Source organism: Furipterus horrens, unplaced genomic scaffold (genome assembly GCF_987537825.1).
Source record: "Furipterus horrens unplaced genomic scaffold, mFurHor1.1.pri manual_scaffold_11, whole genome shotgun sequence".
In the NCBI taxonomy this organism is placed as follows: Eukaryota; Metazoa; Chordata; class Mammalia; order Chiroptera; family Furipteridae; genus Furipterus; species Furipterus horrens.
The window spans coordinates 11,039,255-11,091,611 of NW_028327181.1; the positions used below are offsets into that span (position 1 = coordinate 11,039,255).

At 45.2% G+C, this 52,357-nt stretch overlaps 1 protein-coding gene across 1 annotated transcript; it reads right to left on the minus strand.

Annotated features, from left to right (window-relative positions):
• Window positions 1–449: 449 nt before the first annotated feature.
• MYO1H (myosin IH) lies at window positions 450–34,330 on the minus strand. The gene is made up of 31 exons (XM_090291904.1): window positions 34,172–34,330; window positions 31,855–31,970; window positions 30,322–30,520; window positions 29,366–29,446; window positions 26,336–26,515; window positions 25,090–25,188; window positions 23,958–24,071; window positions 23,590–23,661; window positions 22,673–22,792; window positions 21,260–21,327; window positions 20,382–20,487; window positions 20,009–20,089; window positions 17,560–17,651; window positions 16,004–16,098; window positions 14,538–14,584; window positions 12,665–12,745; window positions 11,904–12,009; window positions 11,138–11,255; window positions 10,499–10,612; window positions 9,230–9,306; window positions 7,858–7,926; window positions 6,421–6,505; window positions 5,647–5,806; window positions 5,078–5,161; window positions 4,189–4,282; window positions 3,922–3,977; window positions 3,066–3,201; window positions 2,657–2,727; window positions 2,409–2,506; window positions 1,322–1,421; window positions 450–606 (listed from the first exon to the last, which is right to left on the minus strand). Exons 1-31 carry the CDS (start codon window positions 34,295–34,297, stop codon window positions 583–585), a joined length of 3,069 nt encoding a protein of 1,022 aa, XP_090148030.1. The 5' UTR covers window positions 34,298–34,330; the 3' UTR covers window positions 450–582.
• Window positions 34,331–52,357: the final 18,027 nt, after the last annotated feature.

The following is a 52,357-nucleotide window of genomic DNA, read 5'->3' on the forward strand; positions in this document are numbered from 1 at the left end:
GAAGTGCTGCTGGGCTTCTGAGAAAGCAGAATGAATCAGCCGGTGTTGCCCCCGATTCACTATCGGGGGGGCTGGGGTGTGGGGAGACACAGCTCACCATCTAGAGCCTCAGGAGCCTATCAGATGTTGAGGAATGGGGTACATTTCCAAGTTCAGTTTCTTTGAAGCGAAGTTCAAATCTTGCAGCTTTATGAAATCTCATTTACTTACTCTCAGAGCACATGTAATACTTCATTGTGCCTTGGAGGCAGCTTGATGAAGGTAGAGAATCTGTTGCCTTCCTTACAACGGCAGGTGCGAATGCCCCTCGCCTCGAGTATATATCCTGTTGGGGACATTTCAAACCACCCTCTCGGCTGACCTGACTCCCAGAAGAGGACGTTTTGATTTAGTGCCACAGGGCACCTGAGAAGCTGGGGGTGGGCTCTGGCAGAAGATGCACCCTGGCAGAAGATGCCACTCCGTCTCTTCAGAGGTGAGGCTCCTTTTCCTAGAGCTGTTCTCACCTTTCCTTGAAGGTGTAGCTTCCCGGATCAAATTCCCGCTTCCTGGGTACTCTCCTCAGTCAGATGTCCTGCTCTATCAGGACTTCATGCGTACAGACACCTGGAAGAGAGCCCACGCTTAGGTTTAGAGGCCTCTCACCTCACTCAGAAGGAAGCCACTATCACCCCAACCTCATCCAGGCAGGTTTGGAGGAGCTTCTAGAAGCCACATTTAGAAATGGGTTGACTGGGGCCTGTTAGCATCTTCAGCCTGAGCCAGCCAGGCAAAAAGATAGGCTGTGTGATTCCAAAAGAGATATGCTCCCTCTCTGAGCTTGGATCGAAACAAGCTCTGTGTACCACTTGCCAGGGAGGGCAAAGCACAGGCACCTGACTTCTTCCTAAGACAGCTTTGGTTCCCAGGCCCCTGATCATCAGACCAGCCAGTGCTCATATTCCAAACCCAGGCCACATCCCCGACCAATCACATCCCAGTGCCTGGGGGTGACACAAAACACACAAGACTCTGGCTGGGAGCCCGAGAACCACTGTGACGAGGCCCAATGCCCTGCCACCCAGGGAAGAGTTGTCATTGAAAACTCAGGAGGATTTAGTGCCATCTTCTGGTTCACGTTAAATACGGTAAGTAAACTTTTTCCTTTTCATTCAGTGTTTGAATCTGTTTTTTCCTGTTTTTCAGATGTAGAGTCAGGACTAGAAAGAGATCAACTAGCGTATGATTTCAGTCAGTCTGTACAAGGACTGAAAATGGGGGAATTGAAGTCTTTATTCTCGTCTGAGACTCTTCACCTCCCTCCCCAAACACAGCTACTCACCACCGTTAATTGTCCGTTTTTATCTTTATAGACTTGTTCTTCTGGGCCCGTGTCGAAAACTATTGTGCCTTCTTTTCCAGGACTAATATAAAACTGTAAGCTTAAAATACACAAAACAATGAATTACTGACATAGTCTTATTTTTTCCCTCTCAGCCTTTGGTCTGCAAAAGAGATTTACTTATGAAGTATTATTACTAGTTTCAAGGTTGAGTTCCTGTTTTATTAATAGTTTTACTGCATGTAGCACATTCAGTTCTTCGAGGGCCAATTTGATGTCTGAGTAACTATCCACCTTTATACTACAGCTCTCGTCGTGGGCTAGGTCTGCCCTCAGACCTAACTCTCCCATTCGATGTGTGAATTGACTCATCAGGTTATAAAGACTGGGACGTAATAGGAGCAGGAGTCCGGGGGAGCAGCCTGCTTTCCTGGGGGCTCAGGGGGCAGGATTGGGGGCCCGGTGCCTGCCTCGGCCCAAGAAGGAGAGGCATGGTCTTAGGACATCGCGTGCCGTCCCCGACCAGCTGTGTGACAGTCCGCCTGCTGGTTAAGCCCCTGGTGCCTGTGAAGTGGCAAAGGTGGCACCTACCTCAGAGCTGCCGAGGGAACTGCATTAAGTACTGGACGTGCCTGGTATTTTTGTGTGTCCTAAAGAAACGTTAGCACTTTTCCCTCATCAGTCTGTACGCAGCCTGCGAAGTTGAGGCCCACTGTGCTTAACCACGTGTCCCCCCAAAACAGCTTTCAGCTCAAAGGTGTGGTGGTCACCTGCTCTGGCCCCAAGGTCCACTCTGTGACAGCTTCCCTCAGGAACACAGGCACCTCCTTTGAATACTGGTTGGTAAGACTGCTGTCCCCTTAGATCAGTGAGTGAGCACCGACTTCATTTCCCTGGAGCCCCAATCATAGGGGTGAGGGAGGAAGTTCTCCATCAGAAGGGCAAGGGGACCCCACTAGAGGCTTCTTGCCCCGCCCCTGCTGGGAGGCAGGTGTGGGTGAAATGATGAACACTCACGTCGTCCTTGATGCGTTAATAAACATTGTAACACTGAATCACTTCCTCTGCTGGAGATGAAACCACCTACCTTCCTTGAACAACATTTACAACGTTCTCCTTTTTAGCCAGCATGACGAGTTTCGTGACTGCTTCAAAGATGTGTTCACACTGTAGGATGGCGTCCCCCTGAGGCGGAGAGGAGAGGACAGCACCGTTTCAGGGGCAGCGCCGTAAAGGCACGTGCTCTCCAGTTCTGTGGTTTCGCGGTTAGTCCGCCCAGCAGCTGGGCGCTGTGCCCTGTCCCTGTGTTATCAGAGGCCGGTGGCCACCAGTTACCTTTTGCTTGCTGGCTCCAGGAGAAACATGAATGACTAAGATTCCATCACTCAGATTGCTAGTAGAGATACCTTAAGACAGATTCAAAGTTAGGAACCAGGAACCGGACAACCTGACATTAGTACAGATAAAAGGAGGTGTACCTAGGGGCTCCCCCTCCCCACACTTTTCCCTCCCCGCTGGGCCCAGTGGGGTGAAGGGCTGCCTCAAACAGCTGGCATGCTGTTGGGATGCAGAGGTGGATTGAATTAAAAACAGGTCACTGTAGGGGGTGACTACTGTCCAGCCTGGTCACTTGAGTGAAGTAGGTCCCACTGATATTGATGCCAGAACAGCGCCCCACGCTGATGGCGACTCACTTCTGGGGTGCCCAGGAGCTAGGTCAGTCGGAGGACTGCCCGCGTCTTACCTTTGAGCGCCGAGTACTCTATTTTCTGCTTGACTTTGGCAAGTTCCACCACGTAAGCCGCTTTCTGAGTGAGAACGAGTTGCCGCGGTCGTGCCTTGAAGCCTCTCCTGTCGTACTTAATGACCGGGATGCCGTACTGCAAGGAGGTTACCGTCACTACGAGGGGAAGGTTACTTCATGGGCGGAGGGGCAAAGCACTGAGTTCCTGGTGACTCAGAGGCCGGCACAGTGAGTTCAAGCGCTCAGAGGCTCGGCCGGGTTTTGCAGAAGCGGGTGTTTCCGGCCCCCCGGCCCCCTGCCAGGTAGGTTTTGATTCCTAGCTCTGCCTGTGGCATTGCCCCTCCGGGGGAGCCACGGCTGCGGCCACCTGCCTCACAGGTCTCCTTCCTCTGAGGGGTCAACGCTCCGTGGGCATTGGAGACCTCAGCCAGAGGATGCGCCAGCCTAGCCACTCAGGTTGCTGCTCTCCAGGGGACCCAAAGTGACAGAGCAGCCAGGAGCGCCACCACGAGCTTCTTGAACCTGCCTGGGATCACACAGCTACTCCGTCACAAAGCCCAGTCAGCACCCATGCACCTGGCCTTGCTGCTGGCCACTAGGGCGCATTTCATGGTTAAGTTCACGGCCGTAGTTCACTCAGCTTCATACATGACCAAACAGTTCCTAGGGTGACTGATAAGGACCGTATGAACAGCAGCAGGCATCTAACAGTGGTGGTCCCCAAATCTTAGTACCCAGAGCATCACGGTTGAGAGCCCAGCCCAGCCACATGCACCCCTGACTCGGCGCAGACAACAGACCCTGTTCCGACGCCATCAGGGAATCCTGTCGGAGGCCAGGACCCACACTTACTTACCTGGATTTTCTCATTGCTAATGAGTTGAAGCACTTTGGGGTTAATGTCTTCTTCATCTAGGGAGGGAACCAGAACACAGTGAATCATCACTAAATACCACCCTGGGCAAAAGCCACTGTCACCTGCTGGCTCTGTGTCACTCTGGGACCAAGACCTTAGCTGGGGAAGAGCCATCAGGAAATGCTATGGAGCTAAAAATTTTCCTTTGGCTTTTTTTTTTTTAAATAGGAAAATGAGTACACAGATGGAAGCATGCACAGTACTTACCTATCCGACTGTTGGCAAAGGGTTGGTTTAAACTTTCTGTGTAGCCTTCTTTCTTCCCCCTGAATACGGCGCTGGTGATCACCTTTTGCTGCATCTGGTGACACATAATTGAAGGTACAGACATGGAGGCCACGAGACCCTGGGACAGAAGGGCTTCAAGGTCCAGGCATGGCACGCTCCCCTGGATAAGCTGGGGGAACTTGGCCGTCCTCCCACACAGAAATCAGAACACCTCCCTGCTATGGCCGGATGCTCTAAGAAGTACTCCGGTAGAAACGGAGTTGATACTTAGGGCTCGTTTTTTTTCACTTGGACTTGCTTTCTGGAAGTGGAATTCTCAGAATTTCTGGGAGCAGTTTCTTCTGGGTCAGAGACAGGCCAACTACAACCCGCGGGCCCAATGCAGCATCTGGTCTGGTTGTGCGGAAGTTAAGGTGTATTGGAGCACAGCTATGCCATTCAGTGACGCATGGTCCCTGGCTGCTTTGGGGCTAGAGCAGCAGAGTTGAGTAATTGTAACAGGTCCCGTGACCTGCAAAGCCTAAAATACTTACTGTCTAGCCCTTTTGGGGAAAAGTCTGCTGAGCTGCAGATGAGCATAAACAAAACCAGACCTCCAGCAGAGAGGGGTCCTGCATTTGCCCTCTGGATTGTTTCCCATGGTAACCACATGAGTGATGCTGATTTTAACAGCTGCCATTTAACAGAGCTCTGTGCTAAGTGGTCTGCATGTTTAATCCTCAACATGTGCACAGGGCGTGGGCGTGGGCCTGGCGTGACCCCTGGCTTACAGGTGAAATGGTGGGTGAGGACTGCTGACTAACAGTCCAGCTGTAGGGCCAGCGCCAGCCCCGCTACCGCTGTCACCACGCACGGCCCACGTGCCTACCAGCGCTTTCCTCTCGGCTGTGATCTCGCGGCAGTACTTCCGAACCAGGTTCCGCGTGCACATTTTCCTGAGCAGATCCGATGCCTGCGTGGAGAAGACGCTTTTCCACGTGCCCCACTCCACCCTGCCTTGCGCTGTGCCACCAGAATAGCAGCTTTGAAAGCATAGTTGAATTCAGTTCCAGTCTTGTGCTACCTTTTCACTGCTGCTAAGCTAGTGGTTCTTGAATGCATTTGAGTCCCCTGTAGCTGTGTGAAACGCTTCCTACTATGCTATCTCAGTGGTCCAGGTTAGGGCCCAGGAACCTCACGGTGCATGGAGGGTCCTTGGGCCATCTTTAGAGCAACACTGCTGTAGGTGACAGTCACCTAACCCTTCTGGAAGGCTACATCAAGAATGGAAACCATTTAAAAGTGCTCTGTATAAGCAGATCTTTAATGGCTTTATACTTCCAGTAAGGCTATTACGGATTCTGAGGAAATTTCTCACGCAATACTCTTGCAAGAGAGTGCTTTGCTAAGGCAGCCCTTTCAAGCCACTTGCAACATGAGTCCCAGTGGAGTCCTTACGTTTTGCAAAATGCCAGGAGGTATCAGCCAACTCTTGTCCAAGACGTTCTTTGGGACATGATACCGAAGATTCAAGATGTAATTCTTCCGCATGAACACGATAAAATCCTCATTGTCAGGACAAAGAGGCTTGTCTCGGTTGATGAATCCCTTTATGAACCTAAATAGGAAAGTGTTGTGTTAGTTTTCTGACCTGTTTCTTCACTGGGTTCTCTCCATTCGTCTGATTCAGAGGATGCCGAATGGTAGAGATTATTCAGATGGTCTTGTCTGCCAGAGCCAGTAATGTCACCCACAGGCCAACTCTGCCCCACAGTATTTCACCCACACTATTTTTTGCTTTGTTTTGAGTAGCTTGAATTAGTTACCAACAACAAAAAGGAGGCATTACATGGAAGCCAGATTTCCAGCTTTCCTTGAAAAATCTAAAGATCTGGCAGTGCCGGCCTGTCATTTTCTCGACAGCAGCTGTCATCCGAGATGAAGTGAGCTTTCCAGTTTGCTGCACTCCCCACCATGCCTTATTGTCTTGTTCAAGCTTATAAGACTCACTTTACGGCCTGGCATCAGAAGGCATTTGACTCTGTGACTTTTGAACTTGACTAAGAAAAACTACAAATATACTAAGTTGTGATCACCATCAAGTTAGGGTGCTTAGAGGAAAGAGAGCTGAATTCCTAAGGGTTGACATCCAAAAAGGAAGGCGACCTTTCTGCACAAATTCAAAAAAGCCAGCCAAGCAGCCCCTCCTCCCTCCTGAACCCAGGAACTTACCTCCTTATAATATACACAGCCCACCTTTTCCTTTGGGCCTTCTTCCGAGCCAGGGCTCCACGCCAGTGGGTTTCCAGTTTGATGGCTGAAAGAGTTCACTGCCGGCATTAGAAGGTGTGCACAATCATATTTAAATGCGAAAGGCTTTTTCCGAATTAGTCATCCACGCCACAAACATCCATGTGCCCGCTACGGCACTTGGCTAGCCCCAGAGATGGAAAGTCGGGTGAAGGTCATCATTTCTTACCTGGGGGCGTTCAGGGGACACTTCACTAGGGAGATAGGAACACGGGGCGCTATGGGGAGCTTTGAGGGAAGGCCCGACATTACACGAGGGCACCAGAGTTTCCCAGGGTCCTTTTCAGGGACGAGAGCAGCACTTGTGATGATACACGTTTGTCTTACCACCGTGTTTGGTTTGTTCACCAGGTGTACTTTGCTTTAGTTGTCTGCATTTAACAACTGGGATACATAAACTGGGACACACAAATTCGATTTCTGGTTTGTCTCCCAATTTTTAAATGCTTTTCCTATTACTCTGTTAATCCATATTTTTCTTGTAATGCTTTTTCTTTTTTCCTCATTGTTCCAAAAAACAAACGAACGAAAAAGAAAAAAATCCCACCGACCAAGTGGAAACAACCCAAACGTCCACCAACAGAACAGCTGAGTTGTGTATACTCGGCATAGCACAGGGAAGGCAGATTACGGCCCTTGGGCTGGCCACCTGTTTATAAATAAAGCTTAATTGCAACACTCCTCTGCCCATGCATTTATGTATTTGCTCAAAGCTGCTGTCATTCTACAATAGTAGAGTTAGTAGCTGCAACAGAAACTATATAACCCACAGGTCTGAAATACTATCTGGCCCTTTAAGGAAAAAGTTTGCTACTTCTGGGTAGTGTGGACTACTATACAACTATGAAAATATATAACTATAAGCATCTACTGACTGAATCTGTAAAACAATTTAGTATAAAATACAGTATAATTTCATTCATTTCAAATCATGCCAGTCTATAATTACATTGAGTGGTGCATCCATGGATGGAAAACTATTTAAAAACCCATGGGAATTATAAATGCAAAATTCAGAAGATGGGGGCAGGGGCTGAGAAGTGACTGGGGAGGGACAGAGGAAAGGGACTCCAAGGGTCCTCACGTGCCTTTGTTAGTAACCTTTTTAAAAAGTTTTCCTTTAAACACGCATATATTGAGGGTCAAATAAAACATGTCCATGGGACAAATACAGACACCATGTTGTAATCTCTGGTTAACAGAGTAGACACGAGAAGAGGCCCTAGAACTGGCTCCCAGCAAGGTTTCAAGGACAGGCGGCCGGGGGAGGATGCGCAGAGGAGCCTGTGTCCCCAGGACAGGCCAGGTGAGAGACCCTGGGGCCCGCTGCAGGCTGGGAAGTCTCTGTGCGCTGCTTACCTGCTTGTTTTTTTTTCACATAGACTCTCCTTTCCAGGCAGGCTTTGTATGTGGCTTGAATTCTCGCAACTTAAAACAAAACAAAAGTTTTGGTGAAATGGCTCTGTGTGCATCGTTGCAGTTGTGACCTTGAAGGGGAATGTCAGGAGTGACCTGCGGGGCATGCAGCGCAGAGGGGATAGAGGAAGCCGATTCAGCAGGGTCACACAGGGTCACGTGGAGCCTGGCGTCAGAGCTGCCCAGTGACTGGAGCTTTCTCTTCCTCTTGTGTTCCTCAGGGTAAGGGCCAGAGCCAACATCTAGAGGTCCTGCTGCACCCTGGTTCCATGCCAGGTGTTACATTTTGTCCTCATCCCATCCCTGCCCCCACGCGGGTACCAGCACACTTTACTAATGGGGTGCTAACTTGCTAGCTGCTGAGGCATCGCAGCTCCTAAGGCGGTTATGACCCCAGGCCTGCAGGACCACACTCCCTCCCCATGTAGCTTCTCCTCCATCCAACTCCTCCTCCCAGTGACAGGTCCCACCACAGGCCAGGCTCCTCCAGGGTCTGCAGACTGTTAACGTCCCATCCCCTGGGAGCTGGTGCGAAATGCTGGCTCAGGTCCCCCCGCAGCCAGCACCTGCCCAGTAACCAGATTCCAGTGATCGGTGCCCACTGCTGTGTAGGGGTCAAAAAACGAGACCCGCACAGCAGTTCAGAGTCCAGGTTCTGAAGCCAGAGACCCGTGTTCACACCCCAGCTCTGCTGCTTACTAGCTGTGTGGCCTCTAGCAAGTGACCGACATCTCTGGGCCCCAGTTAACCTGACCGAAGCAAGGCGACGATCTCACTCCATAGCTTTGTTCTGAGGATACAAGCTCATGAACACGGAGGGCTTGGTCTGCACTGGCACACAGCAAGCACCCGCCTGCTCAAGCAGCGTCTTCCTTGACAGGCCGGTTTCAAGGAAGGAGCCCTGCTCCCCCAATAGTCTTCATTTTTCATTGTTTACACTTTCCCACCGCCTCACTTTTCTCATCTACCATTCCAAACAGACAGCCTGGCTGTAGGCTCTGAAGCTACACCATTCAACATCAGATAGTTATACGAAGAGTTTTTAAATCCTTCATTTAAGGGGGATGGACTCCCGTGGCACACAAGAGATTGATCCAAACTAGAACCGGGCGACACCACAGTGTTTGTTTCCATGTGCATCCGTGACGACCTCCAAACACTACGGCATAAATTCACATGTATCCTCATAATCCCATATCTTGTTTCTGGTTTCCAAAGCCAATGCTTCTAAATCAAACACCACGTTTAAGATGTATCCCAAGCTAAGCTTGTTCATTCCACATTCTGTTGAAGTCAAGACCAAAAAAATTCATACCTAATTGATGTTTACTGAATTCAAAGGCATCTTCTGTAGCAAATAGAGTTCTGGGGAAACGAATGAATATTTTGGTTCTAGAAGTGAAAAAAGAAGAGTGTTTTAATTATTAACAGGTCAGTTGCCCTCTGTAGAGAGTTGAATAGTGTTCTCCCCAAGTTCACGTCCACTCAGAACTTCCCAGACATAATCAAGGTAAGGATTAAGATGAGATCATTAGGGTGGACCCTAAATCCAAGAAGGTCCTTAAAGGAGACAGAAAAAACAAAAAAGTGATACAGGAAAGGAGACCCTGTGAAGATGGAGGCAGAGACTAGAGTGATGTGGCCACAGACCAAGGGATGTGAGGAGCCACTGGAAGCTGAAAGAAGTAAAGGAAAGATCCTTCCATAAAGCCTTCAGAGGGAGCATGGCCCTTTCAATACCTTGAGTTTGGACTTATAGCCTTTAGAACTGTGAGAATAAATTTTTTTGGTTTAAGCCAGCTAGTTTGTGCTAATTTTTTATGCAGCCCATGGAAACGAATACACCACCCTAACCTGCAGTTACTTCCCTGGGTTCTAAAAAGTGATGACAAAGAATATGGATCTCATTAGCAGTGATAAATTGTAAATAGGGACCTGTAATGCCTGCCCTACCCACCTACCCTTGGAGGGAAACTTCCCACTGGGGGCAGCCGTGTGCCATGTTGCATGATTCCCCACGTCCCATCCCAGGTTATGGAACAGGGACAGATCCCACTCTCTACCTTCCATGGCCTGCCTCCCTCAGGAGGTGCTACGCCCCATTCCTCTCAGGGATCTGGCTTGGAAAAACAACTGCTTTTTGAAGCAGGGCCCAAAATAGACGTGTGAGGATGGAGAGGGACCACAGACGGCTTTGAACAGGCGAGAATCTTCCTGGTTCAAAGCTTTTCAATGGATACACCAAAGCTATCCTGCTCGGGACAACTACGGCTAGAGGAACTGTCACATCGTGTAAGTTTTGACATCCCCTCTTAGAGGTCCTGCGTACATTTGAACAGAGAAAGACTCTATAGACACTCAGCTAGTGTCGGAAGTGTTGAGTGTTGTAAGTCAAGTATTGAGAGTGAAGGAGACACACGGCAGTTTTTTTTTTTTTTTTCCTTTAAAGAGCTGCGTTTAAATTAAGTGAATGGACAGATCTGCTTGTAAATCTACGTAATTTCCTGGAACATGAATCTCTGGGCTCTAGATGGATATGGATCAACGCCTGAAACACTGGGACGGTGACTTCCCAGCCACTCACCTCCCTAACTTGTACTCGTCCGGTTTGTAGCCGATGTATTTGATCAGCCGCTCCACGCCCTCTGCTGGCGGCCCGTGCCAGTGCGGCCAGGTGTCCGGGCACAAGGACTTGTACCTGCAGAGAGGAGCAGCGCGCCCAGAAAGCCAGGATGTGACTGACTCAGCCCTCTGCCCAGCCCCGCCACACTGCGTCACCACAGCCCTGTCGCGGTTTTGCAGTGCTAGTGTTCAGGACTAGTGTGGATGGCGATTCGGATGTGCCCGAGGGAAGCCGTCAAGTGCTTCCTTTAAGTGAAAGCGTGGAAGTTTGTACGGCGTTTTATCACCTCACATCATCACTAGGACAGGGGTGAGGACAGTGTAAATACGGTATTTTTAGAGACCACATTCACCTAACTTTTATTATGTATATTGTTCTAATTCTACTTTATTATTAGTTATTGTTAATCTCTCACTGTGCCTAATTTATAAATTACATATGAGAGGTATGTATATTTAGGAAAAAACATAGTATAATAGGGTTCCGCACTATCCGTGGTTTCAGGCATCCGCTGGGGGGTCTTGGAACGTGCCCTCCAAGGATAAGGGGGGGACTGCTCTAAGTGTTTTACTGGCTTCAGAGCAACAAAACAGACTTTACCTTTGCAAGAAATGCTCGTATTTCCGCCGGTATGCAAAGCCGGCCCGCCTCACCCGCAGGTGTTCCATCAGCCCCAGGTACTTGATCTGATGGCTTATGAGGAAGTCGTCAAACTCGCCTTTGGAAACAGACGGGAGAACGACAGTAAAGGACACACCCCATGGCTCCATTTTCGCCGAGAGAGACCAGAGGAGAGGCTGCAAGCTGACAGTCTGTGAGCGGGGGTCTAGCCACAGATGGGTTTTGTGAAGCCCTGATTGAGCTTTATTTAATGGGAGATTTACAGGAAAGCCTGGGTTTCTGGTTTCTCTTGAAAAACTATGAGATCTGTCCATTCTTGACAACAACAGCTGGTAGGAAGTCATGCTGCCCCTTTAACAGAGGGTGCCCTCTCCAGTCTGTCGCAGTCCCCTCCACTCCCTATTGCCTTATGCTCAGTCTGCTTCACTCACTTGCTCTTCCTGCCCGGCCTCTGTAAGCCTTTGGCTGCATGACTCTTCTATAGACCACGGCATGAGTTTAGAAAACAGCCAAGTCACGGACCGTTTTGTAACACTGCAGCTGTGTGGCTCCTAAAATGAGCCAAAATCTGAGCAAGGCTCCCAGAGCCACCAAGCCCTGTCCCCGTTTATTCACCTTCTATCATTAAAATTGAAAACAATGTATGTCCACAGCCCAAGGACGAGCCACTGGTGGTTTTTAGGATTTTACCCCACCGCCATTTTGGTTTTCCTCCCAGCCTTGTTTCCCTGGGCTCACAACTCACTGGGTTCTTTCTTCTCATTGGGCTTGATGCAGCGGATGTAAGAAGGTTCCTTGGAGATGAGAATTTCCAGAAGGCTGCTCAGGCTGTTTTTAAACTGAGTCCCCACCTGCGGGGAGAGAGAATGAGCTAAGTAGGCATTGCTACTCCCAGTTAATACCAAGAAGACAGGTGAGGGCAGATGACTCTGGCCCTTTAGACCCAAACTCTCAACAGATTGTTCTGCCTGTTAACGTTGTCACCCATTAAGAGAAGGCTTTGGGTGTTCTAACTGAAGAAGCCCAAGCTCAGTCTGGTTAAGCAGAGGCTAGACACGCATCTTCCCAGAATGCTTCGCCCACTCAGCAGGTACGCAGTGAGCTGCTCGTAGGAGCCAGCATCACTGCCAAGCCCTTCCGCCACCACATTCCCATTCCCTTGTTTCCAAGCGTCCGTCGTGACACACTACTAAAGTTGGCATATTCCTGTCCCCTCCCCCACTAGGTCGTAAGCCCCATGAGCTCAGGGACCTTGTCTGTTTTGTTCTTGCTAAAGCCCCCGTGCCCAGCCCAGTGCCTGACACAGTAGGTGCTCCATGAAGTGTCTGCAAATGACCACACGGGTTGCTAACCTTGGAAAATACATACTTAATAGAACCCGTTGGAGAGGGATACTTCCAGAAAAGGGAGGACTTAAAAAGGGCAGGCAGCCGGAGGAACTGCGTGCACCATCTGGGCGATTTTTGCCATCTTTCTCATTTCACACGGGGCATTTTTCCTGCTCACCGTGGGCGACCTCCTCCGGTTTTCCAGCTCGGCCGCCAGGAAGCATTCCTTCAGGATGCTGTTTTTGGACATGCACAGCACCTGCCAGCAAAGGAGAGTGAGCACCACTAAGGTCCTCTCTCAGTGAGAAATCACTAGGGGCCCGCGGGGAGGCTCACGGCAGCGTGCGCGGCGGCCCGGAGCCATTTGCTCTGGGAGCACTTGAAGAAGAGGGGAAAAAGCATGATCAAGTGTGGATGGAAGTGTTCAAATACTATATCCACCGCTCTGTCTACGTGGCGAGGCCGTCTGACACAATGAAGCCATAATTGTTCCCAGTCCAACCTGTGGCTCCAGAAAAATGGGTTAAAGATGATCTCCAAAGACATACAGGTGGCCAACAGACATGAAAAGATGCTCTACATCACTACATCACTAGTTAGGGAAATGCAAATCAGAGCCACGGCGAGGGGTCACCTCACACCGGTTAGAATGGCCGTTAGCAACAAGACAAGAAATAACGAGAGATGGAGGGGCTGGGGAGAACAGGGAACCCTCACACAGCGCTGGTGGGAACGTTAATGCGTGCAGCCGCTGTGGAAAACAGTACGAAGGGTCCTCAAAAATTAAAAATAGAGCTACCATATGACCCAGGAATTCCCCTTCTGTGTATATATCTGAAAAAAAAAGGAAAACAATTATTTCTAAAGATAAATGTATCCTTATGTTCACTGCAGCATTGTTCACAGTGGCCAGGACATGAAAATAATCTGTGTCCTTCAACATATGAATGGATAAAGAAGACGTGGTACGTACATATATACAATGAAATATTGCCATTCGCGACAACTTGGATCCTGAGAGTATCATGCTAAGCGAAGTAAGTCAGACCGAAAAGGACAAGAACCATATGATTTTGTTCATATGTGGAATATAAAAACAACAGCACATGAAGAAAGGAAACAAAACAAACTAGACATGGAGGGAAGGGGGCTGGGGGGAGGATGCAGAGGGTAAAAGGAGGTCAGTTACATGGTGACAAAAGGAGACTAGACTTTGGGTGCTGAGCACACAATAGCGTATACAGATATTGTGTTATAAAGTTGTATTAAATATACTTGGATACAAAACAGTTAACTATTTCAATATAAAATAAAGGCTTTAAAAACCCAAGGCTTCTCTTACTAGTAGGGTAAATGGAAGGAGACTGGGACTTAGTCCTAGGGGCTAACCCTGGCTCTAGGCCCACCTCAAGGTGTCACAACTTCTCTGGGTCTGCTTCCCCATCGGCAGTTCACGTTGCCCCAGTATATTACCATGGCACTGGGACAAAAATCTCTGCTCCACCCTGGGAACCTTAGCCTGCTGAGCTCTCAGCCCCCTCTCCTAACATTACCCCTCACTGAGCTTGTCTGTGCCTCAGAGCCTTTGCACATGCTGGTCCCTCTACCTGGAGTAACCTTGATCATTCTCATTCAGGTTTCAGCTCAGAGTCACCTCGGCAGGGGTGTTTTCTCTGAGCCTCTGAACTAAATTTAAAATGTCCCCTCAATCACAGTTCCTTGCTTATTTTCTTCATAGCACTTTCCAGTGATGGATAATTCATTTGTGTATGTATATATTTGTTCCTGGCCACTGTTCTCCCTCCCACCCTGAAACTCCAGAGCTAGCACAGTGCCTGACACATGGGAGGGGCACCACACACACTTGGATGGGTTTATTAAGTGAAAGGTTCACACAGATAATCTTAAATGTCTGTTCCAGCCATGACATGCTGGAGTTCTAACACAGTGCCTGGAGAGGAAAAACCAGAAGAACAAATTGACCCAAAATCGGCACCACAGGTGATAGCCCATACCCAGCAGAAACACACACAGTTAAGTTTCAGACTTACCTCTTTCAGATGTCTGTAGAGGAGATCATTGTTTTTTTCCAAGAATCCTACAAAATGCAGAGTAAAACATTTTTGAATCAATGGCTTTGCCTAAAAATGCAATTCCATCCTAATTGATTGCAAAAGGAAATCCTAAAAATAATCTCCTAGGATTAGACAAGAGTTCTCAGCCTTGGCATGATGACAGTTGAGGCTGGATAATTCTTTGTTATGGGGACCATCTTGTGCATCATGGGATATTGAGCAGCCTCCTGGCCTCTATACCCACTAGATGCTGGTAACATTTTCTCTTCTTGTGACAAATATATCTCTAGGCATGTCTGAGACATGTGGAGAACTCGGTGTCCAGAACCGAGCCTATGGCATGCCTGCTACACTCTAAATCCTGGTGTGCTACTACATGAACGCGCCACCTTGTACACGGGCCTAGTCTGGTAGGAAGGACCACGCAAACGGTGAATGACATGGAAGTGACAGAAGCGGCACTGAATTTCAAGGGCCGCCTGGGTAGACAGCATAGATGGATGAGAAAACCAACCCCACCACTGAGAAAAATCAAAACCCAAACAGCAGGACTTGTGGTACCCAACGCCATCTTCATACCAAGGAAGACACATCACTTCCGATTTTACAAGCTGGCATGTGTCACTTAAAACCCACATAAGTAAATTAGTAACTGAGTGTCATTATAAAGCCAAAACCAGCTTAAAAATACGTGAATCAGAAAAAAAGACGCCATCAAAAAGGTCTAAGATGCAACCTTCTTAGATGACAATTGGGAGGTTATCAAAACTATTCACTGTGATAGAATATACATAACATAAAATTTACCATTTTAACTTTTTAAGTGCAAAGTATAATGACATTAAGTACATTCACATTATTGTGATCAGATTGGCAAAAAATATATTGTCGGCTGTGCTGCAGAATTTTAATAATTAGTTTATGTGCGCCGTGAGATGAAAAGGGTTGAAAATCGCTGTGCTGCATGAAAGGAGCCAGGCACAAAAGACTACGTATTGTGTGACGTCCTTTCTATGAAACGTCCAGAGTGGGCAGATATGTGCTGATAGAAAGCACAATAGAGTAGTTGGCTATCTAGGGCGGTGGGAGGATGGGGCTCAGGGAAAACGGGGAGCGACTCTAACGTGTGCAGGGTTTCTCTTGCTGGTGATGAAATGATTTAAAGTTGACCGTGGTGATAGCCGCACCGCTACAAAGTGAACATACTAAAACCGTGGAATTGTACACTTAACGTGGGTGAAATATGTGATACGGAAATTATATCAAAGTGGATACACGTGTATATATCTAGTCATATACAGAGTAAGTAAATTTAAAAAGACTTCTCACACATGGCATGCTTGCCGGTGGGGCCCGGGAGCTTCTGAGAGGGGTGTGCAGCATTTCTCCAGTGGACACAGAGGCACCTGCGCGGCTGTGACCTCTGCCCCATGGGCCCTCACCTTTGGTGCAGTAGGTGACCTCTCCCGCGTAGTGGAACAGGCGGAACTCCATCCAGCCAATCCTCTTTCGGCCCTTAGAACCCGCCAGCTTCCGGCTGCAGCAGGATGGAAGTAGACAGGAGCTAAACCTTTCTGCTTCACAGCAACAACGTACCCATATATAGAGCAAAGGGAGAGACGTCTTTGGCGGGTGTTTAGGGCCCCTAGGTCAGCTGAAGGCCAGCACTGAAAGCCTACTGCCTGCCTCATCTTGGCTATAGATCAAGGTCCAAAATTAGACCCTTCCTTCTCCAAAGGACTGAGGAATAAAAGAACATACGTGAACCACATAAACACGTTTATTTTTACAAGGAAGTAACTTCCATTTTTCTAGGTAACAACCAAAACAATCTTACTACCTTACACTGTTATGATGTCAAGAGATGAAAACACTCATGAAATATTTTTCAGATTCTGGTTATTCATAATCTTTAAATAACTTTTTCTTGAAATGTCTATACATCTATATTGACACACATATCCTAAGTTTATACAGCTCAGTGATTTCTCTTACTTACATGTATGTGATTTGCCCACATCACTGCAGTTATAGGTTGTTCATTCTGATGGCTGTATTTTATTCCATTTGTGAATACAACGCAATTTATTTTTCCATTCTTGATTCATTTAATTATCCAATTACCCAATTCCATTTATGTATTCTGTCAATATTCTGTAGCAGGTTTGATAAAGCCACTACCATTTATTGAATTCTTACTTATCTGGTCAGAAATGCACTGGGGGACTTATGGAGTCATTTACAATTCTACACGGTAGGTTTACTAACGTTCCCATCCTGCAGAACGGGAAACAGACGCAGGAGTGTTGCTTGCCCGAGGTCAAGTGTCTAATAAGTGGCTGAACTGGGATTCAAAGCAAGGCTTATATGACTCCAGAGTATACATCCTTAAATTCTCTCTTCATCTCAAAGATTAAGTTAAATTTCTAGCTTATTTCCTGGGATGCTGCAAATGCTCTATGTTTGCATCCGCATGGTGGTTGTGTGGGTATGCACAAATATAAAAATTCATCAAGTTGTATACTTCAGATACATACATCACTGTATGTATGTTATATCTGATTTTTTAAAAAAGACTATTTCATATGCACGTAGACATGTCCCAAATGAAACAATCATGAATAAAGATACAAAAATCTTTTTAAAATTTGACTTAGAATCTGAGTTTGATTTTTACTAACAAAAGGTATGCATATACTGTAAGTCCTCACTTAACATAGTCAATAGCGTCTTGGAATGGTGGCAAAACCACGTATAATAAAACTAATGTTACCATAGGCTAATTTATATAAACAAGAGTCAACTTCGACAGCATCTCATCAACCTTATAGCAAAATGATGTTATCCAAGGACCCGCTATACACGATATGGTGCATCCTAACAGTATATCTATTATGAAGACGGAGCTGGACTCCTGGGGAGCACTGCCCACGAGCCCAAGAAAATGGATATGCAATGATCTTCCTCCACGCAACAGCTTGTCAAAGGAGATACATACGTCTGGAAGTGCGCGTGCTTCCCCACTTTCTGTTCCAATTTCTCCAGGAAACTCAAGTCAGTAGCTGGACCAGGACGAATACATTCTTCATCCTTCAAAAGAAGAAGAGAAGCCGTGATCTATAGCACCACGCTCCACCAAGTCCCAGTTTAAGTGCTCGTACCAGCTGTGGCAGAATGTCCTGGACTAAAACATGTCATCTCACACAAGTTCAGGTGAGCATTTCAGAACAGGGGGGCTAACGCATCCCAAGGGCTCAGCTTCTCAGATTTGATAACTGTGCCATGGAACCAGAGGGACTGGCAAAACTCCATGAAAAAAAAAATCAACTCTGCCACCCACCTGATGCTTATTTCCAAAATCTTCCCAAGGACACGCACAGCTTCCAGGCCCAGCTGACAAACACTCAACCTCATTTTTTTTCTTAACTACACATTGCTGGCCAAGAATATGTTCCCTTTTACTCAAAACAAAGCCTTCATGGAAAGCCTGCTGTAAAACCACCTGAGCCTAAACTTTCATATTAATTTTTTTTTTTTTAGAGCGGGGGAGAGAGAAAGAGAGGGAGACACACATTAATGTGTGGCTGCCTCTTGCAGGCCCCCAACTGGGCACCTGACCTACAACTTAGGTATGTGCCCTGACAGGGAATCGAACTGGTGACCCTTTGGTTCACAGGCCGGCGCTAAACTTTCATATTTCTTAAGCTATGTCTTTCTACTTCCTAATTTGGGTCCTCAACAGCGATGACATTTAATTGACCATCTTTAAAAAATTAAGGATGAGGCCCTGGCCATGTAGCTCAGTTGGTTAGAGCATCATCCAGATATGCCAAGGTTGCTGCTTTGATTCCTGGTCAGGGCACATGCAAGAATCAACCAATGGATGCATCGAAAAGTGAAACAACTAATAGATCTCTATCTCTCCCTTCCTCTCTAAAAATCAATAAAAATAAATTTTAAAAAAACTAAGGATAAATCAACCCTGTAGCTTTTGTTAAAACAATAAAAACAACAAAAACCTGGTTAAAGTTGGCGAGACAACTCTTATAAAGCAGCGTTTCTATACTTTCTGGTTTCATCTATGGAAAACCAAATGGAAATAAATATTTTGTACTAAAACATCTTAACCTGCTCGTCTAGGAATCCCTATGAGCGTTGACTGTCCATTGCCTAGCTTAGGTCGGCCCACGCTTCCTGCAACGTGCTTCCCCAGACGTCCACAGGCAGGTGCACTCACTGCCTTCAGGTCTGCGCAGAGGTCACCTTCCCAGTGAGTCCTTCCTACACCATCTAAAGCCGAGCCCCCTTCCTGCACATCCGGCCTCATCTCCTCCATTGCACAAGCTGCATATGCTGCCCATTCAATTCTTTGCTGTTGGTCTCCCCACGCTGGCATTTGAGGCCTCCTGAGTGCGAGGGTTCTGATCCGTTTTGCGAACCACCATGTCCCAAAGCCCAGGGCACAGTCCTGGCACAAAGTAAGCATCTGATTGGCATGTGCTGAATGAATGGCATCTGAATGCTCTCCGTGGAACAGGCATAGCTCTGAGCCCTCTGCACACGTGATCTTGCTGAACTTGTCCGTACAGCTCCTCTCTGAGCTAAGCGCTATTACCACTGTACCCATTTCAAGATGATCAAAATTGGAGCCCAGAGAGGTTATGACACCTGCCTATGGTTGCACAGACAGTAAGCAAAGAGGCTAGGGTTTGAATCCAGGTGGTGCCCATGTGCCTGGCAACTAGCCACCACTCACTAATGTCCCTGCTGTGCTTTTCCACGCTGGGTTTACACAGCACTTAAGTGGGGTGGGGGTGGAGGGGGGAGACCAGTTATTTCACTAAAAGGGTGGCAAAGAGTGGTGTAGATGATCCTGAATGAAAAGCAAGGCAAGGCAATCATTTCTCATTGGCCTTTAGCATTTGTCTTAAAAACTGATTATTAGGAAATTGGAACAACTGCGGATTGGAGGGCTCTGATGTTCTCAGAAGACCCAATAGTCCCAGACAAGGTCTCAGGCCCACCCCATGGAGCCTCAGCTCAGACTCAGTGGGTTTTTAAACATTTTTTAGTAAAGGCTTCCTTTATGTGTTTTGGCTTCCTGCTCAATGCTAAGCATGAAAGCAGCCGCCACCAGACAACTGCCCACACGGGGCCCCCAGGTTTCTGGCTCATCCTTCCGTGTCTATGGCAGGCAGATAGGCACGCTCTCGTTTCAAAGGCCTTTCCTGGCCACCTCCCCGCGGCCTGTCATTTAGGTCTCTCAATGGAAGTGAGAGGGGGAAGCTCAGCCTAAAGCTCTGAGCAGAATTCAGCAAAACAGCTCAACTGGTATGTTTCAACCATCCCGTGGATCCCCTCTCAGCCCGTTCGCATCGGAGGAAAAGCTCTTCCATGCACCATGAACGCCGAGTGAGTGGGCTCTAAGCCCACATTAATGTTCTCACCAGGATAGAAATGATTCCTTTGTGTCTTTCCTCAACCAAATCGCAGATGATCTTGTTGTTGAAATACTGAATCGGCTCCCACTGAAATGACAAAGAGGGAAGAATTCTCCAAGGAGGATTTAGATGAGCAGAAAACACATTTCTTTTAAATGGGATTTCCAACATTTTTTTTTCCAAAAATCTGAGTATCATCTCTAACATTAAAAGATAATACTTTATGGACCTCAAAACCCATTTCCCAGGAAATAAGCAGAGAAGGAGTAAAAAATAATTCTTAGTACTAATCAGGGAAAATCAATAAAGTCATATTTCTCAGGTAAATATCTTTCACTAGTTAAGAAATCAAATGAGGAGAAAACATCAAAATGTTTACCTCTATACCTTCCATTTCATATTCTGCCTGTTCCGCTTTTAGAGTTCTCTCAATTAAGAGCTGCTGAAGTTTCTCATTGCAGTAATTTATACAGAACTGTTCAAAACTAGAGATGCAAAAGACGGAAATAACTAAAGCTATGTAAGTTGACCAATTTTTTTTTAAACTGTATTTACTTTTTTTTTTTTTAATGCCCTGGCTGGTGTGGCTCAGTGGGTTGAGCGCCAGCCTGCCTCGGTTCTCAGCCAGGACACGTGCCTGGGTTGTGGGCCAGGGGGACATGGGAGAGACAACTTGGATGTTTCTCTCCCTCTTTTTCTCCCTCCCTTCCCCTCTAAAATAAAATCTGTAGAAAATTTTTTAATTGCATTTACTTATGTTTTAAAATTAGATTTATTGCAGTAGCATTGGTTAATAATGATAAGTTTCAAGTGCACAGTTCCATTAGACATCATCGGTATATTGTACTGTGTGCTCACCACCGGAAGTCTGGTCTCCTCTGTCACCATGTATTTGCCCCCCTTTGCCCTCTACATCCTCCCCCAACTGCCCACCCCCGCTGGTAATCATCACACTATTGTCTGTGTCAATAGTTTGTTGGTTTTGTCTGTTCATTTGTTGCTTTCAGTTCTGTTGTATTTACTAATTTTTAATGATGCTTTTAACAGACAAATCAAAATCTTCATTAAGCAAATAAGTTACTAAATAGGTTACAAGAGTCAAGCTAAAAAAAGACATTTGCCTTTTTTATGGCTATTCGACTTCTAAAACAGCCTATGCAAATCTGGAGACTTTCTAGGAATGGGAAAATCAACTCCAATAACATCAGAGACGCTTTGCACCAGACCCAGACCTTAAAGATGAACAAAGGGCCTCACCCATTCTTGTCGAAGACTTCAAACCCGTAGATATCCAGCAAGCCAATCACCGTCTTCTTGGTGAACTCCTAGTCAAAATAACACACACGGCTCATCGCCAGCTCTTTCCCTTTGTGACACTCAAGGCCTGGCAGCTGCCGCCAAAGCTGGGCCTTGGCTATAAAGTTCAGGCTTTCCCTTCCCGCCAACAGCCCGCAGAAGAACCTTAGGTTGGAAACCCATCTTCCCAGCCCACTCCTGCTGCCTGCAGCCTGTCCAGCTCCCATCCAGCCTCCACATCCACCACCCGAGCAGTGAGACCTTCCTCTCCCGATTCCCTCCCTTGCTTAGCCCTCCTCAGCCGCCCAAGCCCACTTGCAATCTGGAAGGAAGAAAAGCAGGACGGGAAGGAGGGAGGGACCCTACAGACAGACAGCTAAGGAGACATTTATCCAGGAGAGAAGACAGGTGGTATGGCTATTATTTTAATTAAAGGGCCAAGTGCTGTCAGGCAAGGATGGATATATTTAGAGAACACATGCCTATGTTTAAAAAGGGGCGCAATGTAACATCATGTATGGTGTACAGGCATACTTCATTTTACTGCGCTAAGCATTATTATACTTCACAAAAGTTCGTTTTTACAAGTTGAAGGCAAGACCCTCCACCGGCAAAGAGATGATGGCTTGCTTCGCTTTATTGCGGCGGTCTGGAGTTGATCCCGCAATATTCCCAAGGTACGTATGCCTGTGCTGAATTGATGTCTCCAGAGTCTGTCCTTCGCATGCCGACCTCCATGAGTTTCACCACACCCATGTGACCTGAGCCCTTGTATCATTTCCTTAATTTCTAGCTTTGTGTAAATTCCCTTTTTATTTAAATAATTCCACTTAAAAAGGAAATGTGACCATAGGGTGAGGTCCAAGGAGTTGTATTTTGTCTGATGCACATTAAATATACTCCTGTTAATATTAAACATTTCTGTGTATACGTAAAGCCGCCCCGCATACTTTGAAACGCTCTGTGTTCCCTCCTTTGGGACCCACTGGAAGAAGCATTCAGCCGGCATTTTTGTGAGCCCAGCCATCAGCGGCTCTTGGTCAATACAGCGGTCCCTCTTTATATCGTGGTTCACTTATCGCGGCCTCACTGTATCGCGGGATTTTTAAAAATATTATATTTAATTATTTATCGCGGATTTTTTGCTCTATCGCGGGATTTTGCGGTACTGTATGCGTATGTTGTTAGAGTTACGTAGGTTTAAGAGTGTAGAATAAATGTAAGTTTCCTACTTCACGGGGGGGGGGGGTTCTGGAACGTAATACCCGCGATAAGTGAGGGAATACGGTACTCACAAGTTGTTTAGAGTAACTGTGTAACTTATAAAACGTTACCACGTCAGTGAGAGCAAGTCACCCAAAATGTGGGCCTCACCTTGCTCACTAAGGAGGAGTTGATCTTGTTGACCAGCCAAGTGAACGTTCGTCCATAAACGGCCTTCGCCATCGCATCTCTAGCGTAGAGAGAGAGTTCTAGTGTCAGTGGACACATCACCTGGAAAGAACAACAAGCGCATCATTGCAGAGGCTAAAAAATGTCCCGAGTTTTCAAATGACCCTTTAATGATGACCACCAGGGAGGATGCCACCTTGCCCCTGGACTTGTGCAGAGTAGCTATTTCCTGAGTGCCAAGCACTGTGCTGAGCTCATGAGATACAACCACGAGCAAGACAAACAGTTCTGCCCTGGCCAGGTAGCTCAGCTGGTTAGATCATTGTCCCAACACACCAAGGCTGGGAGTTTGATCCTCGGTCAGGGTGCATACAAGAAGCAAACAATGAATATATAAATAAGCGGAACAACAAATTGATGTCTGTCTGTCTCTCTCAACCTTTGTGGACTGGGCTCATATTTGGGGTGGCGGTGGGACATATTCAATAAGTCACACAAAGAGGAGTCATGTTGTTCGTAAGCTGAGAGTGACAAGTGCTGTAAGAAGACACACACGATGCTGTAGGGTAGCAGTGAGGTGACAGGGAAGGCTCCTGGAGGAAATGACCTTGGGGACTGAAGGACAAGGAGTCAACTAGATGAAACATATGAAGAGTGTTCCAGCAGAGGGAACAGCATATGCAAAGGCCCTGTGGCGGGCAGGCGTGGTGACCGTGAGACCTGGAGAGCAAGTGGTAGGGTGATGTTGGGGGGTGAGAAGTTAAGGCAGGAGACACTGGCAGGAGCTGGGCCACGCGGGACCTGATGGGCAGTGTTAGGGTGGGCTTCCTTGGGACCACCATCCTGCTGGCAGCAGCGGAGGAGAGGACAGGCGCATTTCCACCCAGAGCCATTTTTACCTCCTCAGTTTTGGCCTCAATCTTTCTATGGGTGAGAGCTTCCAGAAGGATTGATGGTTGGAACCCCAGGAGCTGCATAAATGATAAACCAAAATGCCATTCAGTGACCTGATTTTCCTCACTGGCTTATGAAGAGTTCGTGGAGTTTCCAGGCTCAGGGTTCTCTGCCCTGATAGTTGTGATTTAATGCAAAACAGGCCACAGTAGATCTTTCAACCAACTAGCTTTTACCCACGTCTTCAGCTACCCCTATACTCTCTTCACCCCCTAGCCAGGAAGAACATGGTGCCAGCCTTTCTGGGACATGAGCATATAGCTATCTGGTCTCCCCCCGGCCCCCACTCCTAATCTCTGAAAGTAAACATCACCTTGGCGATCCATTTGATCTCGTGGTTGACGGGTATGGTGGCCCAGCCTTGACGGTTCTCTCTAAAACAAATGTTGCCCAGGTGTAGGATGCTGGCAAGGATTCCAAAGAGGTTCTGGAACGTGGGGAGTGGAGAGGACAGGGAGAGAAGTCGGCAGCTGCCTAGTTGATACCTGTCATCAGAGGGGATACCCAAGGGAGAACCACCCCCCCTTCCAGCCCTGAGCTTACAGATCTGAATTTCTCTTATTCCCTTCAGATACTAGGGGTGTGGATGGGGGGAGAGCCTCAGTGGGGGGCAGGGAAGATGTCTCAGTCTCCTGCACAGGACACTCTTATTTTTACATAACCTTCCACCCAATACATACATACATACGCCTTGGTCCTCGGTGTATGTATGAATGTATGTATGTATGAATCATATTGTCCTAGAAAGATCAAATTTAACAAAAAACCAAAAGATGTAAAAACAATGCTTACAAATCCTACAATTTGCTCCAGTTTGTTTCAAAATACAAGAGTAAATAATTCTACAAGAATTCATTAAGAGTCTATGGGATTGGACTTGAAGGGAAGAAGAAATATTACCTCCTCCTTTCGCACCATGCAGGGGAAATTTAGGGCTTCCAGAAAAATGCAGAGCACCCTGTTAACATTTGACTTTCAAATAAGCAATGACTAATGCTTTAGTGGGAATCAACCCTGTGCCATGTTGGGATATACTTATAAAAAAAAATCACTCATTGCTTATTTGAAATTATAATATAACTAGGAATCCTGCCTTTTTGTTGGCTGAATCTAGCAACTCTACCATGCAATCACCAAGAAACCAAGATTAGCCCTGGCGTGGGTTGGGCACTGTCCCGCAAACCAAAGGGTTGCAGGTTCAAGTCCTGGTCAGGGCCCAGGCCTAGGTTGCGGGTTTGGTTCCTGATCAGGGCACATACAAAAGGCAATCATTTGATGTTTCTTTCTCACATTGATGTTTCTCTCCCCATCTTTCTCCTTCCCTTCTCCTTTCTCAAATAAATAAATAAATAAATAAATAAATAAATTTCTTAAAAAAAAAAACCCATCAGGATCATCTGCTCAATTCCAGATCTCACTGGCACGTCTGCCCACAGGGCTCATACCTCCAGGTCATCGTCAGTAAAATCGATGACAGAAAAGGCATTGGAAACGGTTTTCCAGTCGTTCTTGTCATTAATAGACAACTCGTTGGCACCATGACCCTGTTGACACAAAATTGGGCTGCTTACTGGCGTTTTTGTGAGGACAGTAGAACGCGGGAATATCTGTTCCCAAATCAAGGTGGTTTTCTCCCCAAACATGCAAGAGCCAGTTCTATGTAATGTTCTGATTTGTGAAAAGATGTATTTTACTCTGATCACCCAGCATAGGGTGATTTGCCAACTGCCGCTTTATTCAAATTTATCTGGAAGTTTATTGAAAGAACTCTGTCCTGGGGAAACTTTCAAAGTTACAGATCAGTGGTACATCTTTTTGTGTATTTCTGGACATTCAAATTCTGAGTCAGTTTTAGAACACTCGATCTCAGAATTGTTTATAGGAACAGCCTGAACTATCTCTATAAGGGAGTGTGTTCATTTTGCAGCTAACAACTCTCAGAATGGGAGGCAGGAAGGTGCAAAAAGTCTTTTCCAAACGAGATCTGGAAGCAGAACAACGTAGCTTCAGTTGTGGACACAGACTGTCAGCACGTTTCCATCCCACCTAGACCAGAAGTTCTCACCTGGCTGAGCATTAAAATCATCAGGGGATTAAGTCAATTACATTTATAACCACAGGGAAGTGTTTAAAACAACCCTGATGTCCAGGTCCCACGCCAGACCAATTAAATCTGAATCTCTGGAGGGTAGAACCCAGGCATTTATAAAGCTCCTTGGGTACCCTGGCCAGGTGGCTCAGTTGGCTGGTGCGTCATCCTGTGCACCATAAGGTGGTTGGTTTGATGCCTGCTCGGGGCACATTCCTAGGCTGTGGTTTTTATCCTGGTTGGGGCATGTGTGGGAGGCAACTGATTGATGTTTCTCTCTCACACCTCTCTCTCTCTCTCAAAATCAATAAATGTATCATCCTTGGGTGAAGATTACAAAAGCTCCTTGGGTGATTCTAATCTCAGCCAGGGCTGAGAACCACTCATTTAGATATTGGGGAGTTTACTAAGACAATATACCTGCCAGGCATAAAAGGAGAGGTTTTGATTAAGTGTCAAGAAACCAGTCAGAAGGATACTTCCAGAATGGAATGAGGAAGTTCTTAGGACATCCCATAGAGGCCCCACCAACACCCCTCATCCCCCCTCATCCCCCCCCCCCCACCATGGGGCCACCAAAGCCAGGTGCTGGTTCTTCCAACCTGTGAGAGGTACTTGTACAGTTGGGGGTCTCGCTGCAGTCCCAGGTAAGCGAGGAGCTCCTCTTTGCCACCTTCTAGAAGCTGGTAGAAGATGTGGAAATTCCGCTCCCCCTGGTTCTGATAGACGACTCGAGACTTTTCTATCAAGTAACTGATGATATGCCCTCCTATGGGGATGCCCTTCAAAACAGGACCAAAAATGCGGCAACACAGCGATAACCCAGCCACTCTCCTATTGGTGTTTTCAGAGGAACAGAAACCCCAAAGGCGAATGAAGTTGCATCTATCAATCTTCTATGATCAGTGTTTTTTGTTTTTCTTCTGGGCTCTGTTTAAAAAGATTTTTGGCCCACGATCATGAAGATGTTTTCAATGCTTTTGTCTAGAAGCATGATTGTTTTACCGTTCATGTTTAGGACTATCACTGATTACTGTTAAATTTTTGTATAATGAGGTAGGGGGTCGAAGGTCTCTCTATCCATATGACTTTCCAATTGATTGACACCACTTATTAAAAAGACAATCCTATCCCTGCTGAGCCACTGTGGTGCTTTTGTCATAAGTCTAGTGACCTACAAATGGGGATCTTTCTGGCCTCTATTCTGGCCCATTCGCCTGTTTATATATCCTTGTGCCAATATCACACTGTCTTAATTATTATTTTCAAACACATAAAGGATTTGTATCCCAGAACATATATAGAACTCTTGCAAATCAATGAGGAAAAAACAAACAAAAGCAGCCCAACTAAAAGTGGGCAAAAGACTTCCACAATGACCCAAACTTCATTAATAATCAGGCAGAAACAAACTTAAGTCACAGTGATCACTATACCCCACCAGAATGCGTAATACTGAAAGGACTGACGCACCAAACAGTGGCAAAGGTGTGGAGCAAGTGGAACTGTCATGAATTATCATAGCATTGCTGGTAAGAACCCAGGAATGCTGCTTCCTGTATGTGCCCACCGTAAATGAACGCCTGCATCTACCGGAAGACGTGTACGAGGATGTTCAGCGCACCATCTGCAATAGCCCCAACTGGAGACAGCCCAAATGTCCATCAACGGGAGAAGAGCTAACTGGTGACAAAGTTATATGATCAAAAATGAACTACTGCTACATGCAGCCACATGAATGAACTTAACGGACAGAATGTACTATATAATTCCATTTATGGGAAGCCCACCCCCTGGCTGGTTTGGCTCAGTGGATTGAGCGTCAGCCTGCGAGCTAAGTGTCGCTGGTTCGATCTTCCAGTCAGGGCACATCAGAGAAGGAAAACTCTGACTCCAAAAAACCTCCGCTGCCTTGCGGCATACCTCTTCAGGGGAAAGGCTAAGGGAGTAAACCCCGACAGAAAATCCGGAGCCGGAGTCCCTAAGGCGGTTTGACGTTGTAGTCAACACCGGCAACTCCTGCGGCGCACCTGAAGCCAAGCTGTATTGACTCCGTCTTTCCCTTGGACCCTTCAGCTGCGAAGAGAGGGGGGGTCTGCTGCATGGGCAACAGCAGACCCTCCATATCACCCTGCCCAGGCTCTGTAGCTTCAGCTTCACTGGAGAGGACACTCCAGCGTCATCGCAAGATGTCGATTTAACACGGGAGGAGACAGATACCGTGTCACTCCCGAGTCGGACTGCACAGCCATTCTCGGCGGTGCAGATAGACCCTTAAGAAGCTACACCATCGTCTCTCGAGACGGACGGCTGCCGACGATGGGAAGCCCAAGAACCAGCAAAATTAATCTGCGATTTAGAAGCCAAAACAGTGATCACCTTTGGGATGGGGATATGTATTGTCAGAGAAGGGTGGGAGAACCTTCTAGGTGCTAGATATTTTTATATCTTGATCTGAGTGGTGGTTACACGGGTAAAAATGCATTGAGTTGCAGTCATGATTTGTATCCTTTCCAGGATGTGTGTTAAATTTCAACGAAAAGTTTAAAACTATACATAGCGATTCAATGTTTTCAAAGTCTATGTACACACCACAAGAAGTCTAAGCACCAGCCTCCGCAAAACCCTGAGACAGTCAGTCCTCATCGCTCCACTCGGTGTTCAGCTGGGTCCTATTCTCCAGGCTCAGTGTTACTTCGTCACTTGGAATTATATGTCCTTGAGAACTGGGTCTACCCTTGGCACTTGCATTAGCCCCACTTAAGTCTGGGCGGAACACAACCACACTCATTCATTACGTATTGTCTCTGGCTACTGTCACGCTCCAGCAGCGGGGCTGAGTGGTTGCCCCAGAGGCTACCTGCCCCTATCCAAAAAGTTTGTCAACCCGTGCCATTACGCACGCCTTACTTGTGGGTGTTTTCAAGCCTTATAAGAAACAGCATCACACTGATACATGGCCCCAAGGCCTGTCCATGTGTAGCTGTCAGTCATTTGCTCTCACTGCCATTCAGCCCCTCGTTGTGGAAACACCCCACAATTTAGCCATTCTCCTGTCGATGGACATGCAGTCCCTGCCCGATGTGCTGGTGGTTTCCTGTCTGTTCACCGTTGTGAACAGGGCTGTTGTGGGCGGGCTTGCACATCTGTAGGAATACCTCCAGGAGTGGAACATCCCCACCTAAGATTATGTGATTTCAACTTCACAAGATGATGCAGGGTGGGCAAAGTAGGTTTGCAGTTTTGAGTATGCGAAACAGAGTTTATTCTTGTATTCTTAAGTATTATATTGTCATTGGTTATAAACCTATTTTTACCCCGCCCTGTATATTGTTTTCCAAATGGATTGCACCAATGTGCCCCCCACCAGCTTTGTGTAAGAGTTCCTAATGACCCACATCTTTGCCAACACCTGGTATTCTCAGACTTCTTAATTCCTACCCATCTAGAAGGTATAAAATGGTATTTCATTGTGGTCCTTATTTGCATTTCCTAAAATGAGTACTAATCCTAGAGTTATCAGCTATTTAAGCCAATAAATGCCTTTTTTCCCTTAAGATGACTTGGGTTGGGTTTCTGTTGCTAGTAAGTGAAGGGGTCCCTGTGAACCAGTAATAGGATCGTCAGTGTACCTTAAAGTCAAACTGTATGTCCATGTATTTTCCAAATCTGCTGGAGTTGTCATTCCGGAGCGTTTTGGCATTTCCAAAAGCCTTGGAATACAAAGTAGGGGAGAGGGGAGGGACTGAGCCAAATTGTCATTCACTGTCATTTAAACTCACTGTATTCCTGATCCTAAATGACATGCACATTATGAAAACAGGAGGGACAGGGGAGCCAGGGATGAAAGCTATACTTTAGCTTCTAAGAAGGAATCACTACAGAGGATTTGATGTCAACTAGTAGGGTTGGACCTAAGGGAAGGGGAAAATGTCTTCTCCCTGGAATCCAATCCAGGAATAGATTAGAAATGGCCTAAGGAGGGGTGTACAGGACCCTCGGCCCTTCCTTGCTGTTCTCAAAGGCATAGTTGACGGCCCACCTAACCAGCACCTTTCTTATATTACAGAGACAAATTGTTCAGCCCAAAGGTCCACTGGAGAAATTCCTTCAATCTTGAACATCTTTTACACAAAGGGCAACAAAAATAACCTGCTCAAAATTATCCAGCAAGCCAGTGACTTGCAAGAGTAGAAATAACCACCCGAGTGATTTTAATTAATAAAAACATTCACAAATAATCGAGCATTATTTTAGCGCTTCTTAATTTTGTCGTGTGCTTTTAATGCATTCATCTTGTTTAACCCTCAACGCCTCCTAAGAGGCAGGCACTAGGAACAGACCCAGTTCGCAGAGGGAGAAACAGGCCGCAGGGTCGGAAAGGACTTGCTGAAGTTTGCCGGCACGTGGCTGCCTGGGATTGTCATCCTGCCTGCTGGACTTCACGGTGATGCCCTTAACCGCGTTACTACCCCAGGGACCCCTCTTCTTAACTCCCACACAGTGACTGGCCTGCCCGGACGGAGGATTCTTCTTCCTCGGTGACCTTCCTGTAACTCCCCTTCCTAGGTCCTGAAGGGTTGCTCACCTCCAGCACTGGATTGGACAGCAGCAGCCTGTCACGGACTATTTCCAGGGACTCGGTCATTGGGCAGGTCATCGCAAAATACTGGAGAATCTTCTTGGAGGCCTCCGTTTTCCCTGCCCCGCTCTCTCCGGAAATGAGGATGAGGTGGTTATTCAGCTCCGAACACATCATGCGGTAAGCGTTGTCCGCGAGGGCGTAGCTGGGGAAGCAGAACGGAAGCGGTGGGAGTGCGGAGCGGCTCTAATGCCACTGCCTTGGCTCTGGCACTCATGACAAAGCACACCGCCTCCAGGAAGCCACATCCAGACCGTGGTACAAGGACAGTGGGCTCAGACAGATCAAACCCTACCACGACCCACTCACGGATCACACGTAAAGTGTACTAGACAGCAAAGCTCAAATAGTACATGAGATGAAGTGAAGAATTTGAGCAGTAATAGAAATAATTTTTAACGTTACAAATACATATTTTAAAATCTATCAACATTTTTTATAAAATAGGCCAGATACTAAATTACATCCCCAAGAGATGTTCTATTAGTTTTCGGTGGGAATGGCATCTTGTCTAAATATTAGATAATGCAACAGATATGAGAAGATCACACATTTTCTCTCAAAACCTAGGGGATTAAAACTGTAGAGACAGGAGAACTAAAAAGATTTTAAAACCTCTGTGATCTTTGGGACAATAGCTAAAACTATCATACGGGATTTATCTCCAAGACCAGAAACCAAAGCATGAAGGTCTCCCAAGTTTATAACCATCACGCGTGGCTGAGTTTGAAAGCTAACGATTTCAGAAATCATTAGTGGCAACGATGCAGAAAGGTATAGAAATGCCTTGGGAGGTGAAAAGATGAGCCGCCAAGAAAAATGGAGAAAGAACATAAATATTAGCCCAGAAATCAACCAGGAAGGAAACGGGAAAAGTTGGCAAAGCCCCGATCATACAGGAAATAGCGTTTCTTAATGGATCTGCAGCCCTACTGAGTTTCTACGAATGGGGAGTCTCCTTAGCTGCCATGATACCCAGGCACCGGCGGATGGAACCGCAGAAGCCCACTTCCCTGAGAAGACACCTCTCCAGCTGCTCTTAGACGTCTCCGCAGTTTCAACAGATGCCACCTCTCATTGTATCTAAGCTGACAACGAGTCGCTGTTGTTTTCTACTGTGCTGAGACTTATTTTACAAAGCAGCCGTGATCTAAGTGGGATACAGAACCTAGTCAGGACGCATCAGGGATCTGGATGGATGGCTGGGTGGGTAGATGGATGGATTCGTGGGTGAGTGGATGGATGAGAGGATGGGTGGACAGAAGGACAGGTGGATGAGAGGGTGGATGGACAGAAGGACAGATGGATGTGAGGATGGATGGACAGAAGGACAGGTGGATGAGAGGGTGGATGGACAGAAAGACAGGTGGATGGATGAATGCATGGGTAGGCAGGAGTACAGGAGGAAGAGAGGGAGGGGAAAAAAGAGACGAAGTAAATTTAAAACCCTCCTGTTGGGGACCCAGTGGCGCTACTTACACGTGGGGCGGCAGTTCGAAGAAATTGACCCCTTGATAAAGCTTCATCTGGCTCAAGGTATAGATTCCGAGCTCCTGGTACGGGTTCACAGACACGAGGAGGGTGCCAATGTAAGTCTGGGGGGACAGAGCAGGGCACGAGTGAGCAATTCCGAGGTGCAAATGGCCACAGAAGAAGACGCTCACAGGCTGTGATCCCCATGCGCTCACTCGGTGCTGGGGATACAACACTGTGAGTAAGACGGGCGAGAGGGGTAGATAAACCACCAAGGGGTCAAGGCTGTTTCAGTGAGAGAGAAATGATAGGAAAGGCATAAGCAGGGTAATGAGAGAGTGAATGCCCAAGGAAGGCCACGTTAGCTAGTGGGCGTAGGGAAGACTTCTTTAAGGAGGTGACATCCGCGTTGAGGCTTGAAGGCTGAGGAACAGAGGCATGAAAGTGTCAGCAGGAAGGGCGCTGCCGGGGAGGGGACAGGTGCGGCAGGCTGGCTGCGATGGAGGCCAGGGACGGAGGGGAGGACGGAAAATGGCGGGAGATGATGCTGGAGAGGGAGCGAGTTCAGATCACACAGAATATGAGGAATTGGGGGAGGGTGTTATTCCCAAGTAATGGGTGGCAGAGACACCACCCTCCCTGCTATAAACAAGTAGCTGCCCTGAACCGTTATGTCAAATGCATGACTTGGAGAGGGGGCCGCCACACCCCGATCTGTTTCACCAGGAAGAAAGCAGGGCGAGGGCACACACCAGCTGTCCTACACTGGGCAGCGCTTCCTCCACTGGTGTTTATGTCCATAGATTTCAACACTGGATTCTATTAATATTTAAGTTTGGAAGCATTTATATTTGTAATATAATCACAAAGATAAAATTGCTTGGCATACAGTTATGAGTAAACGCAGCTCTGAGCGCATATAGAAAAAAAAAAAGTATTGGGCTCCTTTGAAAGTACAGACACCAGGTACTTTCAGATTCCAGGTTTCTTGTTGCTTTCCATTTCAGGGTCTCAAATACCGGAAGCCCTCAAGCCTACATTAAATCAGGCTAAAATCGTTCCTACTGTTGTTTCCAGTCTCCAGCAGAAAGTCAAACAGAGAACCAAAACGGAGATTATTTTCACTAAAAGTCTGCTTTGCTTCGATCAGAAAGCTTCAGGAGTAGGACGTAATTTCTGAAATGCATCTGTTCAATGGAATACATTTATTCATGATGATCCTATCATCCCACTTTGCTTCTACATAAAAGCAATTTATATCTAAAATCCATTTCCATGATTAAAAATACATAGGCTAGGAAGCACCTTGCCTGTTTCTTCTGGTAACTTTGGTTTCAACATATAGATAAGTCACAGGCACCATTGCAAACAAAATAGCTACAAGACAAATTTGTTTTCATTTTTTAGTATTTTAAAACTGCTTCTGATCATCTAATTTACTCGTAGCAAAGGCTAATAAAAATCCCTATGAAGTTAAAATTTAACACTATCCCACCACTTATGAGTACACTGTAGTTTTTACCCTAAAAGAGTTTACCTGAAAATTGACCGATCAAATTAGGGTGGAGTGATTAATGGAGAACTTAACAACCAACCACCACCAGAAGCAACAAGACCAACCTGAGTTGCTCCTGACCCTTGAAGATTCAGGCAATGTGATGGATATATCTCTTATTTTTGCCTTCCTGGTAGCTAGTTATCCTTCTTCCAACCAGTTCCTTTGAGGAACCCTCATCTCCAGCCCTCAGTCCACATCACAGGGACAGAAGACCACTGGCCTCACACCTCATCTCCAGGGGTGGGCTTGGGTAAGTAGTCTGTCCAGTCAAAATATTCTTCACTCCTAGCTATTGGGATTGGTCCAGAGATAGGCACATAACCCCAGATGGGCCAATCAGAGCCAACCCATGTCTGTGTCTCTGGGAGGATTTGCTTTCTTCTTGGGAGCAACTCTAAGTTGATATCAGCCTGGTTCTGCTGGCGGCTATCATATCACCTTGTAGAGAGACTGCCCCAGAAGGGAAGTGATGCGAAAGAAAGAAGAGAGGCGGAAAAGATACTTCAAGATGGAGAGAAAGTCCTCAAAACATTACCTGAGACCCTAGAGCTAGCCGTAGACCTTAAGGTTACATAGATGGGTTTCTGTCACTGGCCACCATGAAGACCTCCACCCAAAGGGTCATAGTGCATCTGGTAGCGGCCCCTTCACACCTCCCCTCACTGGCTAATTTAACAGAGTGATGCTGGTCACAAGCATCAGAGCCCTGAAGGCAGGGAGGGAACCATCCCTGGAGGGAAACAGCTGAGAAGTGGGTTACGTTACATAGATGAGGTTCTCTCTGAAACGCTTGCGAAGATTGTCCAGGAAAGCAGATTCGCTGGTGTACTCGTCCAACAGCACAAAATCCTGCACCCCGACCTTGTCCCGGGCAGTCAGCGCCCCTTCCATGTGCAGACGGATGTGCCTCCTCCTCACTTCTTCTTTCTGCAGAAAACAACGTGTCTCAGCAGCTCATCTATTATTATTTTATTTTATTTTTTTGCACATCTGGTGTGGAAATAGCAAGATGCTAAGCCCTGGGGATGGTAGGGTGCCAAGGTGACATTATGCTGTCTCCATTAAGAGCTTACCTCTGGTTAGGGTTACAACAGGGTGGTGACAAAAGCAGTAACAATAGTAACAGCAGCAGCTGATGGGAATTGAGCATTTACTGTATTAGGCACTAAGCTCTTGACATTTAGTATTATCCCCTTTAATCCTCACTTTGGCACTTTGACATAAGTACCTTATCATGCCCATTCTACAGATGAGGAAACTGAGGACAGAGAGCTTATAAAACATGTCTAAGACCTGCCAAAAGGCAGAACCAGGATGGCCCCAGAACCTGCTTCCTAGACAAGTGATGAGGAGTCTGGTCAGAAAGAGAATTTCTTGTTACAGAAGAGCATTCAAAAGAAGGACAAACTTGGAGGGCCCCCTTCCCAAGGCTGGGCTTCAGACCTCTGTGGAGAACGTGTGGTCGCAGCCCATTGGGTGGCAGAGGATCTTGCTGGGTCACCAGGGCCAGAGGAGGTCCATGGTCACCAGGCAGAAAAACTCTCCCAGGCACAAGCAAGCAAAGGGAGTCCGGTAACCCCTGGGCAGGGGACCTGGCGCTGCACCATGTGAGCTGGGAAGACCCTGGGAAATGCTCTCCAGGACTCGGGCAACCTGAGGCTGGAGGCTGGAGCTTGTGCAGGGCGAGTGGGGTCACTGCTGTAGTAAGAGATCTGGAGTATGTGATGTCTGTGTTGAGAGGACTAAGGCAACAGAGTCGCCAATGTCTGGTCAGGGCTCTGAAGTCTCCGAGGGCACACAGTTAGTTCTTGTCCCACTCACATACCCCTGTGCAGCTGAAAAGCAAGAAAAAGCAAAACAGCAAAGGGAGCCAAGAAGAGAAACAAACCTCTTTCTATTGCAATGTCCCTCCAGCGCCCTCTACTGACATTTCTCGAATCAAAGAGAAACGCTTAGCGGGGGGGTTCATTATCACAGAGTAAGTACTGGAGGGTGAATTTGGATTTCAGAGGACAAATCAACCATCAACACATATGGATGTGAGGGGTCCTAGAATAGCTGAAACAACCTTGGAAAAGGAAAACAAAGTTAGAGGACACACTTCTTCACTTTCAATAACCAAGAGTGTGTGTCCATTGATTTTTGACACCTGTCAATTGTCAAAATAATTCAGTGCAGAAAAGAAAAATCTTTTCAACCAACAATGCAAGAACAAGTAGATATTGATAAGTGAAAAACTCCATTTCAACCCCTATCTCACACTATATACATATCAGCATATATTAAATAATACATAATGGTTATATAATAAGTTTATTGTTATATATACTCTATTATGTATAGTTTTTTGTGTACATATTAACTTGAGATGGACCTCAGACCTAAATGTAAATGCAAAATCTATATAATGCTATTAGGAGAAAGCAGGGCAAAATATCTTTGCACCAAGAAGAAGGCAAAGTTTTCTTAAAACACAGGGAGCAACTATAAGAGGAAAAAAAATACAAGATTAGACTTCATCAAATATATAACTTCTCATCAGAAGACACAGTTTAAAAAAGAACAAATTAGGCAAGCCAGAGGCTGGCAGAAAATATTCACAAACTATATACCTGCAAAGGATTTGTATCCAGAATGGAACACTCCCACAGCTCAATAGCAAAGTGTCAAACTCAATAAAAATGGGGCAAAAAACCTTCCTTCACAAAGGAAGATAAGACAAATGGCCAAGCAGCACACAGGACAGTGCTCAACATCATTAGTCATCAGGAAAATGTGAATTAAAAACCACAACAAGACACTACCAGAATAGTTCCAATGGAATAGACTGCCATCATCAAACAGTAGCAAGGATGTGGAGCAGACGAAACTCTCATGCATTGCCAGGAGGGACATAGAGCGATAGCATCACTTTGGAATAAAAGCTTGGCAGTTTCTAATGAAGTTAACGGTGCCGCTACCCTTTGATCCTGCCATTCCATTCCTAGGTGTTTACATAAGACAAATGTAAACATGTGCCCACAAAAAAAGACTGGAACATAAAGGTTTACATCAACTTTATTCACAGTGGCCCCAACCTGGAAACAATCCAAAGCTCCATCAGCCGGAGAATGGATGTGGCCCATCTGTACAATAGAATGGGTACAGCGACAGGAGAGAAAGGACTGGAACTCACAATGACATGGATGACTCTCCCAGACATCAGGCCGAGTGAAAGAGCTCAGACACAAAGGACTGCATGCCGTATGATTCCGTTTATATAAATTCTGGGACAAGCAAAACTAATCTACAGTGAAAATCAGAACAATTGTTGCCTGGGGAGAGGGGATTGTCTGGCCAAGGACGTTTCTGGGAGTGATGGAAACGTTCGCTAGCTCGATAGGGCTGTGACTCCCATGAGTGTATCTACTTATCAAGATACTTGTGTATTTTGAGATATGTAGACTTTATTTTTTGAAGAACCCTAAAAATAATCACGTGGGGAGGGGGTGGAGACCGGGTGGAGGTATAAATGAAGACAGATTGGGGGGTTGATTGTTGAAGCTGGGTATAGTAGGGATTTATTATACTGCTCTGTTTACTTTGTATATAATTGAAATGTCCCATAATAAATGTTTTTAAAAAAACAGAATGGCCACCAGGTGTCTCCCGACACTAGGCAACTGTTAACTAGAATAAACAATCACCTGCTCTCTAAGGTTGAAAACAATGCATTTAGATCAAACCATATTTTAGTGATTCCAAATATTCTCATTTTAAAGTTATTTGTTCTGTTTTTATAAGAGGCAGTGTACACAGTGATTAAGCACAAGGACTTTGGAACATGAGCGCCTGCTCAGGTTCAAATCCCACTTCTGTCTGTCTTCCTGGCAGTACAACCTTGGGAAAGTCTCTGTTCCTTGTCTGTAAAATGGAATCAATTGTACCTACTTCACAGGGTTGCTGGTTGGAACAAAACTGTGGAAAGCACTTGGAACAGCGCCAGGCACAGTGTCAGCTCTGTAAGCACTTGCTTCTGTCCTCATTTTAATAATACGATTACCAGAAACAAAAATATAATAAAGGAAAAAACCTATTGGTTAGTAGTCCACAAGCAGGCTGGAGCCTGAACTAGTATCTAGAACTATACCCACAAAGTCAGATCTCTGCCGGTGGGGGGGTGCAGAGATGAACAAAGCTGCTTTCTCGTCGGCTCTGGAGACGGGAAGGTGCTGGGCTTACAGGGAGCCCTGCAGCCATCCCAGGGTCTTCTGCGACTTGCAGCCCAGAGATGTGACAAAACCTCCTAAACTGAGGACCGCAACAATGAAATCATAAGACAGACACTTCAATATACACAATTAAGGAAAGCAGAGCCTTTCTGACGAAAGGAAAGGTGAAAATCTCACTGGGTTGCCCATGGACACACAGAAGAGAGTCTGGGGAGCCCCTCGGGCAAAGAGAGGTTGCAAACCACAGTGCATTCCCTGAATCAAGTTCCACAAGCTTCATGGTCAGAGTATTTCCTTTACATTTAGAATCATCTGTGCAACCACCAGGACCATTAGTTGCTTCATATATTTCTCGCCATGCATACAGTGTGTGAAATATTATGAAAAAATGTTCAGACAAAAGTATCAAGAGCACAAGAAACTGAACGTGCCCATTACTCAGCTTCGGCAAACGCCAGGCTACGGTGTCTGTTATTTCGGCTGTGCTCCACGCCTCCCCACACTGCAGTCTTCAAGGTAAGTCACTAACATCCTATCACTGTATAAATATTTCAGTAGGTATCTCTAAAAGACAAGAACCCTTTTTCACATATATGTACACAACACCATTGGCATACATAAGGAACCTCACAATAATTTCTGAATATTAATGATCATACCCAATCAGATTGTCTCCAATTATAGTATTTTTTTTTTTTAACACTTGGTTTGCTCACATCAGGACCCAAACAAGGCCCAGACGTTGCATTTAGCTGCTGTCTCTCTCAAGTTTCTTTTGTTCTATAGGTTCCCTCTCCTTTTTTTCCCCTTGTAATTGATTTGTTGAAGAAAGTGAACACTTTGTCCTATAGAATTTCCCACATTCTAGATCCTGATTGCATTTTTATCGGGTCATTGAACATGTTCTTCTTTCTCCTGGATTTCCTGAAAATTAGTAAACACGTGTGGCCAGTGGCTGCTCTACTGGACAGGGAAGCCACACTTTCATGAGCTCAGAAGGTCGTCCTGGAGGGCTGGCCTGCAAGCTTGATTCCACCGTGTATGATTTAAGTCCTTTGAAATTTCCAAGTCCTGTGGTCGATTTTGGTAAATGTTCTAGGTGTGTTTGAGACAACATGGAAACTCGGCGACTGTTGGGCACAAGGTTATACTTGCATTAGTTAATTGCATTGTTTAAATTTTCTTGTCCTACTGACTTTTTGTTTTTGCCATTGCTGCCTGTCAGTTTCTGAAAGAGGTTAGTTTAAGATCTTCCACTATGAAACTCCTAAAGATATCACAGCACCATACGTACATACAATGGAGCTCTTTGCAACTCTGAAAAGCAATGTTGCTATAAACAACTCTCAAGTCGTGTCCAGGGTGGATTTCCCAGTAAAAAGACAAGGTGGCAAATTGTATATAGAGTGTGCAAATATTTGCCTAAAATAGAGGGAAACAAATCTATATGTGTATTTGCTTCTTTTTAAGCAATGAAACAGTTTTAGTATTTTAACATTTTTAAATGACCAGAGAAGGAAGAAAGAAGTAGGGCAGAAGGGACAGGAAAAAAAGCTAGTTCTGTGAAGATACTTTATTTTATTTTTTAGAACCATTAATTACTTTACATAATTATAAAATACAATAAAATTTAAAATTTAATCCCCTCAAATAAGGAGTAAAATGAAAGAAATGAGCCTAAATGTATATCTAGTTGCTGGTACAGCCACATTGAGATAAAATATTTCAAGAGAGATTAAGCACACAATAATGTGCCTAAATATTGCCCAAGTGAAGTACACTCTGAGGACAAAGAATTCAAATGTTTCAAATTGTTTTCAGTAATCATGTTGGTCATAGGATTGGTATTGTGTACTGAGGAATTAAGCCAATGAAGAATTGATTGTGTTATTGAACTGGAGTTTTTTGGATAGGAGAAAGTGGAAGAGATATAAAAGAAGTAAGGTTAAGCACAAACCCCTTAGTTATGCATCTGAATTGATATATTTTATTTGAAGACCACTTTCTCGCTACCTTTACAATCAAGAACGAGACAAGCATGCTCACCATTCCTATTCTACATAGTACTGGAAGTTCTAGCCAGAACAATAAGGCAACAAAAGGGAACAGAATGCATCAGAGTTGGAAAGGAAGAAATAAGATTGTCCCTATTTGCAGCTGACATGATGTTATATAGAGAAAATCTTAAGACTCCACCAAAAGCCTGTTAGATCTAATCAACACAGTAAGTAAAGTTGCAGGATACAAAGTTAACATACAAAAGTCAGCAGCATTTCTATACATGAACAACAAATGATCTGGAAAAAGAATAAGGGAATGATTCCATAAAGCATACGTTCTTGAGCTCTCAACTGAAAGGCTTAGAAACCATGACCAACCCAGTGGTAATGAGCACCCCTAGTGTCAAACTGTGGTATCTACCACCTGGGCAATTTGATGTTTTGACAAAACAGTCTGCACGAGACATGATGCATGAGCAGGCACATTGTCATGATGAATCTTCCAATCACCAGTTGCTCGTAGCTGCAGCCTTCTGAATCATGTGAATAGTTTCCGTGGAGGAACATTCAAGCTTAATGCAAAATTTGGTGCAGATTCGTTGCTCTGTTCGCTCAGTCATTTTGAATGGGATGGCCACACAGTACCCATGCTCACTCAATGGCATCTCCTGCCCTCACTGACTAGTACAGTGAAGTCATCATTGTTCATGCATACACATTCCTTGGCTGTCAGGTTACATCAATGTCGCACAACCATTCTCATTATGTTAACAATGGTTGGACTTATTCTGGACTGAGTTCGTATATTACACTGCCTATAAAGTTTTTTGTTTTTTGTTTTTTTTTTACCAAAACAAGTCAATCCTATGTCTGATCGAGCCTCTATTTAAAAAAAAAACTGCAAGGGAACCTGTGAATTACAAGAGATGAAAGAAGAAAGGCAGGCCTGGCCAGGCAGCTTAGTTGGTTGGAGCATTCTCCCATATACCAAAAGGTTGTGGGTTCAATCCCCAGTCTGGGCACATACCTAGGTTGTGGGTTTGACCCCAGTCGGAAAGCCTACAGGGAGCAGCCGATCAATGTTTCTCTCACATTGATGTCTCTCTCTCTCTCTCTCCCTTCTTTCTTTCCTCCCTCTCTAAAAATTCTCAGGTGAGGATTAAAGAAAAAAGAAAATCTTCGTTTTTCTTTGTTTCTCTTCTAACAGAATCTTGCAGTTGTCTCATGTCTAAAGCTTGAAAACCAACAATTTCAGGCTGACTCTTGCAAGCAAGACCTACTTCTGTCAACATCTCTAATGCACAGATGAGAAATGCTTAGCTGGGATTTTTTCTTAGTACAACACTTCAATATGATTCTTCCTGTGGAAACAAGCAAGACTGTGGATATTTTTAGTGACAGTTCATACATCCTCCATGAGAACCAAAGAGAAAACTACATCTTCCAGAAAACTTTAGCCTACGAGCATCAGTAAATCATAGCTATTCTTGTCTCTGGATCCCTGACATTATTAGTAAGGTAAGAGAGAGAGAGAGAGAGAGAAAGAGAGAGAGAGAGAGAGAGAGAGAGAGAGAGAGAGAGAGAGGCCTTTGCTATAGTGGTTGTCTAATTGGCAACAAAACAGCATTGAACTCTGAAGCAGACATCTCTACACTGATTCAAGAAGCACAGAAACACCCATTCATTTTGTCATAAAATGATTAGAGCTGGCACACAGACCAAGGGTCTCAGTCCTTAAGAGATACATTGAATAGCCACTCAAGCTCCAGTGGTGTTCCCAATCAAGCTCACTGGCAAACAACAAGGTGACATTCAAAATGCTCTGCACACTCATATTTATACACACGCACCCAGGCCAAAAATAAATAAATAAAGAGATGAAATGTAGCCAAGAGAAGGTGCCAACCGTCCATTTCTGGGACCCCTGATTACTTCGAAGAGACAGGCTCCAGGCGTCTTGTAAAGGCTGACCCTCGGTCGCTGGAACAGGACAGAGGTCGGGGGAAGCTGCTCCACTTTCCCAAATCAAAAGGGGGTGAAGTAAGTGAGAAAATCTCCTGAGTTCAAACATTCCTTTAAACCCCACAACTTGAAACACTGAATGTGTCTCATGGCTGCCATCTTTAAAAACATTAGTTTGCCAAAGGCAGCCTTTGAGTCCCATTGGGGACGGGAGCGCTTGCAGATAATCCATTGAAACAGGTCTGGCACAAAGGCCTTTTGGCAACAATCTCGGTGCTTGTGAAGGACAACATTTTTGTGCCCAATATAAAACATTTTAATGCGGTACAATCCATTACACATATAGTCCTCCATTTCCTTTCAGTAATTATTCATTAGAAAACATTTAACGTCACTGTGGATTTCACACTGGGCAGTCTGGACACAAAGAACAAGAGATGGCCCATTTAGAAGGGGCTGGGGCCTTCTTTTCTAATCTGAGAAACTCCACAGAGGTGGGGCCCGCCGCACACAACAGGCCGGCTAAATTGTGCAGTTAACGGTCAAAGCCCCCCTGCCTACTCTGACACTCATTTAAAGATGACAGGGAACAAAAGAGATTTGTTCTGTGCAACCCTTTCTTGCTACGCAGTCGACACGGCTCCGCACATGAAACCGCCGAGGGTTTTATCCACCTGCCGTCTCCCCCCGCCCTCATCGGCGCTCTCCGCGGCTGCCTGGCTGGTTCCCGCTTTAACACAAAGAGACAGGTAAAGAATATCGTGAAAAGCGGTCCATTCAGCACGTCAGCTTTCATAACACAATTGCCTGTCAGGTTCCCCGTGAGCTACGAGGGTCTCCAACGTCTGGGCTCAGGCCAGAAAACCGGCCCGCGGTTCCGTTGGCTCTCAGGGCGGCTCCCCAGCCACCTCCCACCCTCCCGGAGCAAAAGGCCACCTCCAGGGCGCAGGCACGAAAAACCATCCTGAGAGCAACAGCTGGAAACTTTTGCCACATCAGCAAGGGACCACATGCCAGACTCCCAATGGGCTATAGGCACATGCCGTTACTACCTACACTTGAAAATGTAGCTAAAAAACCAGACCCAAAGACCTAGAAGCCTATTATTTAGAAAGATTGGGAAATAGTTGTTATATAGTCATTTTTGAGGACATTCTCAACAGGGTAAAATAATTTAACACCAGAAGATCCTTCCTTGAAGTGGTGGGGGAAAAACATCCTTGAAAAGTCTGGCCAGGTTAACTGACAACTAACAGTGCTGAAATACGTTCAGACTTAAACACTTCTGGTTTGCACACTGTATGAGGCAGAGCATGCACCCCCTAGATGCTTCCAGAACACTCTGGTCAAAAAAAAAAAAAAAAGAACAGTGATCACAAATATGCTTTGGCTTGCATAGAGTCTCAAAAAGGGTTCCTGTGTCACTGTCCTATTATTCTGTGGTGGCAATCCTGATGCCTGCGCGTTACACCTGCTTCTGATGGTCACCACGGTGTGTCACAGAGCCAAAAGCAAGAACAGAATGTGCAGGATAAGATCATTGGGTCCTCAGGCAGAAAGCAGGATTCACAAGGAAACCAGTGGTAGAAGCTCAGCCTGTGGTCAACAAGATTCTAAGACCAAAATAGTTTATTTATTTATTTATTTTTAATCTTCACCCAAACACATGCTGACTGATTTTTAGAGACGGGAAGGAAGGGAGAAAGAGAGGCACTTTCTCTATGTGAGAGAGAAACATAGACCGGGGCTGAACCCACAGCTCAGGCATGTGCCCTGACTGGGAATCAAACCTGTGGTGACCTTTCAGTTTGTGGGATGATCCCCAACCAACTGAGCCACACCGGCCAGGGCTAAAACCAAGACAGTTTTCATGTTCTATGTCACAGAATAGCACGTGACGGCCCACAGGCTGAGTCTAGACAGCTGCATGTTTTTGCTACAAGTGAAAAAAAATTATATTAATATTAATATGTTAATGCATTATATTAATTTATATTAATGTTAATATATAACATTAACACACTTTATGTGTTAATATATAATTATGTAATATATTAATATTTTGTGACATGAGAAACTCATATGATATTCAAATTTGTGTCCCTAAATACTTATTGGAATGCAGCCATGCTTATCATTTATGTACGCCTGTGGCTGTTTTCACGCTGCAGCAGAGAAGAATAGTTGCAACAGAGGCCCCATGGCCCACAAAACCTAAAATACTTACCACCTGGACCTTCACAGGAAAGGTTTGCTGATCCCTGCTCTACATCCTATTTAGACCTATTTCTCTTTTCCTTAAGACCCAGACTTCTGAATCAACACTATTTAAAAACTGCCCGCACCAAGAGATGCACAATGGAATTTCAAATACGACCCTTTCCAAATAAATGTCAAATGGTTTATGATACATCCCTTGAATTTGAAGTCAGGATACTTCTTCATTAAGATAATCTTTATTCCTAGAATTGCTGAGTGTTGAAAAATAAGGTCATTCAGAACTTGAGTTGGGACGTTATCTTCCCAGACGCATTGCTGCTTCATTGCTCACCGAACACAAACCAGAACCTAACTGCGCAGAGAGCAGGTAGCAGTTTCTCCTGTAGAACTTAACAGTGTTTGCTCCACGGGTAGACAAATGTCTGGCTCTCAAGGCGCTGTCCACAATTGAGACAATACTCAGAGGCAGCAAAAATTTATACTAAACGTACCTCAGGCAATTGAGCGCGGTCTGATTACTTTGATTTAAGAGGTCTTAGCTGTGGAACTAACAGGGATCAAACTTGAACTATACGAGCATTAGCACATTGCAAGTTTTTAAGTATCTGATCTGTTCAACACTGACAGCTCAGCACTTGGACAGAGGGACTATCTTTTCATTTAATGACAGCAAGACTGTTGGCGTTTTATTATCCAACTGCAGCTTCTTAATCACTGCTGAAGGAGTATAATTATGAATATCAGCAGACAGAATGATGCTTCTAAATGACCTCCGGGATTAGATGGTCTCTTAATAAGAGTTAGAGCAGTTGATGGAATCTTAAACACCCTGTGGGAGTTGCAGGTGGAGAGAAAAAAAATGTGCAGTTACATGGCCATATTTTTCAGCATAAGTGGGAACTAAAAAATAGTAAATGCAAGGCCTAGGCTTCTCTCACTACTTCCCAACAATAAGTAAGTTAGATAAGTACATGTCAGGGAAAAAAGATCATAGAAGTTTGTCATCTTTGTCCCCTATTTTTAAAAATTGTGATATAATTGACCATGTAACATTAGTTTCAGGTGTACAACATAATGATTCCATTTTTGTAGATATTGTGAAATGATCGCCACAATAAGTCTAGTTAATATCCCTCACCACACATAATTATGAATTTTTCTTGTGATGAGACCTTTTAAGATCTACTCTCTTAGCAACTTTCAAATATACGGAACAATATTATTAACTATAGTTACCAAGTTGTCCATTACATCCCCAGAATTTACTTTATCACTTGAATTTTGTACCTTTGGTCCCCCTTTACTCAATTTTGCCCAACACCCACCCCACCCCATCCCCACCTCCGGCAACCACCAATCAAACCTGTTCTTTATATTTATGAGCTTGGATACGATTATTATTTTTAGGTTCCTATATAAGTAAGATCATATAGGTTTTGCCCTTCTCCATGCCTATAGCTCTTTGAAATGGTATCAATTCCTCTTTTTTTTTTTTTTTTTTGACTGATTATAAAAGAATTAGCCCTGGCTGGTGGGTCAGTTGTTGGAGCATCGTCTTGTACACCAAAAGGTTATGGGTTCAATCCCCAATCAGGGCACATACTCAGGTTGCAGCTTTGAGCCCCAGTTGAGGTGTGTATGGGGGGCAACCGATCAGTGTCGCTCTCTCACATCAATGTTTTTCTCCCCCCCACTATAATTTCCTCTCTCTCTTACATCAATAAACATATCCTTGGGTGAGGATTTTAAAAATAGTAGTAATAAGCCATACCAAAATCAATTGCAAAATTAAAAATGAAGGTATTGGAAATGAGATCTAAGAGGCAGCTGATCGAACCCAATTATTCTCTGAACCCAACATATATATGACTTGAAAGCCATTTCACCTACATTTAGTGAAACTGCCTCTTCACTGAACATGCGAATGAGTCTATTAAAGGCTTAATGAGCTAAATTAATTAGCACTTAAGACACTCAGGGTAAAAATAATTACTCTCAACGATGGTGGTTGTTCCATAAATCTACAGATGTGATAAAAGTGGCATGGGACTCCACACACACATTCACATCAACATCATCTGTCCTGGTATAAATATTGTCCCATAGCTATTTAAGATAACCATTGAAGGACACTGGGTGAAGGGTCATGGGACCTCTCTGTACTATTTTTGCGGCTTTTTGAGTCTACAGTTATTTTAAAATAAAGTATTTTTAATTGCCTGTTGCGTTTTGACTCTTTGATGTGTTATAAAGCCACAAAAATAGTCATGAAAATATGTTTGAACCCTGGCAAAGTACTTATTTGAAACATAGTGGAAGCCATCCTCTGTAAACACTGAACATGGATATAAATCAGGAGTTTCTTCCTCATTATCTAAGAGGGGAACTTTCTGATTTTGACCAAGACCCTAACATCCAACTAACTTGGAGAACAGAGGCAACCGCCTGGATGATCTGCATAAAAGGAGCTTTTGAACAAATCACCCATGAACTAACTATGCCGACACATGGATGACGCCCAATCAGGTGGCAGGAAGTACTCAGTTAATATCAGTACCATTATTTGCACAGCTTCCTTTCTTCATTTGGCTTCACTCATCAAACCCAGCTCCCTCTGAAGGTTACTTCTAAGTGGCTCCATCTCTGATATTTCCAAATAGGGGTTTAAAAAACTTTTTATTTTGAAATAATCATACACTCACAAGGAATTGAAAAAATAGTACAGAGAGGTCCCAAATACCCTTCACTCAGTTTCTCCCCAAAATAATGTAACTAGAGTTCCAGGAGATTGACATTGGGACAATCTCCAGACTTGATTCAGATTTCACTAGTTTTTACATGCACTCATGTGTATGTGTGTTTCCATGTAATGTGTGGGTTCACGTAACCACCAAGGCAATCAAGATGCAGAATTGTTCCATCATCTCTAAGGATGCTACCTTTTATGTCCACCCTTAGCCCCTAGCAACCAGGGATCTGCTCTCTATCTCTACAATCATGTAGAGTCATACAGGATATAACCTTTGGATGTTGTCTTTCTTTACTAAAATAATGCCCTTGAGATTCTTCCAAGTTGCTGGATGTATCCATGGTTTGTTCTTTTATGTTCTAGAGTAGTATTTCATTCAAATAATGTTTTACCAAGGGAGTCTGAGAATTAATTCACAAGGAAGAATAGATCCTTCATTAAAAAAAAACTACATATATATAAATCTGCACGCATACGTCTACATAAATTTCATGTCACCATGACAACAGAAAATGCTACATGAGACCTTGCTGAGGACAGGACTACCTGTTGCATTTCCTCTGCAAGACTGGTGCCACGTGACTACTCCTGCCAACCAACCAAATCATTTCCTCCAGTGAATCATGCTTCCTTAGGTCACTATTTTGCAATGTAATGCAGGAACGGCAAGTAAAACCTGGACCTCTGGGTGTTCAGATACATTTCGGTCAAGGGCAGTGCCATTTTGAGTTACCAGTTGCCAAGGTGCAATAGAAATGGATAATTGACTGAATGGATCGATGACAAGCTGTAGCTAGAGTTTCTTCATGGTGCATGAGGTTTCTGTGGCTGACTACTAAATTATTCTAACAACTACATATATGAATGCTTCTGTAACCTCTTAGCTATCTAGAGAAGGAGAGATACAGTAATCCTTCAACTAAGGGTTTTCTAAATAGATGCCACATGAGGTGGGTATGCAAAAAATATAAATAAATAAACAAAAAATTGTCCTCACTCTTTATGCCTTTAATTAACTCCTGGGAAAAGGCAATAGTTTTGACACTCAAATTCTGCCTTCTGTTGCCCCAGGAAATTTTGTCATTGTCAACGTGCCCATGAACATCACTCCATTTTAGCTGCCTAAGGTGACCTTTCCCAGGACCAACGTGGAGCTACCACCTCTAAAAGTAAACACACTCTATCTGGGATGAAAAAAGACAATTTACAAATAGTCTTACATCGAAAGGCAAAAATTGCCTACAATTTTCTTCACCATTAGGTCACCATCTATTATTTAAGGTCCTGCCTGCGCCGCCCAGCACCGTAGACACTAGCCACATGTAGCTGTTTCAATTAAGTAAAATCAGGTAAAATTTAAAATTCCGTTCCCCAGCCTCCCCAGCCACATGTCAAGCACTTGATAGTCATACGTGTCCCTCAGCCACTGCACTGGACATTGAGAACACAGACCATAGTCACAGAAAGCTGGGCTGAGAGCATCGCTCTAGACCAACTTGAAAAGCACTGTCAACACGCCATAACTTGGTTCTAAAAGATCACACTGTCCCTAACCAGTAAAAGTGGGGTGGGCATCTAAAGATCATCTTAAGTAAAGTTTTCCCCAAACAAATTCAGAATCTCATCCGCGAGCCCAGCTCCCTGTCCATGCCTTCCGGAGGCTCAGCTAGGAGGCTCACTTAAGAGGCTCCAGGTAGAAGAGGAGATACCAGAGGGGGGCCACCTTCGAGTCACGCACGTTACCTTGGATTCCATCACACCTGGAGGGAGAGTGCGTTGCTAACAATTATTCCACGGGAGCCCTTTAAAACCTGCTTCTCACTGGCTTATGATCCTGCAGTGCAGGGCACCCAGCAGCAAGGTGTGACTCTAGCCTGCGGGGCGGGGAAGCATTAAAAATTCATCCTGGGAGGCAGTGACTGCATCCTAGGGCCTCCCACCTGTGGGCGCTCCGGCTACTGGGTAGCAATACGAACTGGAAACCGGACCTCCCTCGAGATTACATTACAGCCATTGCTGATCTTTGATTAGTCACTTACATTCATGACCGGTCACCATCTATTCAAGTCAGGACACACACAAAATAAAAACCCTCTTGACCGCTCAGCTTAGATACAGCTCAGCGGAATTCCTCTTGGGTCCATTCGGAAACCTGCACATCCTCCAACTGCAGGAAAGCAAATTGGCAACTTCAACGTTCATAATATAAAGACTCTGGCTTTCCCAGGTTTCCTCCACTTTCATTTTATTATTGTTAATCTTCAGATGCAAAAATAGCACATGTGTTCTTACTCAGTAAAAAATTACCACGTGCCCTGGCTGGGTAGCTTCGTTGGTTAGAATGTCATCACTGAGGTTGTGGTTTGATCCCTGGTCAGGGCATGTACAAGAGTCAACAAATGGATGCGTAAATAAGTGGAACAACAAATTGACGTTTCTCTCTTTCTCTCTCTCCCTCTTCCTCTCTTTCTAAAAATTAATAAACGAAAAAAATTTTAAGTCTATTGGAGGCAGTATAATTGCAGGTGGCTCAAAGTTGGCCCCTTCCAGGCCAGAAACTAATTTGTACTTTTCAAATTGTATTCTTTCTCTTCAGGAGACCTGCCCTTTAGGCATCCACCCCTCATTGTATAAGCCACAGGCCCCCCCACCTGAACCTGCTTCCGCCATGAGGTCATGGTTAAGAACCCATTGGCTGGTTAGCGCCCCAACTGCTCCCCCTGTTGGCTTTAGAAAGATGGGCAAGTGGTTGACTTCTTTCCCCTGAAAATTTACATAGGAAGCAATGAGATGTTATGAACAAACCACTCCTTTACAGAAAAATATACACGATTTTGAAAGCCTTCTATAAACATATACACCATGACAAAAATAATATTGCCCCCCCCCATTCTCTGTCCCCTCTCCCCTCCCCCAACACAAAATGAACCAAGTTGGCAGGACGAAGTCATAAAGACACAGGCCTTAACACTCTATAAAGGGGCAAATTTCCTCCTCCCAGAGGGGGGGGTCAAGAGGCACATCAAGCTTATTTTTGGAACCATAAACATGTCCTACATACACTGAGGGAAAACAGTGCCTGTGCTCTGAAGCCAAGAACTGCCACCCTGACATTCCCCTCCTCTTCCTCAGTCACCACTCACTGAGGAGCCATGAACAAAGCCACGGACATGCCTCTCTCCTCTGTTAAAATGCGGGGCACAGGCTCACAGCTGCTCAGGAGTAACTTGGGAAGATTTGTGACCGATCCCTGTACTTTGTACAGCGAATCTGTCATTGGGAGACAGCACTGATTCCGACATATTGACTAGAAACAAACAAACTATATATATACATATATATATATATATATGTATATATATATATAAACAATGATGGGGTGGGGCTAGGGGCAGGCAGATAAATCCCTATTAGATTAAGCTACAGACTACACTAAAGAGAAAAGCATTAAGAGCAAACGAGACAAAAGCAACTTATCCCCAGCTTTAACGCAGGAGCTACATTATAAAAATGAGTGCAACCTGAAAAATTTGAAAACATTTATTCATAAAGATATATGTACTGTACCCCTATGTTCACTGTAGCTTTATTCACAGTAGCCAAGATGTGGAAACAACGTAAGTGCAAAGAACATAATGATACGTATGTACAACGGAGTACTACTCAGCCATAAAAAAGATGAATGCTGCCATCTGCGACAGCGTGGATGATCTTGGGAATATCAGGCTAAATGAAATAAGTCCGATGGAAAAGGGTAAGAACCGTATGGTTTCACTCTTATGTGAGATATAAAACAAAAAGCAACAAATGAACAAACAAAACAAAAAACCTCAAATACAGACAACTGAATGGTGGTTCCCAAAGAAAAGAGGGGTTAGGCTGGAGCATGAAGAGGGTAAAGGGGGTCAATTATATGGTGATGGAAGGAGACTAGACTTTGGGTGGTGGGCACACAATGCAGTATACAGATGATGTACTCTAGACTTGTACACTTGACACTTCCATAACCTCACTAACCAGTGTCACCCCAATTAATTTAATATTAAAAAACTGAGTGCGGGAGGGAGACATCATTGCCTAGGAACTGAAGAAATTGACCCCTGTCTTGTAGATCCTTTCACATTCCATGTGAAACACCTGCCCTGGTCCTTTTTCTCTTTCCTGAAAGGTCTGAAAGATATCTCTGAGGGGGCCAAGCAAATAATAGCAACTTCTAGAATTCTCCTTCCAGGATGCTCTACTTTGCTGACAAGTTCTGGTCCACACTTTGCATCTAAATGCTGTCGACTGCAAGGTGACCCCACTCCGCGTGGGCACGCTCTCCTTAGCGATGTGGTCCGTGCTGGATCTCGGAATTCCTACCTGAAGTGGGAACATTCTTGAAAAGCCTTGCGAGGCACTCAGGCTTGTCAAAGGAGGAATTCTTTTCCCTTATGAAATCCGGGACAACCGAAAATTCTAAAAACAAACAGTGGAGACAGATGCTCTTGTGAATTTCCCAAAATGGATTTTCTGTGCCACGAAAGCAGGAAATAACCGATGATTTGGAAACATCAGGCTGACAATAAAGAAACAAAAGCATATGATATGTGACAGATTATCTATTTTAGAGTAAATTAGAATAATGAGCAAACACGAGTCCCCTTAAATAAGGAAAATGTATCCATGGCATAACGCCACAGCCAAAGCCTCACTTAAATGATTCCCAAGTGAGCAATCTGTCAGATAATGTCCAGTGTTATAATATTCATTGGTTTTGAAAGAAAAACATACAAGTACTACTCACATGCTAAAAAGTGCCCTCTGACATAAACACGAACAGTCCCAAATCAATGATTATTTGTGCTTTAACAACACAGGACTGCAACCATCAAGCTCGGTGAGACAAAAGGAGAGCCTGCAGCGGGATTTCCTGGAAATCCTACAGCGCAATTTCACTTTGAACTTGCCAGCAAATATCCAGGCATGATCTGCATGAAACTGGGTGGCGTTTTGTTCTAGAACGATGGGCCCCAATTAAAAATAATGAGGCCTGTCTCCAGCTGCCAGACCCAATTAGAGATAATGAGGACTGATAGCTCCTGAAATAGATTCATTTTTCTCTGATAGAGGAATTGGGACAGGGGTCCTGGAAGGGTCATCAGGATAGGCCTGGCAACAAAGCCTGGGTCACTTGGGCTTAAGAAACCCTTACGAATCCAGTTATTAAATAAGGAAGTAGGAATAATCCCCCAAGACGCTCAGCCACCAGCCATTTACACTGCCCCATTCAGATCCACACTCTTAGCCAGTGTGTTTATTACTATTAAAAACTTTTTAATAATGACCATACATTTAAGTGATTGTTTCAAAAAATACTGAAAAAGAGATGTGGCTGACTTCATGTATGTGTGCTTGTGTGTGAGTGTACATGCTTTTTATATGAAATAATTTTGGACTTTAAAAAAGTTGCCAAGACAGTACAGAGAGATCCCATATACCCTTCGTTCAGTTTCTCCTAATGTTAAATCTTACATCACCTGGCACATCTGCCACAACTAAGAAATGAAATTAACATTACTATCAGCTAAGCTCATTAGATTGGACATGAGAGAAGAGAGACCAAGACTGTGTGATGGGACCAACGTAGGGGGAGCGGGATGCGGCAGGAGTAAGGCAGGAACATACCACGTGCTGGGACTCTGGGCAGCCGGAGCAAGGACGGAACAGTTCACCCGGACAGGCGCAGGCAGACAAGCAGGTGTTGCCCAAGGAGTCTGAGTAGCCGCTGCAGACAAGGGTCAGCGCAGCACGTAGAATGGTGATGACC

What these genes read in the sequence shown, in the direction of transcription:
- MYO1H (XM_090291904.1), bottom strand. Translation starts at nt 34,297, where the DNA reads ATGGAAGGGGCGCTGACTGCCCGGGACAAGGTCGGGGTGCAGGATTTT. An exon ending in TGTACAAGTACCTCTCACAG is followed by an intron (nt 25,189 to 26,335) that starts GTTGGAAGAACC and finishes TTGTGTCAACAG; the next exon opens with GGTCATGGTGCCAACGAGTT. An exon ending in TTGAGGCCAAAACTGAGGAG is followed by an intron (nt 22,793 to 23,589) that starts GTAAAAATGGCT and finishes TGTTCTTTCCAG; the next exon opens with GTGATGTGTCCACTGACACT.